Here is a 71369-nt window from a genome sequence, read left to right on the forward strand (position 1 = left end):
GATCATCAGCAAACTGAGATCCTCGAAAACGAAGAAAATTAAGCCCATGTGTATCCTTAGCATAGTCTGGCAATTACATTGCTGCTGATTATAGGAATCTAATGTTTACAATTTGCATTCTTTCCCACACTTTCTTTTTTTCCTACATTGAAGTAAAAACTCTCTTGGTCTTACCATAGTATAATTTAGACTGTTAAGGGCCCGACTACTCCTCTGTGAGAGAAAGCATCCAAGCATGAGAGACCAATTCTGGTCTTTTGTTGAGAGACGATGGAAACACAAGAAGATAAAGTCCAAATTAAAGACACAGGATGGAGCTGGAAATAAAAATTGATATCCAAAATTTCAAAAGTCCTTTGAGATAACCATGACTTGGACTCATCTTTAGAGTATGAGGGAACTTGATGAATTTTACTGAGCAGTTGTCTAAAGTGAACAGAGAGGAGAAAAACATGACAGACTTGTGCAGGATCTGCTCTTTGTGATGTTCTGGAGACGTATACCAAACTGTATATTGCCAAAAGCAACAGCAGGTCTAGAATTGTCCAGAAACAAGAACAAAAAATAACATTAAAAGTACTTTCTCCAGACCCAAACTGGGTTTCTAGAGCCAGCCTTGTGGTTTATACATAGAACTCTCACTTACTCCAAAAAAACCTGGCAGCAGCAGAGCTTGACTATGGACTGGCTTCAGAAGGGGCTCATGCACATGAAACCAGCACAGGGGAAGGCACCTGAGGTGCACCTGCAGCCACAGACACAGCACTGACAGATGACTGAACAGGTATAAAGATAACAGACAACGCACCTTGTTGGGCATAAGCCAGGAGTCTGGTTGTTCTTGTGCTTTTCAGCCCAGCGTATGAAGAGCTTGTGGTTTTTTAGTCGTACTTTCTTTAAGTAATGAGGTTCATCCCCAATTCCTGACCGTTCAAAAGCAAATGCAAAGTGAGTAATGTGGGCAGGTGTTTGTTCAAAACACATTTCCACTTTAAGGTAACTACCTTAATTTGCTGAATTAGGACCTGGCCCTAACAGGTCTCCAGAGAACAGAACTGTGGTTTAGATAAGAAGGCAGACCAGACCTGCAGGGAGAGGGAGCCAGAGTACTGTAGCAGGTATTTTGAGCATACGAGGCTTAAAATCAGCTCCGAAACCTCTGGTTAAACCTAATTGTGTAGTCTTTATAGTGCTCCAAAACTGTGGGAACACAGTGGCACAGGAATGTTCTTAGGACCCTGCACATGTTAGTAGGATGTAGTTGAATGTGAGCGGACACCAAAGTAGGCATGGACACCAATATCTATTTCAATCGCTATGATGCCAGCTTTTGTCTCCAGCTTCCAGCCTGTGTCAAATCACATGATTTAAATAGCATGCAAGTTGTGTTACAGGGCAACTGAGTAGAAATGAAGCCATCTGGCCCATTTGGCCCTGCTGTGTCAGGATATTAGAGCTCCACCCACTACTGAGATACAAAAAAAAGATTGATCCTTCAAATGTAGTAGAGCCCAATGCTTACAAAGGAGTACATTTTTCAAGTGGAAGCAGAGGGGAAGGTATCAATCTCTTCACCCTCATGATCAGTGACAGAAGTCAAGGAAATGGCATGAAGCTGAGTCAGGGGAGGTTTAAGTTGGATATCAGGAACAGGGTGTGATTGGGTACAGGAACAGGCTCCCTGAGTAGTGGTTACAGCACCAAGCCTGACAGAGTTCAAGCAGTGTTTGGACAATACTCTCGGGCACACAGTGTGATTCTTGGGGTGCCCTGCACACGGCCAGGAGTTTGACTCAATGATCCTGATTGGTCCCTTCCAACTCAGCATATTTCTATGACTCAATGTAGTAAGAAGTGTTCTGTGAGAGGGGTGGCTCTTACAAATTGTTTAATCAGGTATTTTCTCACCCTTCAGAAGAGATTTACAAGCTGAACAATTACCTCTTAGCTCTTTTTCCCAGGGAATGAACAAGCTTAAGTTCTGGCTATTCCTGATTTTTACTACAACCTCAGAATTTATGGGCTCTCTATAAATCAGTATTCAAAAAGATAAGTCATGTTGAAGAAAAGCCCTTCCCAGAAAGGCAGAAAATCCCAGTATTCAATGTCGGTATAGAGAAGGAACTGAGGAAGAAAGGGAAAGCTGTGCTGCTTTACACAGTAGACAACAGGTCAGTGCCAACAGCAGAGAAGCAATCACCAGCTCACAATAGGTTTTAGGTATTAAACTTGGAAACTGCTGTTGTGGAAACTGTGCTAGCAGTAAAACCCAAGGCAAAGTGTTTCTGAGACTCAATAACACCTTTATACTGGCAAAAGTTTACTTTCCACTAGCCTGTCTTACAGGTCTTCTACAAGAGGTCTCACTTCCTCTTTGAAGGTCTGCCATGAGAACGTCTTGCAACTCAGCTCTCCCATGCAAGAGTAAAACAAATCCAGAAAGAATAATTAAGACAAGAACTTATCCTGTATACTAGAAAAACTTCAGAAGGGGTAATGTAACTGTTCATATTGTCAGATCTGCTGCTCTGAAATAATAAATGACAGCAAAACCTTAGAGTGCACTGTAAGCTGCTCAAGAACCACTGTATTTGTCAGAATGCAATTACTTAGAATAAAACATAACAGCTTCTAAAAGCAGTATGTAATCATTTCATATGCCTTACAGGTACAGACAAACACACATATTGGTGACATGGGTTGATTTACTCAATTATTGCAAAATACAATACTTTGCAATCAATACAGAGCAACTCTATTCAAAAACTATTAAATATGTGGCAACATCTGTGTCCTCTTGTGATAACAAAGTAAAAAATATTAAAGTTTTAACAGCTGGAACATGAAATTATGATCTTCACAGAAGAGTAACAAAAGAATTGGTTGAAATCACACTTCAAATATTTAATTAAATGTGGTGTATGATCCATGCAGCAACTTTAATACTAGAATTCAGTACTCAAGGCTAGCTCTAGTTCGTTGTACACCTGCATTTTAAAACTTTCCATTTTTATTTAATCCACTGCTTAAAAGTTCTTGCCACTACCCTCTGCTTACACCACCCTGCCTTGAATTAGCCTCCCTTCAATGACTGCCACCACTGATGGTCAGCCTCTGGAGAGCCAATTTCGATCTCTCCATAGCAGCAGGGGAGATCACCAGAGGACAGGGAAAGGAAGGAACATTAGAAGCAGGAAAGTAGGAATGAGTGGCTGTGACAGAACAAGTAGTTGAAAACAGGACAGCACATCCATGACTGTTGCCAAATACTGTTCAAGCAGCAGAACTCATACATGGATGTTTGTTGTTAAACAGCTCAGTGATTTGTCATTATAGGTGTTACACAAATACACAATTCAGCAATAGCACAGTAACTGATAAAACTGAGATCACTAGTTTTACAGCAGTGATCAAAAGCACCTTTCTAATGCCTTCCAGTGTAAAGCTCACGTCCAAAATGATGGGCTGAAAATACAGTTGTCAGTCAGTGGAGGACTTGTGAGAATTCCAGCCAGAACTATGATAGAGGAGACAAAGTGCCATTTTCCAAGCAGTACTTGAATAGTTTACTTAAGTTTCACCTCTCCCTAGCCATCCCTCTTTTAAAGTAAAAATAAAACAAAACAACAAACCCCAAACCAAACAAACTACAAAAAAAACCCAATCAAAAAACTCCAACAACCACCCAACCAAAAAAACCAATCAAACACAAAAAAATTAAAGTATAAAGACTTAATTGGAAATATCTTTAAAGGTGTTGTCAAACAACATTTCTTCAAGGCCAAGCAGTCATAACAGTATACAGAGGTCAGCTTCCAACAAGATGACACTTCATATTAGCCTTTCCAATATTTTTAGGGTGCAGTTCAGCAGTGTGAGCACCAGGTCTGCGTTTACAAAATATATGTTTGTCCGCACAGGCAAGTAAATATGGTACTTCAGCACGTGCTTACACATGTAAGCTCTGCATACATACTTGGTGTGTATACACCTTACAAGTACAAAACAGACTCTCACCTTTGAAAACCACAGTACTTGAAATATCTAAACCATTAGACTTTAAATCTCTTGCTTTGGTATTGAATCAATAGAAAATTTACAATGCCATTTTTCAGTCTTACACAGACTGAGTTATTAGCCAAGGAAATAAAAAAGTAGTAAGTCTCAGTATCCAAAGAAATCTACAGATACATTCATCAATATGTAGTACATTGTGAACAGGAAGGCAATATGTGGAACTGCTATAGCATGAATGAAAACCAAGTAGTTGTAGGAGAGCCTGAAAATCTTCCTTACATTTTTCTCATGTAGCAGTTAATGTCACTGTAGCAATGATGATATTGCAGCTTCTACTGTGTTACTTTCCAAGTTGTACAGTTATGTTTGATTGAAGAGAAGGGTGGGAAATGAAAGGCCTCTGAGGAGTTCAGCAGCAACATTTAAGTGCATTGAAAACATTGATAATCTATGGCACATAGGAACTGATGGATTACACAGGATACTTTTTTCTATTTACAGTATCATACACTTGTATAAACTCTCTGCTGCATCTTTTTTTTAGTACTTAGCCTGTGGCAAATCACAGTAATATTATTCAAAGAAAAAGGAAATCCCATTTTCACATAAAGACTAAGTAATTAATGGGTATTACTTATCCTTGCTTAAGCTATCTACCCCTCTAAACACCTTGAATCCCAAAATTTAATTGGCACAAAAACATTTGCATAACTTAATACAGGAACTGATTGCTCATGATTGTTTACCTCTTGACTTAATAACTACATTCACTGTTGGAGATTTATACACTGCCAAGTGTCAGAATTAATACATTAAAAAAAAAAAAAAGGCAACAAAACAACACCCAGATAAAACGTAAACCTCACACAACCCTCAGAAAAGAAACCTCCAAAATTGCAAGAAAGAACAACTTTCTGCTGGGTGTCTGATGCATGATAGGAAACACCAAAGCAATGGGGTATTATATCACAGTTACCTCATGCTGCCTCTAAGGCACCAAAGACTATAGCAAGTCTTCACAAATAATTATGGAGATAATAAGCAATTCAGCTTCAGAAAAAAACTGCCTTATCACCAAGCTCAGTGGGGCATCTGAGCCTTCAAAGCAGTTTCTGATACCAGTCTGAAAACAATGGGATTTCTGGTTCCAGCTGAGATGGAGGCAAAAGAAGGGAGTGGGAAGGACCATTGTACACAATGTGGCACAGCTGAGAAAATGACATATTTACACTTGAAAAGGCAAAACACACTGCACGTAAAGGAGGAAAACCAATGAAATAACAGGACATCTGTCTCTGAGGAGTCAGTACAGGAGGCATGTCCCTCTACTATGGAGCAGGTTTTTATATATGTATTTTAAAAACTCAGAAGAAATTGAAAATGTATCAATCAAGCAGAAGGACAGTACAGAACAAAAAAACCCTGAATATCAATTTCATATGCTTTACAAGAAACCTGGACATGAAATTTTTACTAACTGTTGTATGGAACAAGTAACTGCTTCTACTAACTGTTGTATGGAGAAGTTTTGTTGTGACACTCAAAAAGAAGGGCAGGGTTGCTTTTAGTCAAAGGATTCCATACTCTTGTAGAAAACAACAAAAACAGTAAACCAAAACAAACAAACAAAAATCTAACCAACCATGCCAACTATCAGTTTACTAACCTTTGTGTTTAAGTCCTCAACTAAGATATTAAAATGCACTTGCAACTTCTGAACACAAAATAGGGTGTACCTCCTATGACAAAAGTACACTTTTTTTCCAGCACACCCTTCATGAGCTTTTGGTGCCACATGCTGAAGAAACAAGATTTACATCAGTGAATGGCAAGTATCAGCAGGCAATTATCTGCACTACACTGGTGGCTCCATCTTCATCATCCTTTTCTTCAACTTCCCCCTTTTTAAACTTTTTAATTTAAAAATCCACCTTCCATTTGGCAATTCAGAGCCGTGTCTGATCTTCATGACCTCTGGTCACACTGTAGGAAGTCTTCAGAGACCATTCTTATTTCTTGCCAATTCCATTTGATACTTTTGATTTGGAGTGCCGATTCCTCCTTCTAGATGAGTGGCTTTCACTATTGACTGAATGTTTTGGTGGACTACTGTCAGCACCTGCTGAGAAAGAAATACTTTTTTATTATACATATAGTTGACACTGTCAAGCTCTTCTCTGAAAGACAGTAATGCCTTTGAGAGCTACAGTGTTTACAGTATGGATTATTTCAGGCTAATACAAACTGTTGATACTTGTACTCCATCTAGTGGCCTATATTTTTTTTAAAAAGTAATTCTTAAGACTCCTGTAAAATTCTTCCTCCACCAAAAAAAACATAAAATCAGAAGTTTGCTATAGCAGAACACAGTGGTGAAACATTTTCCGTTTAAAAATCACATCAATAATTAAACTTCCACATTTTTCTTAGTGGCAGGTACTACTATTAGAAATTAAGAACTTTGTAAACACTGTCACAGGTCCTTGCAAAAGTACATTTCAGGTTTTCATATGACAGGCTATGTTTGACACTGAGAAAACAGAGGGAGACAGAGGGGACCAAAAGAAGAAATCAAAGCCAAAATGTGAAAGAGGCTGAAGTTTGTAATTCATGAAGTAACAGGAGGTCAGAGAAAGACTAGCTTGGCCAGATTTCTGCAGCAAACATATACAGGAAGAACATTTTGAGTGCAAGTAATTTTTCTCAAAAATATAGAAGTCCACAAATCTACTAAACTGAGAATAAACATCCAGAAAAACCATGTATGAAATATAAAGAAGCTCTGCTGTAGGTGCTTTGCAAGCATGTGATGAACAAGAAATATTTTTAATGATACAAACACGTGGAGCATAAACTCTGACAGAGATAACTTCCAGGTTTGAATAAGCAAGACCACACTAAAGAGCCAAACGAGGAGGCAGATAACTGACTTCTCTAGTGCAGGGAAAAGAAGTCAAAAGGAGGCTGCCTTTGCTTAGTATAGAGAAAGCTGTTTATGACCATCAGCACTGCACTGACTAGGCAAGTGTCAGTAAGAACACAAGCTCCTGGGCACATTCTTGACTGTTTCTTAACAGGCAGAAATAAAAGCACAATTCGCATTAATATGTTTCAAATCAAACATGAAACGTTCAGAGAGAAAACCTGTCCAAAACAGTTACAAAATGCATAATGCCCAAAACCTACAAGAATTACCTGGAGTAACAGCAGAAAAATTCAGTTGATTCATTAAAAAATACTTTTCCAAGAGTTAGAATAAAAAAGGCAGTAAAGCAAAATAGCTTTGCAGATGATTTATCCACATAGCTCCTGCAGGGATATTAAAATAAGTCCAGCTGTTTTCTAGGTAAGTTTCTCAAGCCTCATTTTCTAGTGTTGAGCCTTAATGTTACCATTTCAAGAGTATAGCTCCAAAAGTGCCAATACCTGTGGTGAATTTAGAATGAAGCCAGGAAGCATCTGGACTGTAAGGACTGTCTTCACTTTCTGACAAGGTCTGCAAAAACAAGGACACGTGTCATTAGGATGCTGATGGTTCTTGTGATCAGTATTGGACTTGTAAACTTAAACTGTGGCAGAAGTCCTCATAAAACATTCATACAGTACTTCAGACTTTTCCCTTCCTATTTAGAAGGTACAAAATAGATGATACAATAAGAACTCACCACTTGCCATGTGATCTGTTGTGTAACCACGTATTCTTAATATTCCCCTAGCATTCCACCTGTACAATGGGAACATTAACTAACCATTCATCCTTGAACGCTTTCCTAAAATTACAGCCTCATTTTGAGCAACTAAGAGGACAGCATTCTTTAGAAACCACAGTGTAATTTGGGATCTGTCCAAGGCCTGCTGAATTCAGAGCTCTTTCTATTGACTTCAGTTAGACTCTGGACCATCCCCCCCTCATCCCCATTTATAGTAGCTCTGGTAAAGAATTCTAATATTTAGGAGCTTTGCAGTTTTAACTGTTATAAAACAACACCAGGCTTCTTTAATTTAAGTACCTTTTCTCGGTGGCCGTAGTACTCTGCATACCAAACCATACCATACAGACAAAGGAAAGTTGTAAAGGCCTAAACAAGGGAGGAGAAGAAAAAGAAAAAAATAATCTGTAAAACTTTTTCAAAATTCCTTGCTGGTTCAAGGTCTCAGAGTCCCTGGAGATTTCACATTCAGATTTTCATGCTCTGTTTCTCCCTGTATCTTTTGTCAGATGAGTAAGACTCGTGCTTCAACTTCAAGGTACCCATGGATTCTGCCACCATGGGGTATGCAGACCAATTCTCAACAGGAGCATGAAAATACATACAGATCACTCACAGTGCCAGCATGATTTCTGCCCACACCCTGACCAAAGCAGTCAGTAGGCACTTGTACTTATATTATCAAGAACAACCAGTCTAGGAGAAAAATGAGCTCTCCTTCTCCCTACCCCATACTTCATGCTAGGCTACATGTTTGCTTTTGTGGTGCTCTGATCCGGGAAACAATGCAATACTTTTCTCTTCTGAAGCTTCAGGAATAAAATTAACATGCTAAATAAGAGAACAATAAATTCTGACTCCCCATCACCTGTTTAAATTGTGTTCCCAACTAGAAGGGAGAAGTATTTATCTGTCAGCCCATTATAAATGCCTTATTCTTCACTGACCATAAAAAATGCGTTTGGCATCAGAGTTACAAGTCTGGCAAGACAAACATCCATTTACTGTTATAAAATGGGCATTTCATGCTGCATTTGCAGTAATCACACTGAAGTACAGAAAGTTACGGGCTGAGTGCGAATGATTTGCCTAATAGAGCAGGGTTGTTTATGTACTTGTAAGACTTCAGTGTGACACAACACACATTACTTATTAGCACTATCCATTAACTCCTGTTCGCTTCCAGCAGGCACTACAGCAAGCACCACCAAAGTTAGGCTCAGTTGAACTGACACCTTCCCTCATTAGGATAAAGCATCCTAAAACTAGAGTTTGTTTCACTGTCAAGCACTAGTCAAGTCACTATACTCTGCTGTTTCAAGAAATAAGAAAATAAGTTATTCTAGTCCCTTCAAAGTGAGCTCTAAGCAATACAGTATTTGCTTTTTCCAGGACATGTACAGAGCTCTTTACCAGCATTTCCCCACAATTATCCCCTGCTGCCAATGTTCCAGAGGAAGCTATTTAGATGCTTTCAATGCTTTTCTCATGCTTTATGTTTCACATGAGGAATCTCACTTACCACACAGAGAAGCCAAAACACAACATACAGTATTTGTGTTTTGGAAAAAAGATCTTGTCCAAACTTTATGCACACAATAGCTTCAAGGAAAGCAATAGCCCTGTGGATAAATGAAACACAGGGGAGAGTGGTTACAAACACTAAAGATTTAACTCATGTGATCACAACCAAGACCCCAGACTGTCAGCGCTAAACAAGCACTACCCTCTAGTGAGCACACACCTCCCTGACACCACCATTAACCGAAATTTTTTGAGAAATTTCTTTTTCCTTCTATACTTTTTTCAGCATAAACAGCACACACGAACTGGAAGTTTACTGTTCTGTGGGGCTCCAGGGAACAAGCAGGAGCGTGTGCCAATAGCAGAGAATTTGTACCTATCACCATTGTGCTTCAGCTCTCACCAGATATAAATTTCTTTTCCATGCTGAACATCCAACAGACTTCCTTGATGGATCAACTAGACTATGCTTTGTGTTATTTCTCTACTGGATGTAAATTTACTAGAAATCTAAATTTGCTTGCCTCACATGGATTTTGATGAGAAAACTCATAAGAAACAACATTTCAAATTCTTTGATAATTCATGCATTTGCTATGGTTTATCTGTAAACTCAGGTCCACTAAGCATCAGAGGATTTAGGGAGAAATGTGAGAGCAAAAAAATTCAGTTTTTACTTTCCTCTCTGACACTGAAAGAATAAAAAAAGTATCTCCATCTCTCTCCCTGTCAGCACTCCTTTTCAGGTTCAAAGCTACAGAGGCTTGTCCACCACTTGGTGTGGAACACGGAGTTATGAATCCAAAGCTTCCATCACCTGCCATGGAAATAAATTTAGCTTGTATAGCTCTTGAACACAAAATCAGATACATTTAACAAATACGAGAGTAGAAATGTGACTGGTGCAGCAAAAGTGTAGAAAAACTACTTGTCTCAATCTGAAGCAAATTATGAAAAACACTATTAAATTCATGGAAGTTTAACACTTAACTTGTTCAATAGAGACGTTAAGGTCGTACATACGATCAGTGCACGAACACTCCTCCTCACACATGTGCAGACACACTTAACATCATGTGAAGTGTTCCAGTCTCCCAGGCTTGATACTGCAGGACATATTTCCTACCAGCACTCTCCAAAACCAGGGAGTTCCCAAAAATGGCACTACTACCTGTCAGAGACGACCCAGTTTCCTCCCACGAAAGGAGGAGGAAAGACATGTGCTTGATTAAACCACTGGTATTGCAGAGATGGTCCTGGTGCACCATAAATGAGAGCTTTCTCTGCACTGTCTAATGTGATTTGCAGCATGATGAGTGGGGCCAAAACTTACAACTGTGGAAGTAACACCCAACTGATTAACACTAAAAACTAATGAAGTGCATATTAGTAAAAAAATTGAGAGCAGTGTTACTCTGTTGGGTCATCGACTATTTTGCTTTCTTGGTTTTATATTATTCTTACTGATTCAGCTCCAGAGTAAAAAACAAATCATTAAACCATACTACAGCAGTGGGAACAGAAAGACTACCACCAAAAAGTGGTGTGGAACAAAGGAAACAAACATAGGATTGCAATATACTCAAAGGTATAAACAAAACAATACAGTACTTTCAATAACAACTCAAAAATGATACAGTTGTTTGTCTGGCATTTATACATTCTTGCTGTTATTTCTGTCAAGAATACTTGAGTTAAGCACACAGTACAATGGGACAGCAATTACAGTTTATGAAGTGGTAAATCAAAAACAGAAGAATGCTGTGAAAGGTGAAAAGTGTTAATGTTCTACTGAAGGGTGATGAGAATACTTGTTAGAACTAAAGACAGTAAGTTTTTATTCAATCCAAATGGTCTAGTAACATCCTAATAGATATTCCTTTTTGGAAGGCTTCATCTTAATAAAAATGGTTTTTGAATGAATGAAAATTGCAGCAGGGCTGTTGCATTGGCCTTCTTCATGCCTTATATTATTTATCAAGAGTGATGCTTTAGTGTATGTCAAGTTGAAAAGAAACAGCTTTGTACTAATAAAAGGTACTAATTTTAATTATTTCCATGGTTAGGCTGTTAAGAATTCAATTTGTGCCTTTAGAAGTGTGCCTTGGTCACCACATATATGAATATTCTACATACTTGCTTTTAATTGCTTCAGAAATTATATTCTAGATAATTAAATTACTTGAAAATTTCTGCTTTTTCAGCAAACAACAGGAACTCAGCACAGCTCTGTTTTTTTAATCAGATTACAGAAGCAAGCAGTATTAAGGAGAATACTTATTCCATACACATTTCCCACTAGCAGATCAGACTGTGGGTGAATATTCTATTGTGGTTCTTATGCGATCGTAGAGACATGTTTGGGCATCTGCGTATCGACACATATGACATTAATGTGTTCAGTGAGAACTCTGAACCGAGGATGATGGTTTCTGTAATCCTTAACAACTTTTCAGAGCCACAAGGCAAACATTCACCCTTCAGTTTACAAAATAATATATTTACATTCTTTCCTTTGGATGAAGTGGAAGTCCATCTTCCTTTCTTTTTAAAGCATAACTTGAAAATTCTTCCCTCAAAATGATAAAATTGTTTAAAATGTGTCTTCTGTAAGACTCTAAAATTACCATATATAGTCGAAAAAATGTCCTTTCCCACATAAACATCTCAATTTCTAAATAATTTAAACACATATTTCAGTGCCATCTATATTCAAATGCATATCTGCAAAATATTAATACAGTTGATCAGTAACTGCTAGGATACTCATACACCAACAGAGAATTTCTATCGGCATATTAGGTAGTCATATTAATTGTGTGATTAATTAGTTATCTTTAGTACTAAAACTAAACAAGAACAGAATTTCCTTTTCAATGTCCCCTGGACGTTACAGTCATGAGTTGAAGACAGTAACAGATCCATTCAGGAATCAGAGAATCATAGAATCATCCAGATTGGAAGAGACTTTTAATATCATCCAGTCTGACCATCAACGAAGAAGGAAGGTGATAACTCAGTGAAAGAGATGAATATTTAAGGCCAGACAAGCCCAAGGAGACATGTTATGGTCTCCAGGGTACATTTATAGAAAGACTAGAAATTCCTTCCATTACATTGCAGCAAGTTGTGCTCTGAACTTAACTAAATGTTGAGAAAGGGGCACTCTTTAGACTGCTGTAGAGCATGTGGAAACATGCCTTCCAGCCCAACACAGTCTTAAGGATGTTAGTTTTAGGAACAAACAGTAAAAGTGAGATAAGTTTGCCAAAGCACTGTTTCTAAACTAGATATGAGTATTTTATGACTCACTGTAATGTCATTCCAATTTAAAACAGTAATAGACTCTTCTATAAAACATGAAGATCATTCAGACAACTCTGGAAATAAGATATACACTAATCTTGACAAAGAGAATGAAATGGCTATTTTAAATTAAAATCATTACCATCAGAAATTAGCTTCTTGAATAGTTTCTTAATTTTTCTTTTTTCTTTAAGATATAATTTAGGATCTTTCCAAGTCCTAAATCAAAAGGGACACTACTGCATTGCTTGGTCACTAGAAGCTTTTACAATGCTACAGTAGCATTGTAAAAAATAAGCTTCAGGTTTCCAGAACACTACGGTTTAGTCAAGCCATCTAGAGAAGGAAGTTCTCACCAGAAGCAATCATGCAAACTCTTCATTTAAAGGTCTGCTCCAAGAGACAAAGAGATTGTAGCCAAGGTAACCATTGCTCACAGCACCATTCCACAGAAACAGTTGATCACTGCGGTTTGTTTCACTGTCTTCTGCTGTGATTCTGCTAACTGCAGCAATGCCCACTGTGACAGCCAGGGAAACATTACTTGTACAACCAGCTGTAGAGGCAAAAGCTCTATCCTTCTCACCTGACTGAGAATACGGGTAGCAAGGCCAATGCTACTCTGAAGGAGCCCCTACCTTTATCCAGTCTTCCTTCTGTTCTTCTCCTTACTCATTCCATCACTTCTCCCATGTTCTACCTCCAAATTCATAGTTTTCCTCTCCTCTGAACTTGCAAAATCAAAACCAACACAAGACAAGGACTGGTTTCATGGAAAGCCTGTTCCTGTGCTGGACCCATACTTAGCACTTATCCAAGTGCTCCAAGAATGCAGCAAGAACACTTACCCGAACACCCAGCACTGAGTTCCCACCCTCTTGCACTGTGTGTCTGTGAGGTACGCATAGTATTGCCTGAGAAGGGAAGCAAGAGAATTCTTCAGTGAAGTTGAAAGACCGCAGAGTCATTACATTTAGAAAACAACTTTATGTTACAGATGTATCTATACTGAAAATGAAGTGCTGATGGTTAAATTCACATGCAGTCATTTTGGATGTCTACCAGATGGCTTCAGTTCCAGTGGGACAGATTATCACACAGATCAAATAGCTTGAAACAACACAGAAAATAACCCTGAGACTGAGGACTGGGAAAGTCCCCAAACTAGTAGGCTAACAAAGCAACAAATCTGTTTCCTGCTTCTCCACTGAATCTCCAATTCTTATGGGCAAAGTGCAACAGCTTTGAAAGAATTAGAGAATCCCCCAGTTTTTCCACAGTTTGTCTTTATTAACAATTGCATTTTCTTGAAAGATGTGGGTTTGAGTCTTCAAAGAAACTGAATATGGCTATTCCATATCCTGTTTGAGTGGTCTAACCACCAGCATATTTTCCTCTCAAAAACAGTAGAATTTCTCACTATTTTGAAAACAATCTGGGGACCATTCTGCCCTAGTCTTTATGATCTGGAATTTTAAGAATTTCTAGAGCAGAAATACAAAGAAGTGGAACCAAAGTTTCTTTTCCCAGTCTCTGATTTCCACTGATATATGAGGAAGACAAGTGTTATTATTCCAACAATACAAGGATTGCTAAAGAATAAAGACTTCCACAGGCGTGCAAGTGCCATAAAAAACCCCTTAAAAGTGCACCTACACAAGAGCTTACAGGTTTAATGTGATTCTCTGCCTCTAACTTCAGATTTGTGTGCATTCTGTCTACTGCCAACTACGGCACGAGAAAAGAAGAGAAAATTAAGGTACTCTGATAATAACATGAAATCACATGCATGACTAAAAGCAGATTAATGTTTCTATACAGCTGTTAATGCAGCATATATACTGTTCTGTTCTCGCAATATGCTACTGCTTTCTTTTAACACACTAATATTTCCTGTAGACTGACATAGTAAGGAGCTAGAAAAACAAAATAGCTCTATTTTTCCATCTCAACACTTTTGTGAGCACCTGACTCATTAACTTGGATACTTTCACATGCAGTCCTCAAGGATAACGTACACAGTTAACTCACAAAACAGGGAGGTGTTATGGAATAGAAGATGGAACAGATTAGTTCTGTACCCCTATGGCAACACAGTTGTTTATATACATTTTACCTCAGTTCACTTGTCAGAAAACACATTTTATTGAAAAATTACGATTGTTTTGTTTTTCATGGTGGCAAAAGCATAAATTTCTTGAAATGTGCCATACTTATTCACAAACTATATGCAATTCTTGGATGCCTAGAAGTTAAACTGCTTTAAACTGAAGAAAAAAGCACTTCATCAAAAAAATTACCTTACAGTGGGTGCTGTAATGATTCCTATGAAGAGAATTCTCCCCCAGCTTAAAGGGTGGCTTGCTTGGAACACAAAGATATGTTTCAAAAAGAATGTGTTCAATTCAGTCAGCTAGGGAAAAAAAAAAGGTGGTTAATAGTATTCAACTTACAGAACTCCTAATGAATTAGTACAGAAAATGTGCAAAGATAATAATACGGAAACTAAAACATGGAAGGAAAACTATTTATGCTCTACTATAACCCTGCTAGTTAGATTGAACATTTAAAGAGTCTAGGACTCCTGCTCTAGGACAAGCAAGGAATATACAAGTAAAAAAAACAGTATTCTCCCCTAGACACCATTATGAAAGTATTTGCTATCTTTCCAGAAACACATTAAGGGACCAGACACTCATTCACACTGCAGAGGTCTTCTGAAAACTTTCATATCCTAAATCAGGTATGAATGACCAAGGCAATTTTGGGAAAGAAGCAGAAGAGATCATATATTAAAAAGAAAAAATTGAAAACTCCTTTTAGAAACTAAATTAGTAAAGAAAAAAATTTTAAAAAGTTTTAGTTTTATTTTCATGATGAAGTACCAAAGCAACTGGGACATATAATAGAATGAAGGCCAGTATTGTGAGCATCACTGATCCATTCACCAGTCAATGGGAAAGTAAAAAAAACCACAAAACAAAACAAACAACCAAAAAATCCCCCAATCATCAACACAACAAAACCAAAATAAATTAAAAATCCACTATCTCAAGCCCCCACTGTTTAGCAGTTTTTAAAACTGTATCAATTGGGAAGAGCAATCTGATGGCTTGTACAGCGATCTGTAACATTTGGGTTCTTCCACAGGTTCTGTAATTACACTCATGAACTATCATGTAACTCCTGTGAGCAATATCCTGACCCATTGTGTACTATCAATTCATTTAATTGTGTATTTCAATGACAGACCTACATTGCATTAGAATATCTTCTAGGCTAACACAGCCAACAAGTAACTGAGCTGATGGCAGCTTTGATACCACAGAATTCATTTCTTACCTGCCAAATGATCATGAAAAGGTAGATTCCAGCCACTCTCTGAAATGATGACTTTGGGTCAAACCAGCGGACATAGGTCCAGCTGGCGGGGGTGAACTGTAATACAGCTCTTTTGATTTTCCCTGTGGTTGTGTGAATGTCCCTAGAAAAAAAGAATGGCTGGAGTAAATACGAGGAATATGTAAGGAAAAAAAAAAGCAAGAGCCGTGTTACTGATGTCGTGGAACAACCGCACTTTTTTGATGGACAGCAGAGACCTTCACAGACACAACTATGTACAAGGGTGAATTAAGAAACTAAGCATTTCAGTCAGGGTGCTATTCTGCTATAAAAGCCCACCCTTCTCTATCCTCAGTCACTAACTACAAAACATATTAATCATCCTCTCCACAAGGGAAAGAAACAAAGACTGCAATTCTGCAACCCCCTTGGAAAATCTGGAGGATATTTCTTCCTAGTCTATGCTGCCACTACTCTTATCCCAAAGACTCCTTGTGCTAGAGCTCAGTGACATCAATCCTTCAAGAATCTGTCAGATTCATTATTCATTCATTGTATAAAGGGGTGGCTCCACACGTTTAAAAATACTACACTTCCAGTACATATAACCCCTGCTGTTCTGATATGAGATGCACGTGGACCTCCTGGAGAGGTAAGATAGCACTGTTAAAACCTAGACAGCTATTAAATTCCAAATTGAAAGGGGATTTTAATGAAGGCTCATCTGACATATGTATTACTGGTTGGGTCTTGCTTTTGATAACATTGACTGAGATGAGCAACAACATCTAAAGGACAGGGAATCTAAGAAAAACTCAGTTTCTTTTTCTGAAGGAAGACTAGTAGGACTAGAATTCAGTTTTCACCTGGTAATTTCTCTGGCCCTTCTAAACAAAATACAAGACTCAGATTTTATATTTCTGATACTTGTGTTCTTTTAGGCTAGAGAGAACCTTCTAAACTTTAAGATCTATGTTTATTCAATGAAAAAAAGAGAAAAAGAAATTAAAAGGGCCCAAGCAAAAGCTTCTCATTTTATGCAGCACTTCAATATTAAAGATCAAAAAATCTACTCATGCATTTAAAAGAATGTGAGGAAAAACCATTCCACAAAGACAGTGAAGACTAGTTGTGCCATAGATATTCTGCTGTTTAAACTTTCAGTGAACTCCCTAAAAACAGAAGGACCATTAACTCTGATGGAAATGAAGGAAAACTGAAATGAGACTTAAGGCTTAGAGTAATTAACAAATTGATGAGTAAGAAATCAGTACAGAAATTCACACAGCGTACAAATCTGGAAGTCAAGATTTGAACTCCTTTTCCACCTCTCAAGGTAATTTATTGTCCTTGATCCTGTTTCATTTATACCATTGGTAACGTGCCGATATGTGCAGGTTTAGGTTGGATATTGGAAAGAAGTTCTTTACAGAGAGAATGATCAGGCATTGGAATGGCCTGCCCAGAGAGGTGGTGGATTCACCGTCCCTGGAGGTTTTTAAGATGAGGTTGGATGTGGCACTGAGTGCTATGATCCAGTAATCACAGTGGAGTTGGATCAAGGGTTGGACTTTATGATCTTGGAGGTCTCTTCCAACCCAGTTAATTCTATGATTCTATGATAATCATGCTTGCTACCAACTGGGAAGAAGGCTGGAGAGATGTTAAAAACTATGGAAGAAACCATGTGGACAGCTAGGAACTGACACTTACTAAGTCACAATCTGTTGCCCTTTTATGCAACAAATACCTCTTTATTTTGCAATTACTCCATTTATTTCAGAGGGTCAGCAATGGGGTAAGGCAATTCACAGAACAGGTACAATCAGTCTGATACCTCTTCTGCAATTACAACTAGTGCTGACAAACTGCCACACTAACACAGCATCAAGGTGAGCCCAAATCTAGTTTAAAAAACGTATAATGAGAAAACAAGTACCATTTTGTTTGCTCCCTGCCTTCCTCAAAGCACAAAATTAACTGAAAACACAAATAGCTTTATTACTTTATATTTTTCCACTGGTATCAATGCTTGTAACTTAAGATTGTAAAGGAAAATTATATATACAGTCATATTTACAAATATATGCTGTACAGTAGCATTACGATGAGATTGATATTTAACATTTAAAATAAAATTACAGCCTTGTTAGCACAGGTAGATTGCATACTATTTTTATACCACATGTACTTTACTTATGCAAAGAAGGTGGTCTATTTCCCAAGGAAATAAATTTAACATTATAACATCAAACATAATGTTTATCAAGCTTTAATTTAGACCTACTTGAAGCTTGCCCAGTGATAGGTCCTCATCTCCAAGAAACGACAAACTACCATACCCAACCAGATGCCACCTCCATTACAAAGCAGGATGTCCAAAATGACTTGATCCCACCAGCATTCAGCAAAATTAGGCAGAAGGTGCATGAAGAAGAGCTAAAGAATACAGCAAAGAGATTCTGGGTGAGGAACAGCACAAAATTCATATAAATTCACTTTTAAGTACACATTCAAAAATCAGCTTTTCAGGACACAGCATACTTCAGTGATGTAAGCCACAAGCACTGAAATTTGACAGCTATCTTTCTATTAACTTCAGAAGGCCTTGGACAGAACCACACAAGACATCAGAGGTTTCCTTCTCACTGTTTCCTGTTGGAGCTATGCTGTATATAAGGATATCATGCAGCTCTTGGCCTCTCAAAGATGATACACAGAACATTCATAGAAATGCATTAAACAAGCAGAACTACTGCATTTCTTGGAGGAAATAAGGTGGTTTGTGCTTTAAAAGTAAGTTGAAAAGAATCTTTGTTGTACTTTTGCTAAAGAGTTTCAAGAAGTATGTTTTCTAAACAAGCAACAGTAGTAAGCGGAATGGATGCACTTGTAACAACAGCCAGTACTTAAGCATGTTGGTGTTCAGGACTAAATACTTGTTCTTTTTCAAAACTCTATCTTTCATTTATTATTTTCATCTAAATGTAGCGACTCTAAAAGATTAAGAGTTCACCAACATTTCAGACTCTACAAGCTTTGCTGCTACAATTGATCCAGAATGTGTCAAGAATTTAAAAGGACATTCTGCTCTGCCTTCCTGTTTGGTCTCTCCCAAGCACTAAAATGATGAAGGTACTTTTATGATGAAGATACTGGAAGACAGGCCAGAAAAACCCCAACATTAGATTGAAGAGCTGACAGAACTTGGATATATCAAAACCTATCCCATGCCTTCAGGAATTCCTCTGGAAAGCACACAAATCATTTACCTCTGAAGCAATTTGTTCCTTTCAGAATACTCAACTGAAGATCACTACGAGGCACTAGTAAGGCAATTAAATGTACTTAGAGATACATTTGGTGACTTTACTGATGGAGTGAGGGGAACAACAGTCCAGAGTTAAAACAAGATATAAACATAATTTACCAGGAGATAGAAATGGATTCAGTGCCTCTCCTTTAAGAGAAAATAATTGTACACTTTATTTTAAGAAAAGAATCACTGCAACCCAAAAACCAGATTAGAAAAGTTTTGCTACAGACTGGAAATCAAGACAGCCATGTGTTAAGTAGTCCCTTTGGAACACTCAAGGAGATACTTACAAAACACATAGCAAATTAAAGAATATTCTTACCTCCACGGAAACAGTAAACCTTTTGTCAGTTAGTGCACACAGACTGTTTCTGTGGAAGATTACTGATATGATTTTGTAATAAGTATCTTTTATTAACAGATGTATAAATAAAATATTGAAAAAATCAGATGTGAGAAAGGAACAAGAATGTTTTCTGTATACAGCAAGAATGAATACTAGTCCATTTATAGCACATTACAGTGACTGATATTGGCAATGACAGTTCCTTAGAAAAGTCTTGCAAACGTGTATCAAAACCACTTGTTTTACGTTGACAAGGCTATATGAATTTCAACCTGTAAAAAAGAAAAGTTGAATTTCTCTTCAGGACCCAAGCAATACAATGTTGTTCATTATCCTGCTAAAGTTTCCCTTTCACGTTTTTAACTAATTTAACCTCAAAGGGACAGTAGGCTGCAAGTCTCAGATCCAGCCAAAGACAGCAGAAATTACAGAATGTAAGGCAGTAAAGCCCAGAGCAGGGGTGTTAGCCAGACCATCTCTAAGGTGCTAGCTGCCTTCTCAGAATGAGAGGCCAAGGTCTGCCTGCATCCCAACTTTATTCCAACAGCATGGAGCATGAGCCAAGTTTCCCATTTCGTAATGGGGAGTCAGCTGTAATCCATAAATGCTAACAGGAGATGCACAGCTAAATCCCTACGTAATTGCCCTGACAACTTCTGTAGGTTTCAAATTACTCTCCTGAATTGTCTAATTCATCAAAAATCCATTTGAGTAGTGGTAACATATCCATATGTTGAACCTTATCCAATACACTGTCTGTTCCAATAATCTGCCTTTCAACAACTGGAAGACACCCCATATGGTGTCATACTGAAGACAATGGTTGTGTGATGATCAAATGAAAAATAACAGTATCAGTGAAACAAATCCAAATACATTCTTTTCCAGAGGAAAAATATGAGTACAATAACTAGAAAAATTATTTTTTTGTAGATGGGTACTTGTGAAATCCAAATCTTAAGCAATTTCAAAATAACTTAGAAAACAGCATATCCTTCAGTGCCACAGAAGAAAAACAGGTTTTGAAGAGGAACTCATGGCAGCAGTATTTTGAAACCCAAGTTTAATTTTAGACTTACCTATATTTCTGAATTATAAATACTTTGTCAGATGAGCCAAGCATTCTCAAGACAGCAAGCTTTACAGAAAACTGATTTTAAAGAATAAATTCAGGTGTTAACCCTCAGCTGCATTTCACTTGTACATTATGCATGACTATACACAATGTATAATCCTGTTGTATGTGGGGTAAGGGGATCATGACAGTAGATCACAGGTGAAAAAGGAGAACAGTTGCTCTGAATCAGGAAATATCTGAAGTAGTATGATCAGGAGAAAAATAAATTACAAATGGCACCAACAGCCCGGCCTAGATCTCCCTCCCATTCAAGCAATAATAAATCACTTACGTGAAACCCAGCTTGATGTTGTTTACTAATTCAACTGCATCAATTACTCAGCATCTGATTTATAAGGCTTATAATGTAAACCGGTGCTGAGGATTAGGGTCATCCTTCTAGTAACATTCACACTTCCTGCAAGAACACTTCGTATCTCATACATTTGCTTACAATTAAGATGCAAGGGTGGCCTACCTCAGTGAGCTCCCAGGTGATGCTGATAGTCCAGCAGAGCCCATAGCTGCGGATCAGCAAAGCCTTCATAGCCCAGCCCCAGAAATGTCCAAAAGCAAATATATCAAAGTGGCTGAGGATTCTTTCCCAGGTGATAACATGACAGTTCACTGCATACTCCTGTCATGAAAAAATAAAAAAACAAACTCAACAAAAATACTCAATCAACAGACAACTTCAGAAAAACTAGGATGAAGAAACATCTGTGTAGTGCAACAAGCCTGAAATTATAAGAGTATTAAAATAAGCATTATTTGTTTTCTTGTGCTTCTAAACTCTGCCAGAAAACTTCCAGTATTAAGACTCAGTACCATCACAGTACAGCTCTAATTTAAAGGGAGATACAATAGACCCCGGTGCCTGAAGAAGCATATATTTCTTATGTGATAGAGAAACAGCAAGAACGGTAAAATCAATAACAATAAAACAGCAAACAGTACTCTACGAAACAGTTACTTGCTCTTCTTTGAAGTTTTGATTTGAAATAACGCCCTTTCCCCATTTTCATGCTGTCTGGTATTCAGACGTGGCTCGTCAGTGGCTAATCCTCACCAGTTTGTGATGTAATGTTACTTGTACCAATTTTACTTGAGTATTTTTTGTGTCTTATTTTCCTCATGAAAGCAATTTTCCAGAACCCATTCATATTAAAGAAGTTCAGTCACAGGCCTGAACTGAAAAAATTTAAAAAAATCAAAGGGAGCTTGCAACTGTGTTGTCACAGATGAGTGACAGATTCCTTTAGAATATTAATTAATATTCTTGTCACCAATAACAGACAAAATGGGTTCTCTCAACATGTTGTACAGCAAGTGCAAGAAAACACTGCCAACAAGAAATAAAATCTGCATGCCATCAGGAGGCTACAGCTGTGGCATTCTGTTGTGTCACTAGGTATAAACTAACTATTCCTAATAAGAAACACCCATTTAAAAACCTCTGCTCTCCAATCCTCCTAAAATATACATTGCCACCTGCAGGTGACAACACAGCACTGCTCAATACCGTTAAACCAAGAATTCTTTTTCAAGCCAGAACTATTGCTAATCCCACACAAATGAACCCTGATCAAGTCAAAACAGAGATATGTAGAGAAAGATTTGAATCCAGGCAACCACAAAGAGAAGAATGCACACTGTCACACGAATCCTTCTATCAGTAGGCAGTTAAATCTCACCATAAAACTCTAAGTAACCCTTACTGCTGGTGCTCCCTGAAATGAAAGCATGGTATTGCTTCTTGTGCATGCCTATGCTGCTGCTCCTTCAGAGAAAGGTGCACCACCTGTTCTAAGGATGGTAAACCTGCAGCTTTAGTGCATGTACAGGAGAGAACCTAAATGGGCTCAATGCCAGCATGAGAAGCATGGAGGGCACTACAGAAGGTGCAGGCTCATAGCTACGACATGATATCTGTGATGAGTGAGCACTATGAGGTTACTCCAAAAGTAAGTTTTCTTCCAGGGCTCTTGCTTTTTTGCTTTTATTTGTACTGGGGCTTTTTTCCTCTCTATCTCATCTTTTCAGCTGCAGCTCTGCCAGCCACACAGTGAAATGTGTTGAACTTTCTTTTATACCAAGTAACTTTGCTGGTTCTGTGCAGGCAACCAAGTTGCAGCCTTCCTTACAGTTGCACTTTAATTTACTCAAATTTTCAGTGACAATATCAAGATTGCAAATTAGTACAGAGTAAGTTTCCACTGACTGTTAGTCAGGGAATCTGCTGTACTGTAGTTCTGTGCCAGTAGTAATACTAGTCCTCCCGTGACTTGAATCTATTTCTAACTTAAATGACAGCAGAGCCAGGCGAATCTGACTTACCAGCAGACTCCTCGTCTCAGCTCCATCTTGTTGCTCAGCAACATCACTAACGCCCATGCTCAGGCTCCACTTAGCCATGTGTCCTCCCACCACCCTAGGAGCAGGCTGCCCACGTCTCATTATCACCACAGGTCTCCTGCAGAACCTAAAGTCATGGCTCTACTCCATGTGCTGGAGTTGCACAATCTGTAGTGCTGATCAGCTGAGGTGCAATGCCTGAAACATCTCATTTTCCAGGTAAGGAGCCTGCCTGCAGCCCTCACTATTTATTCATTAATGTAACCTTACTGCACTGTAAAGATTTCCATTCCCTATTACATGTTACAGTTTGCAGCCACTGCTGATGAGGTGCTGTGCCATAGTCGGCACATGCGGTAAACTGCCCTGTGCTAAAGACAACCAATGTATTTCCTCACTCATGAGGCATGAGCCCTATAATTCTGTACAACAGGGGATCATGGTGGGCAGATGCACAAACCCAAGGGCAAGGGAACATGATGGTCAGGTGGTCAGCAGTAATTTGATGGAACAGTGAGGAAGGCAAGACTGGCAACTCCCCATGCAGTAACCCTCTTCTTGGTGCCCAACTGCTCACACTGCCTTCTGCCTGCCTCCCAACTTAACTCACATCCTTCTCCCAAGACTCCTTTTACAACCTCAGCTTCTTGTGCTACTGTCCCCACTTGAAAAGGAATGTTCTCTGTAAGGAAAATGTTTCACAAGCTGCTCAACAGGCAGAAGAACAAGCCTGACTTTCCATGGCACTCCATACTATGGTCTATGGAAGTAATTTCCCAATGGTAACAGCATCAGTGCTCAGCTGAGTCACTGGAAGGCAGAAGAGTCCTGCAGTTCTTGTACCTGCATTTCCACATACTCTGTAGCATGCCAGTCATGTACTAAGCTCGGAGCAACAAGGCAAGACCCAAGTTCTCCAATGCAGCACTGCAGCAGCAAGAAAACTGATCTGGGACACACACACCATAGAGGCTTCATTAGGTACAACTTTGTTAAGTCTGTTTTCAGTATCCAGGCTCATATCTATTACTTAAAGGAACTCAAAGCCACCCTGCTGCAGACATATATCCCATTTCCAATTGCACACTCATCTGAACACCTGCATTAGAAAAAAAAGATTTTTTTCACACCAGTTAATTTCAATGTAAAAAAATAGTTGATGACACAAAAGGCTTGATAACTGTCAAGTATAGGCACAAACCTGCACTGCTCATGCCCACAAATCCAGATTTATCCCTTTCCACTTAGGTAAAACACACCTGAAGTAGTCAAAATGTACAATAAGGTGCCATGGATACATACCATAATATCTGCTTCCCTTGTGGCATATCGAAGATTAGGATCCAGCCAGTACATCACTGCTTTTACCTGCTCAAAGTTAAGGAAGAGCACGAACACCAGGAACAGAAAATAGAGCACACTGAGACCTGTAAAAAGATTCAGCTTTAAAATCAAGTTCACTCATAAAACCCCATGGAACGCAGAGAGTCCAAAAAGCTGCTTTCAAACTTGCTCTACATGTGCCTAGTTTGCACAGATGAGTTTCTACATAAAGCAGCTACATGCAAAAAAAAGCTGAAGAGACAAGTCAGATCTCTGAGCACTTAGCCCTTCATATCACCTCCTGAGAGAAGTGATACCATATATGCTCCACTGCATGAACCTAATCAAAACAAAATCAGTCTAATCAGTTTAGACACGTAGTACAAGTCTGTAATCAGGAAGCTCTTTAGTAAGAGATACATTAGGATCCATGATTGGATTAGCTCTGCTTCTTTGCTTTAAGTATTCTTGGTCTCAACTAACACATGTCTAATGCCTATATGCAGATTTCAACACAAGGATCAATTTAATCAGGCCACCTGGCAATTCTGAGCTGTGCTGGCAATAAAGAGTAATTATAAATATAAACTAATGCATGTTTGAGTTACTTTTGTGAGCTGGAAAATTCGCTGCTTGAAGCTTTTAAAGATAAATATTATTTATTTTCTCACCATTATAAATTATTAAACACTTGCATTTGGGAGTACAAGTTCTCTCCTCCCAAAGCCTTTTTTTTTAAAAAGAAAAACTTGTTGCAAGTTGAGTCCTGGTTACAGACCCGTGGGTAGATGAAGGTGTTGTTGGGAGCATATCTTTACAATATTCACAGGTTCACCGATATCCAAGAGCACATCTGGAAGAGGCATATAAACACTATTTCCATAGTCTCAAACTTACTTGTATCCTGCAGCTTTGTCATGGAAGGCAGAAAGATTAATGTGAATAAACTTAGTATCTGCCATCCAAAATAAACTACAGCAATTCTAAAAAGGTATTTTAAACTATAACCAGAACTCATGTGTTAATAATCCCTGGGTTATGCCAGAAAGTGACTTTCGTTCAAGTACACACAAAGAGTCCTCTGCAGCCCCTCCTAAAAACACATCAGGTAAACAGGTGTCACACTACTACAAGAAGCACAGCCTGCAGGTGAGGGAGCATCCTGAAATGTGGAGGACACGCTACTCCTTGCTTTCATCTACTGAACAGGTCTGAGAACTGAAGCGCGGCTAAATGAACCATGCCAGAAGAAGCAGAATTACACAAGGAAAACGTTGCTCTTGATTTTGTGTGCAGCCTTTTCCCAACAGTACAAGGAGTCAAGCTCTGACAGCATCAACATTGAGAATGACCTTTTACTTTACATTTGCTGAAACCAGAAATGAGCAGCAGGACCTGAGTTTCCCAAACTTCCAAGAAGCAGGATTCTTTAACAAGTACTATCTAGTCAGCAATATCCTCTCAATGTCAACAGATGAGTAATCAGCTACTTTGAGAGGCTACTTATTTTTAGCTATATAAGGAGAGAGAAACATTCAGTCCCCTTAAAAATAAACAGATCAGATTTAAATCAAATGTGCCTAATTCCCTGCAAATATGCAGTCTAGGATATGCTCTGTGAACCGTGAATTATTTAAAAATGAAATTCCTTACATTTTTGCTGCGTAATTCAGATATTTAAGGAGCAGGATTTCACTTTGTTAGTTCTGTAGTTAATTGACCTGTTTTCCGAACTACAAATGCAATGGATATTTACAGGTACTTTTAATGAAATTATAAGTTAAGAATATGAATATATATGTTACAAATATTAATAAAGGTATGTTAAGCTATACAATGATACAACTTAATAAGCATATAAACTAATACCATATTTTGCCAATAATGAAAAGAAGCACCCTACTCAATTGGATTTAAAGTCAGATAGTATATGCAGTAGCTATAAAAATGCCAAACCTTTTTGGGGTTGGAAGAGATGGCAGTAGGAAAGGTGTCGGGGAAGGAGATTAGGAAGCACAAACACAACAGGATTAAAACAATATCAGAATTAATGATCTCTTTTTGATGATTCAATTTACATCATCCTGACACAGTAACTACAATGAAATTCCCAAACACAACTATGAATAGATTTTAAGCAACTGCTCAAAAGTAGGAGAAGCTTCATAGAGGCTTGATGCACAATTATGTTTCATGATAATTCCATTTATCAGAAAGTTAAAATAGCAGATCCTGAAGAAGCAGTGAAAAAGTCAAAAACACATCTTAAACTTACCAAAAACCATCCTCCATATTGCAGGATGGGGACGTGTAAAGGGTCCTGTGGATAGTAAAACCAAAAGCTTATTAGCAGTCAGTCAATAAGAATCACAAAATTTGTTTTTGGGTATATCTCATCTGAGAATTTGGTAAAGATCAATTCTCCATCAAACTATGAAATATACCTGAAAATTGAGGCTCTGTGTTAAAAAAAAAAGTAACAGCAGATTTCAGAGTGCAAAAAGGAGACTGCCAATTAGTAGTGTGCAGACAAGATTTTCCACTAATTTTATGGAGTTGTTTTCAGAACAGAAGGATGCCATTTGTTCAGCAGATACCACATCTCAAGTGTCACCTGGGGATCTCCTGACCTGGTTTCTAGACTACAGGTCACACATAGCTTGCTCCCACTTAAGTCAACAAATATAAATTTCTGTGTGTTACCATAGACAAGTGGTGCTGAGCCTTCAGACCAACATGAAATGTTACCAAACAGGCCTCCTGAAGCTTCCAAGCTGAGCATCATAGGTATCTCACAAGAAGTAAAATACCTATGCTCTTTACCAGTGTCCATATAATTTACTTGATCAAACTGATTTATTAGATTAAACAGAGAAGGTAAGTCTGATGAAACTGGAAAACCTCTAAACATGAATCACACATTTAGGTAGTAAGAAGTGGCTGAAAAATATTTTCAGCACACATTGAGGACTGCTCTTTCACCACTGTGTGCACAAAGCTCATTTTTCTCTGGCATTCAGTTTTTCAGGGAGCACTTTGTGAAAAGTGTGGATCAAGGATTTTTAACATATGGGAAAAACACAGGCCACCTCTGAAGTACAAAGCTGCCCTGACCACAATCTTTCTTTTCCTGAACACTGCCAATTGTGAGGCAGTTTGGACTTGAGACAAGAATCATGATTCTCCTGAAAACAATCATAATAATAATAATAATAAAAATATAAAAAAACAAAACATGCAAACCAGGTAGAAGCATTTTTTCCACAGTATTGACACACAAATTTGTTTACCTTTTTGCACTTACTGCTCCTCACACAACTACCAAAACTTTTGTCCAACTTAACCTTCTCCTGAGCAACTGTGGGTTTGCATTTTAATGTGACTTAGACCATTTCTATCACTACCTTCTGGTAAGGTGCTGTATGTAAGGTGTTGTCTCTGAGAATTTTTAGAATGACACTTCTGTTAAAACACACTGAGGCAGAGTCCTTTTAAACATTATTTAAGGGTTTGTTGGCATCATTACTCAGCAATCTGAGTTGCAACTGCACAGCTGCAAATAGGACACCGATTCTGAGAACCTGACTTCCCTGTTAAATACAGATAAGCTATAAATAACATATTTTATTGTTATCTCTGCTCAGGATGACTGCAAACCATTTTTAGACTGTTCCTTAACATAAAGGAATTCAAAAGAGTAAAGAAAAAGTACACTGAAAATTGGTATTTAAGTAAAAATCAAAATACAGTGGCAATAAAGAGAAATTCACATGTAAAAATAAGTGAAGTGTAAACTGTGTAAACCTTACTCACCATTAGGAAAAGCCAGAACACTGATGATTAGAAAGAAGAAAATCACAGAGAGGATACCCCTCCAAATATTATCCTCTGGTACGGAATCATCCCTAAAGAGACAGAAAACAGTGTTCAAGTACATTATGAGGATGAAGTCAGAGGGCTCTGAAGAGATATTATTTAAATAAAGACTACAAGGAAATTAAATATAAAAAATAGATGCATGCTGATTATATAACAAGTTAAGATAGTAACTGCACTGAATGATTTTCACACTACACTTCTGGGCGTCCCTTTCTCTCAAGAGAGTTAAATATTTAATCAGCATATGCAAGCCATAAGCATTGTTAGAAGTCAGTGTAGAAGTAATGACTAAATTTAACATAAGGTGAGAAAATCTTCCTGCTTTAATGTTCACAGAAACATCACCAAAAGTACTTTTACACAGCAAACAGACCTAAACCGAAATCTTTGGAAGCCTGGATGCAATTTCTAGGTTTCTCTCTGCTGTTTTGGTGGTACTTCACTTGCCTTTGCTATTCCCAGGGCCCAAATGCCTGAGGTGAGTGCAGAGAGGGCAGAAGTAATGACTATAATCAGCCTTTGGAAATAATGAATATACAGCTTAGAATCTGTAACAGAAACAAAGTACAACCCAAAAGAGACAAGGAAAAATATTAATTTGCTTCTAGATCTATTAAGCCAAAGCTCTGAATAAAATAGCTGGTATTATTTGTGCTACTGCCATATTACGGCCAGAGGAGAGACCCAAGAATTCAGTTTGGAATGCCAAGGCAAACTTGACTAAGTTATTCTTTTTTAGGCAGGTAGAATACAGTGCACAGCAGCAAGATTAACCCTCACCCAAGTCTTCTAATCAGCAGACAGCTTCTGGGATACTTCCGTAATACAAACAGAAATAAACTTCAGACTACCATAGCATGAACAACTAATACTTCATAATCTATTAACCATTACAACTGAAGTTAAAGTTTTACTATCTGGGTAATTTTCATGTATTTAGGATTAGTTTACCTGTTTAAGTATATTCCTTTACTTATTCCCAACATGATAATAAAAATTTCCCAGCAAACTTTAGAGGGAGAAAGCTCTTCCTGGCAGATTATCTGTCAAATTTCTGGATGGATCAGTAAAGAACTCATGATGGCATAAATGCTCTCCACATTAGATATTTGCTGTAGTAGAAAATATTTCTCACTTAGCCAAATTATTTTTCTTTTGCTCAAAATTGAACCTTAAGAGCGCCAGAGCAGGCTTTCATCACTGTGAGGCATTTAAGCACTGTATCAGTTTAACTGTGTGGCAGGTAAAATACATTAAACTTGAATGGTTTCTCTGCAGGCCTTTGGGACTCCCCACAGCATTTTTTTTAAAACCAGCTGAGTCCAGATTTACCAGTCATTTTCCAGCAGCCACGCTGCACAGGATGACACTTTACACCAGCTATAAACCCCAAGTTCCAGAGCTTAACTATGGCTCCCTTGGCAATCCCAAGAGCCCCACGCCACCCAGTGCACTTCCTAGCCAAAGCCTCAGGCTCCGATGGCTCAGACAGCAAAACCATATTCTTCTTTTAACGCAGGCAAATAACACACACCACTGTGCTGTCACGGCTGCCACCACGAGGATGAGCATTTTTGTAAGAGAGAACAAATAATGAGACTCACATAACATCAATTCATCATGGCCAAGAAAGAAGACACTGTGATCGCATCACTTCATTGTTGCACAACCCAGATGACTCACCTTTGTGCATCAAGATTCTGAATCCTACTCAGTTTCAGGAAAGCAGTCCAAGTCATATTGGCACTACCCCGAAAATCAGCAAAGATGCTGTATGCAGTGTTAAACTGTGTTTCATTCCAAGTGGGTAGCAAAGGCATTTCATTTTGGCTTGCAGATACCTTTCAAAAGATATATCCAATCTCCTTGCCAGAAGCAGATAAGAACAGGTGAGAGCAAGAAACTCACTGCTGTGCACTAGTTAGTATAGTGTGTGCCTGAAAAAAATATTTTGGGGAGTGCCAAAAGGAAAGACACAATTACGACAAGCTGCAATTGGGAAAATGTGCTAAATCATCTCCTCATTTAGCCCCATAAACGTTGATGCTGATTTTGAAATATAAGCATTCATGCAGCAAAAACAAGGTTTCTAATGCTTGTGTGGGAGGACAGATGAGAATTCTCTCAATTTTAACCCACTTTACCATGGCATATTTCAATTCTGTGACTTTTTAGAGAAGAAATAATAAAAACCAAAGCACATAATATTTATTTCTCTCCTGCTCTTCTTGAGAGCACTACGTATATGTCAACTAGTAATTTATTTAGATCACAAAGAAAAAAGGATACTCAGTTGAGTTAAAAATAGCTAAGACATTAAATTTGGAAAAGGGGTGGAGGTGGGGGAGAAATCTTCCACAAAATCAAGGAAACCTAAATGTATAATAATCCAGTTTAACCAATCCCATTAATTAAGGAACATGAAAGACAACAGCCCTACATCCTCATAGGTCTTACTCCCGCTTCCACAAACCCTTGCAACTTCATGGGAGAAGCTACTAGTCTGTCATCTTTCTCAGTCCCGTTGTTGTGTCGCACAAAATATCCCCTCCAGCACCCACCTGCCCTCCTGCTGGTTGCCTCTGGGCTCAGAGAAAGCCACATCCCTCTCTCTAGGGTAGAGGAGGACAGGGAAAGCTGCAGCCACTCCATGCCTCTGCTCCAAGGTGCAGGGTAGAAGCAGGGGAGCCTGTGTCTGGCTCATTCACCAGGAAATAACCAAGGCAGCTGCAGCCCTTGTCAGAAGCACTAGAAGGATGTGCTTTAAAGAACAGAACATCCTCTATTCCGCACTTTGTAAAAGTGAAATTAAACACACATTTTTTTCCTAGATTATTATTATCACTATTGCTACCTGAAGATTACTGCTACCTGAAGTTCAGCCTCACCCTTATCTGTCAGCTCAAAGACAGTATCAGCTGCTCCTCAGTGATCCTAATGGAAACTCCACATTTTGGCTTGGTACATACAAGGGAAAAGCATTTTCCAAGTTTCTCTGACACAAAACAAGTATAGAAGTGATAAGAAAGACTTTAAGGGAGGCAGAATTTCCTTTGATGAAGTTCCTGAAAAAATAAATTTTACTTAACAACATCAGTATGAATGTATCACAGAAAATCCCCCGCTTAATAAACTGACCAGGAGAGCTACGGAACAACTGACAGCACAGGGGAAGCAAAGAATCACTTGGGACACCTTCGTGGGAAGGCTACAGTGCCTTTCATCCAGAAGATGGAAAAATGAAGTCACTGGAGACTCAAGGCAATAAGCTGATGGAAACAGAAAGACCAGACCTGGGAGCATACACTGTAGCACATGAGGAAGTATCTCCCCTCTCCCACTTTCTCAGAGACTGCATACGGTTTGAGTAGTGTCCCAAATAAGGCACAGAGGCAGCACTCTGATATCAGCCATTCTGATTTAGGAAACTCCTACAATAGTTAAAATCAGCAAAAGGGGGAGAGGGGAGAAAATAAAATCCGAGTAGCTTCCACAACCTGAGAAGAGGAGAAACAGAGAAGATATAAAGAGAAATCAACTGGCATTTAAACACAGGGAAGTAAGGCAGAGATAGACAGAGGGAAGTAAATGAAACTGAAGAAGCTGGAGTTAGAAAGCTAACAAAACAAATGGAATGAGAAGCTAGCAATACTCTTGGAAAAATGCAATCAAACATCCCAGAAGCAAAGGAGTATTATTTGGGACTAGAAGACACCATAGTTCTGAAATCGTTCTTGGCTCATCCTCTGCTTGAAAGAATGGGCAAAATTTCTTCCCCAAAGGTGAGTCATCGGTTCCATTAATCCTTCGGAATGATGTCTTGATGAGAATGTCTTAGTAACTCACAAGTTTGACCTAAATTGTCCCTTTGGAAGGAAAAGTGATCTGGTGAGGGGAGACAGGGTAAGAGGAGCACTTGTATCAAAGGTCTGTAATTAAACATGGCAGCAAAGCACAGAAACATGTCTCTGATTTAGGAGTTAAGAAGGGAACCAAGTAGAACAAGGGATCTGTTCAAAAATATCTTCCTTGGGGCTATGCACAAGATGAAACAAGAAAAGGTACTCCTCAGACCATGTGCAGTTACACTATTCTACATTTCCTTATGCTCCTGTCTCAGCTCAAGCCAAGCTTGACCATTATTTCTACAGCTAGTAAAAACATACATTTGGATTCTTAGAATGAAATGTAAGATTACACACTATACTGTATATGTGGCCTAGGGATAAATCCCAATTTTCTTACATCTGATGGTGAGTTTAAGCAACAAGGCCATTGAAATCTGCACTTGTGCGCACACAATGCCACAAAAGTTTAAGTGAGCCCCAAGCATAATGCACTACTGAGTCAAAACCTCCCAGGAATCACTGTTTGCTTACAGACTGCACGATTTACTCTAAAGGAAGATTGTGCAATCCCCTTCACAACCCCATTCAGTAGGAGACAGTAACAAGCACGTACAACTTAGAACAATATGCACGATACTCATCAGGCTGCACTGCTATACCCTTTGCTTTCAATCAAGGCTCTTGAAAAAAACTGTGCCCATTCCTAGCAGCATTGCCATGACTGCACGGGCGATGACCACAGAGCTTTTCCTGTGGTGTGCAAAGGATGCGGCTAACCCTCTCAGTGCCAGGGCCTGAGCCGACCTGTGACTGGCCACAGAAGTGTGCTGTGCAGAAAGGATGCCACACAACACTCCCGTCCACTGCACGCTCCTAGATCATCTGCTTGAGTGATGTCACTGCTGGGACGCCTGATAGCCCAGTAAAAGCCATTTTTGGCAACTACTTGAAATGTATTTTATAAAGACTTCAACAGAGAGCCTCGAAACGATCACCAAGTTCCCAGGAACCGCAGTGGGGAGGACAGCAGCTCTGGGAAGGAGAAGAAGATGCCCGCTCTCCAAACATGGGCCTCCCGCGCACGGGGCTCCGGCACACTCGGTCCGGGAGCGCCCGGTGGGCACGGCCCGGCCCCGGCAGGAACCGCGGTGCCCGTGCCCGTGCCCGCCCCGGGGCCGGGCACTGACCGGGCACTCCCCATCCCTGCCCCGGGAATCCCCTTCGCCCGGGGGCCGCCGACATCGGGGGCGGGGCGGGGGATCCCCGCGGCGCCACGCACCTGGTGAAGGCGAAGGCCATGAGGCTGAGGATGGTGAAGCTGAGGAGGGTGATGGTGTGCGGCCGGTAGAAGAACTCCAGAGTGATGTCCTCCACCTGCTGCTCATTGATCATGCGGAAGTGCAGGCGATAGTTCACGTCGTTCTTGCTCAGGGTCCGGCTCCCCACGCACGACGCCATCTCGCCCCCTCTTTTCCCCTCGTCTCAGCGCAGCTCTAGCTCTCCCGGGGCCGGGCGGCGCGGCCCGAGCCGGCCTGGCCGCCCGACCGCGCCGCGTCCCGCTGCGGGGGCCGAGCGGGGCCGAGCGGGCAGCGCCGCGCCCGCCGCGCTGAGGGGAGCGCAGGGCAGGGCAGGGCAGAGGCGGAGCTCGGCCCGCCGCGCCCACGCGGCGAGGGAAGGACGAAGGCAGCGCCGGAGAGGGGGAGGTGGAGCCACACTGCCCCCTTTGAGCAAGCGGCGGGAAGCGCTCTGGTGTCTGTGAGTTCCCCTGGCCCCCCTCCTTTCTTCCCGGATGGTCTCGCCCGGGTCGGGCTGGGGGCGGGGCACACACGTGGTCGGGCCGCGCCGAGCGGGGCAGGTGAGGCGGTGGTGGGTTTTGGGGGTGTCCCGAGGGTCTCCCGAAGGTTTCCACGTTCTCCTGCACACCCAGAGGCTGCTGGCATGGGGAGGCCTGCGAGGGGCGGTGAGCGTGGCGCGCCCGGCCCAGCCTCCCGTGCCCTGTGGCGGGTGTGCGGTGACTGCCCTGCGCAGAGGGCCCCGTCCCGCGGGGAGGGTTCAGGCCCTGGCCTAAACGCCTTCCCCCGGCCTCCCGAAGGGACAGCTGTCGCACAGGACGGCGGGCAGTGGCCTTCAGACCCGGCTCCTCTCCCCACTTTGGCTTTCTCCGTTTGCCACGCGTTTTAAGCCTTAAAGCATCTCCTTGGTGCTTTGTAGTGAGCCACTGCTGTAGCGTCAAGGGGATTCGCGCTCCAGGCTCTGCGGCCACGCCGGCAGCGCCTGTGCCGCTCCTCAGCCCTTCTTCTCCCGGCAGGATGCTGTGTTGAGGTGGGACATGGCTCTGTGGGCCCGGCAGGCCTCCCGCTGGTGCTGCCTGCTGAATGCGTCCCGCGCTCCCGGGTTTGCTCGGAGGCTGAGGAGCTGCGGGAGCCCCGCACGGACCTGCCGTGAGTTCGCCCCTCTGGCTGTGCTGCCCGCCGGGAAGGACGGTGTGCTGTGGAGACTGCAGGCGTTCAGGCATGCGTCTGTAGGAAGCTGTTCCGCGCCCGACAGTGCCAAGGATGGATCTTTCTCTTCTGTGGAAAGCAATTTGCCTTCACCAGTAAGAGAGGAACAAGCAAAGGTGGAAACATTACCTGATCTGAATGCAGAAACACTGGATGAAGGTAAGAGGCGTTAAGGGATATAATTTCTCACGATTCTTCAAATCATGCTTTCAGTATGTTGTGGTTTAACCCCAGCAGGGTTATTTTTTGGGGGGCCGTTTATCTAAAACACTTATCTAGAGTTCCTGACTTTCACTTATTTTAGCCCCGTAGTTAATACAGATATTCTTGTGGTCACTGTGGTATCTAAAGAATACCTTTGAGATGAAGACGAAATGTTTTGGGTAAAAATGTAGGTCTGGAGCTGCCATTTGAAGTGTTTTTCTTTTGATAAAATGCTCAACTGCAGCAGTTGAGCATTTGCCTTTCCCTCACAGATGTGCTGATACAAACTAAGATGATCGGTTTGGGTATTTTGGGGGGTTTTTTTGGGCAAGGCTGGGGGAGTCCACGCCTGAAGCAGCTCATGCAATACAGCCGTTTGAATGATCAGGAATGAACAACAGGAGGCAGCAGTGTGAAGCCTGCTTTAAGCACTGCTCTGATGAGAAATGCTCGTCCAGCTGTCTCCTGAGGAAAGGAGATGAAAGAATATAAATACAATGTGCAACTCTTCCTGGAACATTAAGATCGTGCTACCTACTGTGGAATCTGTCTTGGTAGTTCTGGTGGGTCTTTGTTTTCTTGACATGGAAGAGTGTTACCCCAGTCTCTAGGATGACATTGTGCAAAGGTACAGGGGAGAGAAAATCACTTTTCCTGAAATGTATAATCAGGGCTGTTGATCAATAATCAATCTGATAATTGAGGAGGATGCTAGCAGCCAGCCTGGAAACAATAAATCTAGCTGCTGTGAGCTCCTGACAGTGGAAGAATAGATCCATTTAGAGAAGTATTTATTAAAGGACACTGAGCTCTGTGACTTGGAACACTTAGAGGGAAACAAGCATAATGATGTTCTCTTTGAAACCTTAGTAAGAAATGGAGCTTGATTTCTTTTGCTTTTAATGGTGGTGGCAGTCAGCAGCCATTCTGCAATGGATAAAACTCGATAGCTTGGTTGGAGTTGGCTGTGAAATGCAGTTATTTTAACTTAGAGTATATTTCAGGCATTAGATTCAAAAGAGGCATAAAGTAGTGGGCTTGTTAGGTTATGAAGAATAATCTTTGCAGTAGCCTTTTTTCTGGATATGATCAGGCAAGAATGCACTTGTGAAGACATGAAAGAAAATTCTTTTTCAAGAAGGTGATGCGATCTGCAGTGATCAAGGCAGCAGACTGAAGGCAGGCAGGCTGGCTGGGTACTACACTGATTTGGACACATGAGCAAGAGCTGATGAGCAGTGACAAGGAGATGGAACAGAGGCAAAAACTGGGAGTAGAGTATGGTTTCAAATAATAGGTTGAATGTTCATCTTATGCACAGTGTTCTTGCATTTGGAACTGGATTTTAGAAGATCTGTAAAGCATTTGATAGGAGCAGCTTTGTCTTTCACAAAATGCATTTGGGTCATCTAAATTTGTTTCTTAGATTGGGATGACATCCCACCTTCATCTGCCTTGGAAGAGATTTCTGAGGAAGAAGCTGTACAGATCATTGCAGAACCAATTCTTCCCCCTCGGTCTACCACTCTCCGAGATTATGTTGATCATTCAGAAACCCTTGCAAAGCTTGTCCACCTAGGTATGTATGATTTTGTTTGTGTGGTTTGCCTGTGTCTGGAGCTTTGGAGATTCTTGTGTTTTACTGGTTCCCTTGTAAACTTGAAGGCAGGAATGGTGACCAGTGGCAAAAAGCAGCAGAATATTATCCAGGGTAAGTGGAAAAAGAAAGGGACTATGTCACTCACTAGTAATCCCATATTTCTTGAAAACAAAGCTGGCTAGTTTTAGTCCCTTAGTGCTTTGGGTTCCAAAAGGAGGTGTTTCCCACAGCTTCTGGAGGTGGGGAACACTCTGTGTAACTTAATTGGTTGTTTTTCTTTTGGGCTGTCTAAGGTTGATTTAATTTGCTACAAAAGAAAATGCAGTTCTCCATCCGTGGAAGGAAGGAGAGTGGTTGCTGTGCAGAACCTTAGAAGTGGGGCACAGTAAACTAGAAGCAAGAGTGAAGGATGGAAAAGAACCTTACTTTTCATCAAAAAGCACTTGGGACTGCAGGTATATCTGAGTTCAAGGTTGATGGCCACCTCCTTGTTGCCCAAACATGGAACACTAGAAGAAGGTTGGAGAAATAAGTATTTGAGAGGGGGGAATCCAGCCCCATATAGTAGCAAATTACTATGTGTGAGTCAGTATACAAAGGCACTTCACTGCACAATTGTTCCTTTCCCTTGTAATAGAGTTGGAATTTCTTGCACACATACTTCTTTGCAACAAGAGCATATTGCACATGCAGGATTCACTGCAAATGTCTTCCTTCAAAAAATAAACTCAGCAAAAGTGTCTAAAATGACTGCTTGTTTTATCTGGAATCTTTCCACAACACACAAGGTGTTACGACCTTGCTGTGTTGAACAGTTAAAGTATGCCAAATCAGTGCAAAAAAAGTCCTATAAATTCCAACATGCCTTTGTGAAACATTTACAGGAAGTAGGGTCTGAGTTTATTTAAAACAATTTTTAATTTTGTTTGTTGTAGGAGTTGACCTATCCCAAGTGGAAAAACGTCAAAAGGCAGGTCAGCTCTTACTGACCTTGGACTTTGAAAAAGATATAAGAAAAATACTTCTGTTTCTTAAGGATGTGGGTGTAGAAGACAACCAGCTGGGACCATTCCTGACCAAAAATCCATACATCCTTGGTGAAGATCTGGAAGCTTTAGAAACCAGGTAAGACTTTCAAATAGCAGCAGGGTGTTAAGCCTCTTGGCTTGAAGATCTGCTTTCCCATTTGGCTTAACCGTGTCTGAATGATTGTGTGTTGCCTCCTGCTTCCTTTCTGACTCAATCCCTGGCTCTGTGTTCTTGTGCCTTCCCATCTGTTGGCACTAACGTGTGGTGATATCATACGCTGAGTCAACACCTTGATCTGCCTGAAAACTGACCATTTACAAATTTTAACTGCCCATCCCTATCTCTCTGCTACAGAGGAGGAACCTTTCCCTCCTAGGCCACTTGCTTTACTTGTGTCAGCTTGGATTCCAAAATGTCAGTCCCTGAGGCTTTTGTAGAAAAATATTAACCTCTTCAGTCTTGATTTGAAACTGCTCTTCTAGATGCTACATCTGCCTTGTGAATTCTGCAGTAAAAGAAACAGACCAGATCTCTTCTGTGATGACATCTAATAGTAGCAGAAGGTTTTGGTGACACTTTTTTTTCCTGTTGTCCATCTCAGACTGAACACAAGACTACAATGAACTGATTTGCGTGTGTGTTTTCATTCACACCTGTATGGCTCTACACTGTTCCTCAGTCCCTAAAATGGACTTTTATTCTAAACATTACTTCAAATTCAGCAGTTTATTTCAGAAGAATTCATGTATGTAAATGTAGATGCATTTTTTAATGAACTCAAAACTTGTAAGTATTTAAAATTTCCAGAAAAGAAAGTCTGTCTGCTTGGCTCTTGCATGTAGTAGCTGTCCAAGGCAGAAATCTGAAAGTACAGATATTTGGAAACAGGCACATGAATAGACTCTTGGGTAACATAGACCTGACTTCTTTCTTCTCTGTTCTTCAAACCTCCTGTTCAGTAAGTGGCCTTTCAGAAACAATACCCAAAAAGAACATGTGCAATTTTTCAGCAGTAGTTTTGAGTCTAGATATCAGAGTTGTTTATGCTCTTCTGAAAACAGTATATTTTTTTTGCTATGATTAATTTTCTAGCACTTCTGTGAAGTCAAATTTGGTTTTCAGTGACAGTCCCGTGGCACTGAAAAGCAAATTTGTGAAGTAGGGACTGAACAGAGCAGTCCAATTTCTCCTTAATTTTCTGCATTACAGTTCTTCAGTAAGTTTGACAGTGGTGAATGCTTTCCTGCAAGCTTTAAAGCAAGTGTGCTGTGAAGGCTGTGAAGTAAATGTGTCTCAGATAGCTGTCTTTTGAAAGCTGAGTATCACCTTTGCATAAACAGTTCAGTGCAGATGGACGTGGTATTGATTACATCACTCTGGAATGTTTTATTGCTATGGATTCCACGTTGCTAGGAAACAAAACACAAATTTCAATAGATTTGGCATTTGACTTCAGATAAACACCGTAAAAGTCAAAACATTCCATAATTCATAACAATTTTGACAGTTGCAAATCAGTGTCTGTACTGCAGCTGCACCAGATGCTTTGTTTTACGTTATTGTTAATGATGACTTAAAACTGTTAACATGCTACATAGAACTGCTGACCCCTGTAGTAGAACGAGGGCTAACCCTGGTGCCAACACTCACAGATGTACCTCAAACTTTGGCCAAGTTGGATGATCGTGTTTCTTTAACATACCAGTTTCTGGAGTCAGGTTATTACAATCTTGTCATCCCTCTTTTAAGTTTCTTGCCTTTCCAAAATGTGAAGAAATGCTTCAGGTGTGAATATTCATGACTTGTTAACAGGAAACAAGTGGAGCTAGAACAGCCAAAAGATTTTTATTTTTCATCTGCTCATTTAGCCATGTTTCTGGGATGATTGGCAGCTGTGCCCTTGAAAAAAATTAATGGAAGAAGTATAGTGTAGCCAAGCTGCAGCATTCAAAACATAATGGGGTAATTTTGAAGGGCCAGGCGACTATTGTTGTGTTCTGATTTTCTCCCCCTCCTAACCTTTCCTCGTCTTTGAGGCTCCTGCAGCCAATTCCATCAGCTTTGTCTGGAGCCTAAGCTGCTCCCTTCTCTTTTGGGGTGCCTGGTCAAACAGGAATTGGTCCTCTAGGGCTTGTTCTTTTATCTTCTCTGTGGACATTTTTTTGCCTATGATGACTTCATTTTTGAGGGTTTGTGGAAAGAGGGAAGATTTAGTGACTGGAAGGTAATTTTTTTTTTTCTCTCCACAAGGTGTGGTTTGACACAGAGCCTGTTTTTTGCTGAATACCTGCTTCTACAGAGTATCTAAATTACTGCCAGATAAAAACAATTCTTGTGTGCTTTCATCTGACAGAAAATACTTCCATATACTCTCATATACAATCCAAGGAAACCTCTCCAAGCTGTAGTTCAATTGTTTTGTAGATGGACACACATGGATTAATTGAGTCTCTCTTTACTTTGTGTGCTATATTGCCCTCCTTTGTTCCTTTTTCTGGTAATCATCTATGATAATCACCTACTGCAAGTAGTACTTGAAATAGGATTTCACATTCACTGAATTCAACAAAGTTTGGAAAAAGTATTGAATTGGAAAGAAAGGGAGATGTGTTAAACATAAAAACTTTAGTCAGCTCGTTTTCCTTTCTGATGGTCAGATATTTGTTACTTAATCGTGGGACCATGGACTGAAAGTAGGGACCTATTGCAACAAGTGTAATTTCAGCTGATCTAGAGGTGTGTTTTTGGACAATAGCTCTACACATAGCATTGTAGGATATTCCTACTCCAGTGCTATTGCCAAAACAGGGATGTATGAGTGTTCTTTCAGCAGTAGAAATGGAATTCATTAAAATAGCAAAAAGCTGTATATATCTTCTTGGCCATACCCTATGATGATCTATTAATGTGTTTGCAATCTAGGAGACAGGCTGGTAGTTAAATGTAGGTTAACGTAGTTATCTGCTTAAGTACAGCTGGAAGGAATTAAAATCTGTCTTCAGTATTGACATTCTGCTCTGAGGTTTATTTTACTTCTAATTAATTGGAAGGGTGGGTATTTTGCTTTTACAATAACTGCAGATTTCACCCTAATTATTTTTGGCAGGGTTGCTTGTTAATGCTAGAACATCTGTCCATTTATAAGATATCACTGAGGAATTTAAGCAGTACTGAATAAATGGAGGCAATAAAATTTTCATCACTGGATTTTATTTTGTTTTTGTTCTCTTTCTAGAGTGGCTTACCTAAAATCAAAAAAATTTGGTAAGTCAGAAATTGCTCAGATGGTCTCAAGAGCTCCATATTTGCTGTTGTTTTCAGTGGAAAGACTGGATAACAGACTGGGTTTCTTCAAAAATGAACTTGGTCTCAGTGTAAAGAAGGTAAAGACTGAAGTCTTTAGTTATTTTCTTAGTAACAACTGTAAGGCCTTGCAGTATGAATATTTCAAGTGTTTGGAGGTTATCCACAAACATCAGTGATGTTACCATGAGAACACAGAGGGTTTCAGGAGGATAACATGGTTTTAACTGTGGGAGTGATGTGGACACCTAACATTCAGAAGTCCTGAAGTACAATTTTTGAAGATGACCTGCTACAGGTTATTTTCAAACAAGCACGTGTATGTCCAATTTTATTATTTGAGGTGAGTTAGAGAACTGAATTCATTACTGAAACAGCAAGCACCTTTTATAACTTATGGAAAACTTAATGCTTCTCTTCATCTCCTCAAGGTACTGCGACATACTTAACTCATCATTGAAAAATTGTCCAATTTGTGAATATCATATCAAACTAAATGCCAAATTATACACTCAGTTCACCACGAGTAACTTCTGGGCTTGCTTGTGACTGTCTACCATGCTTGGTGCTTAGCAGGTATTCAGCACCCTGCTTTGGGATCTTCAGGAGAGGTAGTTGCTGGATTTGTCTGGAATAAATGGGCAGTGTTAGGTGTTTCCTACAGTAGGTGAGGATTGCAATGAATGTCAAATTGCAAGTGGAATCAGGGTTGTTTTACTAGCTTCTATCAGCTGAACACTCATAGCTGTCACAGTGCCTGTTGCTGGCCTTTCTATGCTTGAGGTAAGAGACTTCCCCAGAAAAGGGTTTAGTCGCTGCCTCCATACTAAGGGTTGATTACAAGTGATTATGTGGCTTAGGGGACATGGAGTAATTTCTTGTATTGCCATTATACTGTGGTCTAACCAGATCCTGAATTAGACAAAGTCCACTGATCAGAAAAATCCATTTATGGCCTTATTGTTGTTAACTTGTGTGTTGTTAACTTGTTTAAAAAGGTAGGAAGAAACAGCTTGAGTACTGAGAGAGATTGGGCTCTGGAGCATGCTTTTAACTCATGCTTTTACTCCCTTTCCCCATGTACTTTACAACAGCTATGTTATTTTTTGTTTTCCATTTGAGTAACTTCTTGCATCTTAATATACTGCTGCTTCATGCAAACTCATCTTTGGTGTAGAAATAAAATTGAATTGCATCCCTCTTCCAGCTGTAAAAAACAAAAAAGAAAAAAAAAGTTTATATGAGATCTTTCTTTCACAAGTGAATTCACTAAACTCCTTTTGTGTTTTGCCTTAATTGTAGACAAAGGACCTGGTAATTCGTCTTCCACGACTACTGACTGGCAAATTAGAGCCTGTGAAACAAAATCTTCAGGTGAGTTTATAATATTAAAAGTGTATTGTGTATCCATATAGTTTAAGAGTTGTCAGAAGATAAAATTCCTGGAGGAGAATCATGCATAGGAAGAACTTAATGAAATAATTTTGGTGGAGATATAAAATAACTGAGGATTTTGTTCAAAAATTTATTTTCCTCTATAGCGTGCAAGCTTATAGAATATATGGAGCAGTATCTTGTTGTCTTCTACTCTGTTGCAGTGTCTTCCTGCTAAAAGTTGCTATCTGTTGACACAAATTGTTACCCGTTTTTTATGAGTAGAAAAATACTCCCTCTTTTTTTTCCCCCTTAATTACTGTGGGTTTTTGCTAACTTGGGCTGTCCATGAGTATTTAGGAGCAAGAAATGTGCAGTTGATTATTTTCCTCTTGGCAGGTAGCTAGTCTGCCAAAATGTGCATTTGACACCTATTGTCTGATAGCAGATGGTCGTTATTAACAACTGTTGGGTAAATAACTTCAAACCCACAGGGACTCCTTTCCCTTTTGAAAATGTAACTATGTATTGGTTTAATTATTGTGCTGTAAAGCCACTGAGGCCAAACAGCATGATGTATTGTAACAATTTGTGAAATTCCATTATCCTATAATGCATAACTATGAATTGAAATGTATAATTTTCAGACAGACTCACTGCTCTGAAACTATTAAACACTTGCAATCTGAAACGTGTGTGTGGTAAGGGAGGAGACTGGAAAGTAGCAGATTGTTCTAATTAATAGTGCTTTCTTTTTAATGAACACGGTTTCCACAGGCTAGGGATTCAGTATATTATAATGAATGTGTTTTTAAGATTCTCAGTTCTGTGTGACTATCTTTTATCTACCAAATATATATATATAAATACCATTTATTTTTAAGAGGTGTGTAAGAGAGGTGGAGAGAGATAGGATTTTTAGGTTCTCACTATTGAAATCTGCTAGTAATTAGAAGCTCTGGCCTTTCAGGAGGTCGGATGTTTCAGATTCAGAATCTGAGTTCAGACCTGTATGTCCTGAACTGGTGGTGGGAAGGCAGTACTTGGAAAGTGAAACCATGTACCAGCAGTTCAGAAGTGATCAGGTAACTTCCCCCATTTTGAATGGACTGTTATTTAGAAACAACTACCAGTTGTCAAAAGATACCGGCCATGGACTAAAGGATCTGAAGGATTATTATTTATTCCATCCTCTAAAGGTTTCATCCAGCACAATTAGAGATTAACTAATACAGTAAAACCTGAAAGCTTGCATTGCCACTGCCTATTGTGGGAATAATATACAATAAGTAGAATATTGCTGAGACTTACAGTAAGAATATTAGCATATGTGGCCCAGGGAGTTACTGAATATTAAATATGTTTGCTGTCAAACTGAGGGCAGTCAAAGCAACTTACACTTGAGCTCCCCGGTCATGGCACAAGGGAGCTGTTCCATTTCAAAGAGTAGAAAATAAAAGCTCAGGATTCTTGTCACAATTACCCCTGCAGTGGGCCCAGCTTTACATCTGCAGTGATTTAACATTGGGTCTCACTCCAGTTGTGTATCTTAATGCAGTCAGTTAACACTGCCAACTCAGATCCATGGAAGATACCACTAAATGCAAACACTTCTTTTCGTGCCTGAATGCTGTCTTAGTTGATTGGTATTTTGTGTGATGCACAAATATTTATAAAGCAGATAAGGAAAAAACAGGATTTGAAAGACCTGATTATAGTCACCTCTAGAAACAATTCCCTGTAAGGATCTGTAAGTCCTAAGGTAGCTTCAAAACCCAGATTCTAAGCCCTTCCCTTTTTATTTGCCAAGCAATTCTGGAAAAGAGCTGCAGTCTTGGCACATCAAACTGGACAAACAAAAAGTACATTTTTGCCAATTAAAGTAGTACCTGGGTTGGCTTTAAAAGTCTGGTTATGTTGACTGACAAGCATACCCGCTTCACGACTAGAAACAAGCTGCTTGTAAATGTCACTGGAGGACAGAAGAAATAGCTGAGTTTCCAGACACTCCTGTATGCTGAATTCCTTTCTCAACAACTCAATGAACTGCTTGCCATTCTGCAATGTGGGAGGAGTGCTCATGATTTTATTGAAAAAATGTGTTTTGTTTTCCTTTTGGGAAATCATAATTGAAGTCAAGGCAGTCTCTGAAAAAGACATCTTACTTTAGACATTATTGAACTGTAAAATAAGTTGATAACACTGCATATTCTACACATCTCTTTCAGGTTCAGCAGTCTTAGGTTGAAGACTACAGGACTGAAATTATACTCCCTATTATAAAAATGTAACTTGGATACATTAGCAAAAGAAGTAATGTTTGATTGCTGTGTTTTACAGAGCTCAGCAGCTCCACAACAAGAAAGTCAGTCTTTTGACAGCTTGGTATTGAAACTGGTGGTCTAGTGGTAAAGGCGCGGCGCTATCACAGCCGAGACCCGGGTTCGATTCCCGGTCAGGGCCACTCCCGGGCAGGTGGGGCTCGTTAGCCCTTAAAGGCAACCCACCTACGTCCTAAGGACCTCGCTGCCACCGTCCAAGCTCGCTTGGCCCCGGCAGATGAACCTTAGGATTAAAGGGTGGGCTCAGTTCCGCGCACACTGTGTCTCACCTAAAAAAAATCCAATGCGCAGGCTGGAAGGTGTAAAGACCTTCCCCGGATCTTCGCTCGCGAAGACTGGCCATTAAATTAAATTGAAACTGGTAAAGGACTCTTAGGAGAGAATTTCTATGCTTGTGACTGACACACGTATACAGACACTGGTTTTTGTTCGTATCTCAGACAAGCTGAAAAACACATAGCATTCACAGAAGTCGTCTTTACTTTGAGGATACTCTATAAACAAATTACACTTTAATCCAGAATGATAACTTGCATTGTCTGACTTGAGAGCTACTGGAGTGGTGGATATTATTGTGGGATGCATTCTTGTTGCTGTGTGACAAAGTGTAGAAGAATTTCACATAAGTTTCTTTCAGTGGCACATTAAAATAAGCCAAGTTTGCTCTAGCTAACTTGTAAGTGTAAAACTGTGCTCTTTTTCAGGTTTGTCAGATTGAACTTGGTTTTCAACGTAATGAAATTCAACAGATAGTGTATAAAACCCCCAAGATTTTAACTGCAAGTAAAAAGAGGCTTAAACAGACATTTGACTACTTACACAACATAATGGGCATTCCCCACCACATGCTTACTCGCTTTCCTCAGGTGAGTTGTTCATCTGGGAATAAATTGTAAGTGCTTTTGTCACAGCTACTTCACTAATATGCTGCTGAAAGTGGAGCCTCACCGTATGCAGTGAATTCACGTGTGAATTCTTCAGCTTGCCTGTGGCTTTTACTCTTAACTGCAACAACTTATATTGGCAATTCAGAAACCATGGAGGATTCCAGTGGGGAAGTGTTGCCTTTTTTTTTTTTTCTGCTGGCATGTGTTACATCATTAACCCCAGTCTTGTGAATTTTTATGTTTTCAGCAGAGGTAGTCATGCTCATCTCTTCTGATGAAGAGAGATTACTGCCTGCTTAGGGATTTGCTTGTCCTGAAATCTTACCTAAGAGACACAAGGGAAGACTGAATATGCAGAAGATCTGTTCATTAGATAACATGTATATATATAACGATTTCTTTCAGATTTGTCTACTTAAGAAATTAATTTTTAGGGTCTGAAAAGAGGGTGTAAAGAGAAGAGAAATTCTGTCCATTAAGCAATCAGATTCTCATTGGACTTCCTATTGCTGTGGCAATTGCTAAAATATTACAGGATTGAAAATAGTCTGGTTTCCTGATTATTAATCTTTTTCTATCTCCTCATTACTCTTATTTCCTTGTTCTTGGCACGGTCACTTCCTCTCTTCCCTGTTCTTCCCTTTCATCCTCAAAAACTGCGAGTTTCAGGATATGGTTAGTGCAAGTTAGTGTCTGTATGGTCTGGCCTTTAATTTGTGCATTCACAAATGCATATTTGTCTCCATCTGTACTCGCTTCTATCCCAAATGACAGTAATGCTGAAAACAAGAGGTGTACAGGATTTTTTTTCATCCAATGCTCTCTGATATTACAGCTGCTCTTGTAACCATTTTTTCTGTCAGCTAACTCCACAAATGGTGGTAACATTTTTTTTCTTCTGTCTTCTGACTCCCTCTCAAAATTCAAGGGAGGCAGAGGAGGGAGGAACAATAGTTTTGTTTCTCTCCTAGTTCAATTAGTTTGCATCCTCATGAAATCCTTTTTTCATCACTGTAGTCTCTCTTTTTTTAGTAAAATCTCTGCTTGCTGTAGCACTTATATTTTCACCATCTTCTCTCTAGCTGCTCTCTCTCCAGTTGTACTGCTCAGAAATGCAGAGTTAAATCTCTGCCTTTAAGACTTAAATGTGCATCTCATCTTCTCCACTTCCCTCTGTTTTTAGATGTTCAGCCGATTTTTTTATGTTTCCCTTACCATTGTTCTCACCTTTCACTGTCTAGATTTTTATTGTGGCAGGTATTTTCAAAGGCAGGCACTGCAGTGCAGCAGAAGACAAGTGGTTGTTTTGAACTGTGCCTTTTAGCTGTGTTATGACAGGAGTCCCAGCCACGCACCTTTTCCCTTGCCATTGTGCCATTTGTTCATTCCCCATTTGTTTGTGGTCACCTGCTCATTGCTTCCTTGTAACAATGCTCATCTGAATCTGTCTGTAACAATAAATGCTTCTGTTAGTATTGGGAAAATGCTCCCTGTTTCTCAATATCTCTTCTCCACTTTCTTGGCTGTGATTACACAAAAATAATATAGTTGTTGTATATAAACAAAAAACCTAACATGCTTGAAAGTTGTATCTCTGCCTGATTGTCTTTGTGTATGTTGGTCAGCATATTGTGTTGAAGCGTTTAGAGTTTAGATAATTTATATATAAATGTAACCTACCTGGTGTTTGACATAAATTAGAAGAAAATAGGAAAGTTATTTGTTTTCTTCCTAGATCTTCAGTTGGTCTAAAAAAACCTCTTGTTTTAGATGCCTTGTAGTCTGAAATTTAGACAGCCTAAAAATTTCTTCCCTTTGTTTCTTGCTTAGGTTTTCAACTCAAAGCTATTAAGAATCAGAGAGAGGCACATGTTTCTTGCATTCTTGGGAAGAGCCCAGTATGACCCAGCACAACCCAGCTACATCTCTCTGGACCAGCTGGTATCCCTGCCTGATGAGGTGTTTTGTACAGAGATTGCCAAAACTTCTATACAGGACTTCGAAAATTTCTTAAAAACACTTTAGTAACTCATGTAAAAAATAATAGAATAAAGTTATGAAATAAACATCGTTAATGGAACCACTCCCCCTTAAGGTCTTTAAACTTTTTTATTACTCATTTAAGACTTCATTGCTTATGAAACACTTGTAGGATTTAAAGGCTCACAGTAATATTTATAGTAACTTAAAATTTTTTTCAGAAAGATTAATTGAATACTCATTCCATGAATTGCTATTTATGCAATCTTTGTCACTAATCAGTGATAAGTGACAAAGTGGATGATGCAACACTCCAACAGAAAAGTAAATTAAAATGGATTCTTCTTTTTTTTTTTTCTTTCAATAATGGCAGAGTTTTGAGAGATGGAAAAACTAGCTAGTGACCTATTCCTTGTCTTGCCCTCTATCTTCTCTTTTCACTCTCTTTCCCAAAAGTTAGAATAGCAAGCTAATGCAGTAGTGAAGTTTTGTGTTTACCTACTTGAGCTAATGTTACTATTTTACTTGTACAGTAAAAAAAAGTACACTCTTACGCATGTGAAGCTTCTCCTACAAAGAGGCATTTTTTCAGCAGTTTACAAAGGTTTTCCTTTGTGAAGCTGGCTGCTGAAAATAATATCCTAAAAGCTGTGCAGTGAAACCTGGTTTGAAATGTCAAAAAAAAAAAAATCAGCAAACTGAATCAAGGCAAATTTGAGAAAGAAAATAAAACTGTGTCCCTGAAATCTACAAGGAACTTTATTTAATACTTCTCTCTTTCCCTTGTTGAGTTTTCCCTGCACACCAAAGAGAGTTGGGAGGTTTTAATATGTTTTGAATGCCTCAAACTTTGAGCTTTTACTTCCCTTGTTATTTTTAAATGTAAAAATGATCGCTGCCAAAGCTAAACCAGTTTCTTTGAAACGTTAAATGCATGTGCTTCTGCCAAAATAGCTTCCCAGAAACACTGTGAAGAAAGGAAGCAAAAAGATTTTATGGGAGTGCTGAAAGGGAAAAGGGCAGAGGATAGAAGAACTTTCTGAGGATCGTGCAAAAAAACTCTGTGGCTCTAAGATGAAAAAAGAATCTTTAGAAGAAACGTTTGGGCTAGAATTACCCAACTTATTGTAGTCGGCTGTTCTTGACAAGGGCTGGTGGCCTTGGATTGAACATGTTCATTTGCTGGGTACAGCACAGCAACTTGGATACAACACTGGGTACAACACGATACAGCTTCGCGGTGTGGTGCAGTCTAGATTGTGCTATTTGCGTTTCTTATTAAAAGTTGCCTGTTGCAGCCGTATTTCTGGCCTAATCCCACATGTTCATTTTATTTCTTTTGAAACGCAGTGATCCCTTCCTGAAGGAACTGCTGGGAAGAGGCAGCGGTCTGTGCCTCAGAACGCAGGGCTGCTCCCCGGGCAGCTGCGATAGCTGAGCAGAGAGAGGTTTCTGCTTCTCCTTGATATCGATCGGTACTTTGCTTACAGTGCTTCCCAAAGCTAAATTTTATTTTCGTTGTTTTTCGCTAATATTCACCCTCGCAACCCGCACTCCCCCACCCTCACGGGGCGCATGCGCCGCTCGCGGGGCCCGCCCCTGCGGGTTACCCAGGAGGCCGCGCGGCGCGGAGGTCAACATGGCGGCGAGGGCGCCTGGTGAGGGAGCGGGTGGCGGGGCCGGGGCCGGGGCCGCTCGGCGGGCAGGGGTTGGGGCTGTTCCGCCCGCGACGCTGCGCTCAACCTGCACAGCACCGGGGAGCGAGGCGGGCCGTGACGGGGACAGGGACAGCCGGGGAGCCGGTGTGCACTGTGTGCCCTTGACGGGGGTAGCGAGTGCTGCTGGCACAGCCTTGGCGGGCAATTCTCCTTGCTGTTCCTCATGTGGTAGTGGAGGGAGCCTGGCTCTGATACCGGGATTTTCTGGGTGCTGGGGAGCATTGGAGGAGTCCTTGGGCAGCTCTGGATGGGCCCCGGGTGTCGCTGTCCTGTGCGGGTACCGACTGCGGGCGCGGCTGGTCGAAGGTTATTCCCTCTCAGGCCCTAAAGCACTCCTAAAGAAGGAGTCAGTAAATAACCGGATGGGAGAGTACGCTAATGACACACTGGTATCACAGTTAGCACTGTTTTTTTGGGGTAACTTGGTAAGACAAACGCCTTAAAAGTCACGTAAGACAGCTTGCCCGGGCTGCATTGCCCGTATTGTGCTGTACCCCTTATTGCGTTACTTCAATGGTACAGCGTCGTATTTAAGTTTTAATGCGCCTTTGCCATCCACAATCGCATTTAATGAAAGATGAACGTGCTATATGTGGTGGTTTTGTGTTTTTATGTTTTCTGTTTAAAAATTTTTTTTATCTTTTTTTTTTGGGGGGGGGGGGACTTTTCAGTGTTGACTTTCTGGTTCACTTAGGCAGTTTCTTGATAAAGGAAGCTCTGAAGTAGCATTCAGGTGACTGGAGAGGAGAAGTAAAAAGGGTTAACAACATACTCATATGCTGGCCTTGAAATCACATTAACCCACTGCTGGAACTGTGATAAATTATTTGGAAGACATGATGATTTTGCTTTCTGTAGAACACTACCATTCTGGCTGATGTAAGAGTTATGGAGCCTAGAAGTGCTGGTGCTGTTTTGGAACAATGAACCAATTCCTTGTTAAAGTCTTAAAGCAGTCTAATATTGACATTTTGGGAAACAGGTTGAACTGCAGTAAATAATGAGAGTCCTTCTGCCTGGTCATTTTCAGTTAAGGGATGTTGAGAAGTAGAGAGGCCAAGTCGTCTATGTTCAAATTCAAACTTGATGCAGTGTTATATTACTGCATGTGAAGGAGGACAGCAAATATTTGTGTACTGTCATAGGAACGTGTAATGTTCAATTTTGTCTTGCTCTGCAACTGATGATGGTCACGTTCAGTCGCAGGAGGTAGTCGCCTGATAGACAGCATTCGCAAGTGGTACTACAATGCAGCTGGGTTCAACAAACTTGGTAAGTGTTGGATTGAGTTCAGTTATGGTTCATAACTGGCATATGCAGTTTGGCTTAAGTCTTTTGGATCAAAATTAGCTACTGGTTTTCTGGGGGAAAAAGTTGGCAGTAGCTTCACTCATTGTGATTTCTATTTAGTAATGAATTGGTGACTTTTCTGTTGTTTCTGTGTTTGCTCATGTTTTTAGTGACTAACTTGTAACAGCTAAGGTCAAGCTGGAGCAGTTGAAAAAATTTTCATAGAGCAGTCCTGAAAGTTTGATTATTTACCTTTCCTCACCAAGCCACTTTCACCAGCCAGTATCTTCTAACCTAAAGACTACCCTTGAAGCTGGAGAGGTTCCCACTGATAGCAAGCAGTCAGTCTGTCCACAATGCTTATGCAAAGTATCCAGAGTGCACAAGAGGTTTTAGTTAGTTCTGCCCTTTGTGTCACCATAACTTCAAATGGTGTCACTCTGGCCTGGACTGTGCTGTAAAAGGTGTCAAAACAGTGTTTCCTTAAGTAGAGGAGATTGACTTGATGATATTTTCTTCAGCTTGTTCAGAGTTGTTACCAAGTGTTTTTGCCATTTAGATAGCAGAACTGTTCTTGAATGAGAACCTGAATATTCTGGGCCTGTAATTTACTGCTGACCACAATAAGTTCAAATCTTTTAAAGGAATTTTGCTAATACTGAACCTTAAAGCAGGCTTGGTTGAGTTTCAGGAACTCTTTGTTCCACAAATGGTGTAGAGTGTTCTTGGCTTTGAGAAGACAGGGTGCTTCTCCCTAATTTAACTTCTGATTTGGAACTCATACAGAAACACAGAGCTTCAGGTTTCCATGGCTTCATATAATCAATGGATATCTGGTCATTGTGGATAGAGGAGTTTAGAGCATAATTCTTCAGTACTGAAGGAGTCACATCTGTGGTTGACCAACTCTAATGGATTCAGAGCTCTTAAACCCTTTGCCTAGACAGTCATCTTAAATATAAAAATAGATGAGCGTAAGTCCAACCCTCAGATCCAGAAAAGTTAATGTTCTGTATGTACATACTCTCATGAAACACATTGAATTAAATACCTATTTTCCCTATTTCTCTTTAAAGAAAAGAAGTAAAAAAAAAAAAAGTAGATAGAGTATGTGAAAGCCAGTGTTTGGAATTGCATGTTCTCTGTGAGCTGTTAATGGTTCTCCTGGATTGGTTTGGTTTTTCTTCATAATTTTGCATTGGAAGTGTTTTGCCCATGGTACTTAGAAACACTTAAGTCAGTCCTAAATCTTACTTAGGAAAATTTATTCAGTGATACTTCTCGGTACAGGATTAATGCGAGATGATACATTGTATGAAGACGATGATGTAAAAGAAGCACTGAAGAGACTCCCGGAACATCTTTACAATGAAAGAATATTTCGCATAAAGCGAGCATTGGACTTGAGCTTGAAACATCAGATCCTTCCGAAAGACCAGTGGGTGAAGTATGAGGAGGTGCGTGTACAGAGTGATTCCAGGGTGGAGGTCTTAAATGGCACTGCTGCGACTGGTCTTTGGGATTGTCATTCTCTGAAGAGACACACGCTTACATGTTCTTTATAATGAGTACACGAGTCAGTATCTCATAGAACACCTCTGGAAAACACAGCTTTTGATGGCTGTTTAGAAATTTCTGGGTTTTGGTAGAAATTACCAAGTTTTTCTCACGATGACAGAAGCTCAAGCTGCAGCTCAGAGTCATAGCACATTGTGTTCAGACAAAATATTTCTTCTAGGCTGTTAAAAATACTCTGTAAATAGCTTGAAAATTCTTACAAAAGGTCTCTTGAGTTTCTGATTAATATCTTAATCTTATAGAAAATCTCGAGCCAAAGGTTTTATTCATGAAGGTGCCAAGAAAGAATAAGTTAAAGGGAAATTTTACACTAAAATAAGCATCGTCTAGTAATTTGAAAAACAAACTACACTTTCCTTTTCATAGCTAAGTAAATTTTATTTTTAGAAGTGAGTTGATTCACATACTTTGCGTTACTGTCTACCTCAGCTTTCTCTAGATTACCAAGCGGAGAAGACTCTTATCACTAAACTTTTGACTTTAGGGTAGTATAAGGGTATTAATGTGTCTCTGTGTAAACAGAGGATTTTTCTTGTGGTCTTGCTGATTTTATCTGGGTAACTGCTGCATCAGATAACTGGTTACGTATTTCCTAAACCAGCAATTTGGTTTGTAAGTGTTAAACGTGGTCAGGTTGTTCCACCAAAGTCAAGTTTACAGGTTTGCACCAAATCCCAAGTTTTAGAAGTTAAGGTCAAAAAAAGATTCTCCAGAGTATTATAGTTGGACTTTAATTAAAGTGGATCTTGTACATTTGGGTATCTGCCAAAAGAACATTGCTTCTAGAGCTGTAGCTGGAACCATCCCTTTGCTTGTTAATGTTGGGGAGGAATTAGGCATTAGTGGTTACTGTAGCAGAGAACTTCTCAGTGCGGACTTGGCAGATACAAAGTTTACCTTTTCACAGTAAGTAATGCTTGGGTTTTTTCTTGTTGTGTTGGTGTTTAGTCAAATCTGAGGAGGAACGAGAGACAAGTAGTCTGTAGGAATGACTTGACATGTTTCTGGTCCTCACTATAAATTTAAATACATTCTGTTCTTTTTTAGGATCACCATTATCTTGAACCATACCTAAAAGAAGTAATCCGTGAAAGACTTGAAAAGGAAGCATGGAACAAGAAGTAACTATTGAACTTCTTCATGAAAATATCCACGTATTTCTGATATTTTTAAACATTTAGTTATAAAAGTCCACAGGGAGGCAATTGTGTGGCTGAGGAATACTGTTTCAGCTTGTTCATTGAGTGTGTTCATCCAACTAAAATAAACATGTCAAAGTAAAAAATCTTGGATGAGTTCTTTCTGAATGTTAACAAGCTAATGTTCAGATCTTTCCTATGAACATATACATTACATATTAGTTTAATGGTATGCAGTCTTCATTCCAGCTTTTTGATTCTTACTCTTTTTATGGTACAGCTGTTTTCTACAGTTGTAGGGTTAGGTAAGTAGTAGTAGTTACTTTGTTAAATTAAAAAGGAGTTTGTATTTCATTTGTCACTTCTCCCTGTAGATAAAAATACCAGTGCTTGGTGTTACAATGGTATTGTAAGACAGCAGAATGTAATATCCTGTACATCTGAGCACATATGTATTTAAAAAAATGGAAAATACAAATGATTCCTTAGTCATAAAATAGGAAATGTTTCACTAGCTTTTTGTACAATATACATTGTTAATCCTTAAAAGACTATTTTCATGTAAACCGTAATGACTGTCTCACTTCAGCTTCTTTCGATGTTTTTTTCTTTTAAAGGGTAAAAGTGGTATTCTGATGTGCTTTCAACAACATATTTAACTTCCCATGTATTTTCTTCATCACCTAAAGCATGCTGTAGTTTACAGTGTTTGGTATCCAGAATGTACTGGCTCCTACTGGCTGAAGACCTTTGGTCTTCTGTAGTTTAATGGTACTGTTAATTTGAGACAGATATTGGTGTTAGATGTGAAAATCAAAACCTGTCATATATAACCCACTGTGTGAAGTACACAATTTCTGTGATAGTCTCAAGGTTTTTGTCTTTTCCATTTTGTTACACATGCTTGTCTGCCAAATGCAGCACTCCATTTACAAAAAGCTAGAGCAGTTTAGGAAAAAAAAAAAGGGAGCAAAACACATCTGCTGTTTTCAATTGATATGATCAGTGAAATACGATACTGAATTAGAAGTTAGAATGGAAGCTGTCTTTTAGCTTTGCTCATTGCTCTGTTATTAATCTTCATCTGCTTGCTGAAGTCCCTTACACCTGCAGGATGGGTACAGTGATCCCTGGGTGAAATACTTACCTCAAAAATTCACAGCCTGATGTGGCAAAACAAAACTCTCTGAAAATATGTGCACCACTAGTATTCCTTAAAAGTCTGTGGGAAGATTACATTAAGAATGGGAGGTTTCTTTCATTTCCTGTAGTAAAATCTAACGATTAAATCATATATAATTTTTGAGAACTTTCTGTTTTTCTTCCAGGAGACAAATAGGGCCTGAAGTTTCACTTCTCTTTATGGAATTATTAGAATATACTTTTCTAATGGAATTAGAATTATTTAATTATCTGTTAGAATAATATTAGAAGTCTCAAGTGCTGCTTCCATTAGATAATTGAAAGGCATAGCTGGTCAGATTTCTACAAAAGCTAGAATTTTGTAGGAAGACAGTCACTGCTTATTTGACTGTAAGTTTGGATTGAGAAAAAAAAATCTCAAAAATTACTTGGTTTAGAGAAAAGGGCTTTGTTGGCATCTGGCACTTAAAAAAAGGCTTTGAGTGAAGTGCAAAGCAGCCATGCTGCAGTTGGCCTAAAGCATCTGAAATCACTGATGCCCTTACACTCAAATGTAACATCTTAAGAGTCAGAGGTGAGTAGTAGAAGTTAATAAAAGAGTCTTTCCACGTTTTTATGGCAGCACAAGGGGAAGAGGGAAAAGGAAGCTAGTTTAAGAGCTTGCCTGTTCACTGAGGCTGTTTAACAGCTTTCATTTAGACATGTTTCCAGATGCTTCTGACTTGGAGTGATAATTTTTAACTTTAAAATTCCACAACTCCTGTTGAAGTATTTTGAAAAATGTCACTCAATACTGTTGTATTTTTTTTTAGCAGAGATGGAGGTGTATTCTTTGAAACATTTAGGAGTATCTAAAAATGGTGAGGAAGGAGGTGGGTGCAAGAGTGATATTTGTTGCCTGGGAACCAGGAGCTGTAGCAGTTTTGTGTTAGAGACTGTAAATTCTTTTCTAAAATACATGATGTGAGATTTGTATGCTTGTACTACTGGCTAATGCGTGAGTAAGTTGGAAGACATTTCATATTTCACCCTCTGGTGTTCCCCTCGGCGTACACTGAGGTAACAAGCATTAAACTGTAGCTAGAAGAAATTGGAGTTTTGTTTGTAAGATCTGAATCCTGGTGGTGACAGGTTGGAGGGTCAGCATGATTCCCATTTTTGAACACTTGTATTTATTGTTAAAAATATCTGGGATAGGAAGGAATGGACTTGTAAAAATGAGTTTTCAGGTCTGCCATTAATTGTAATGATTCCTTCCCACCTGTGCAGCTCTCTGTGGGACGCTGCCATATTCCTTGTGCAGGCTGTGTGCTCCTCCATCAGTGACTGTGGACTGTGCAGCCATTAGCTCACTGTCTGCAGAGCTGCCTCATTTTAAGGAAAAGCTTGATAACAGTAAAGGGGGTCGAATTGCCAGAGGTGAAAAGAGAAGAAAAGTCTGATGCGGAAAGAAAGACCATTCTTTGGTTTGGAGAACTGGGTCTTCTTTCTGCTGCTGTCACAAGGTTCTTCTGTAACACTTGAGAAAGACACTTGGCTTACAGAAGCCCACTAAGAATTTTGCTAAATGCTTAATATATGGGTGCTTGGGGCTACATCTGCAGAACTGCAGAGTAATCACATCTATATCTAGGTTCAGTAGATCTCTTCTGAAAATATTAGGTGAAAGTGTTGATGTTCGGCCATACACTCAATGGTTACTACAGGTGGTGGTACAAGGAGCAAATTTCACAGGGATTCTCACAATCCTTATTCCTCTGATGGTAATGCAGAAATACTTATAAAGAAGCTGATACATTTGTGACCTCTGTACCAAGTGCTTTCAGGAAGCAAGGCTAAGCTGTGCACTGAAAAGGATTGAAAAGAATTCCTGAATGAGAGGAGTGCCTACTGGGAAAAATGTGAACCTGCAATCTAAGGTCATATCATAATGCACAAGGCAATGGTGAATCTTGCATTTCCTGATTCCTGATTTTGAAACCTTCCTCTTGGTTAATTGTAGGGGGTTTTTTATGAATTTTATAGAGATTCCATAAGTTACTGAGGTCTTTTTGTAGTTTGAGTTCACTGCATCGAAATCATGTGTGTAAAATTAAGAGTGAGCTAATATTGCTAATCCTGCAGTTTGATGACAGTTTTAGCTTGAATTATTTTTCATCACTTTTAAGCAAACCTGTGCTTCACTTGAAAGTTTTTTTTATTAAATACATAGTGAAATATAAAAATACATTTTGATTGCTGAAGATCATGTTTGTTATGTCAGACTGATTTCTTTAAATTTTGAATCAGTCAACCCAGAAACAATGGATTTTTTTCAGCACTGTAACAAGAAACATATGCTTGTTTTACATCCAACTTCCATCTGAAGGAGAGCTACAGCACATATAAATCTCATAAGAATTTTGATGAAACATCATGCTTGTCATTATAATGGAACTGTTTTAGCATTAATATGGTAAACACATTCCGACTTGAAGCGTTTTCTCTCTAGATAGTAAAGGTCAAGATGATCTTCTGGGTTTCCCCACGGTGCTGCTGTGCCTTTGCCATCAGTTTCTGTGGACTGAAACTGTGGCCGGGGTAAGGGCTCACCCTGCAGAGCAGAACAGGCAGAGGCAGCTGGAGCCACTGTTGCTCCAGCATGGTACCAGGGTGACTTCTTCGCTTCTCAAAGCCTCGGCTAGCTGGTCTAGGGCCCAAAGGGCTAACGTCGTGAAAAATCTGTAGGCAACCAACTCCATTGTAAACAATAAGTGCCCTTGAACTGGGCCTGATCCTAAAACTCTGTTTCCTCCCCTGCTGACCATGCAGAGCTGTAAGTTTCCTTCAGTGTCAAGTAGTTCCTGGCTCACTCAGAACCTCAGTGCAGGTGGTGCTGGGACTAGGTGACACGCTGGTCTGATGCCCCAGAGTGCCAGAAAGCATGTGCACCTCTGCTTTCCTGGCAAGGTGGGTATTCTCACGGTGCATCTGGAGAAGGAGCCCTCAATGCCTTCTGCTTACTGATGATTTAAAGCTATCTTGTGCTGGCAGCCTGTGGGCTCAGTTCCTTTTTCTTCACAGAAGGTGTGGATACACAGTCCCCTTCTCTGCAAATGCTTTAGTTCTCTGATTTATTTTGTGGAGTGCAGGCGGGGCTATTAGTCCCTTTGGCCAACTGTTCTGCATGAAAGGTCTAATGAACTATATCAGGAAAGACTATGACTCAGATTGGTGGGTTGGCTAGAGCTGCTTTCTAGGCTGTTTTACCAGCTGCTTCAAAATAAGGGCAATGCCTGACTCCACCTGCCTAGAGGGTGCCTGCTTGGGCAGTTACTGCCCACGAGCTCCTGCCCTGCTCTCTCCTGTAGTACCTGAGTCCTGGCCCCTGGATCAAGGAGATACGCCAAGGGCTCGAGCGAGGAATGCAGAGTGGGTGAGGAGTTGAGACAGACCCAGGATTAGGAAACCATGTGCAGGGATCTGAAAGAAGTATAAGGAAAATAGGTTGACCTCAATCACCTTTGCCTGCTTTGGGGGTGCATGGTGAGGATGAGGGGAAGTTGATGCATTTATGCACAAACACAGTTGAATGCATTTTGGGAAATGGAGTCACTGATACTGAGGAATGAGGTATGTGGCGGTTTGGCAAAGGCCAGGATGCTTTGCAGGCCACTGCAGAGGGAGATGCCTATGTGTCCTAACTTTGGGAATGCCAAGTTCATGGCACTCATTGAGGCTTAAGTTTTCCTTAAAAAATACTTAAGGATCATCCACTGAACCTTAACATGAGTGGAATGCAAGCTGTCCTTGTCCTGCCTCCATGATGTCTGGACATGGCCTGCATGCCCATCTCCTGTGGCCCAACCTCATCTGTTTCCTTTTGTGAAAACTAGAACAGCTTCAAGAAGATGCCCCAACAGCTATAGGGTAGGTCTGAGTTTTGGATGCTTGCAACTCTGCAGCAAAAAAGGAGCTCTGGATCTTCCTCTTCCAAACCCTAAACAAGTGCTGGAATTGCTGTTGCTTTTTTTATGAGAGTGTGCTGCTTTGGTTCCTGTGCTGGGAAAGGATCTGGACTTTGAAACCCGATCAGAAAGAGGTACCTCAGCACAGCTGGGCCGTGCTCTCCTCAGCCGTTCCTAAAGCGGTTCCCCACTGGCCTGCACAGATCTGGTTCTTTGTGTCTAAATCTTCTGGATTGCATGGGGAGGCTGGATAGCGAGACATGGAGTTAAACACTGCTGCACTTAGTATTACAACACCTAAGCCCTTTTATGAAGCCTCATACTCCCACTGCGGCCTAGCAGATTGAAGTGATTGTTTATAAGCAGCAAAGTTCAGAGTCCAAAGCTCAGATCTCTTCAAGGCACTTCAGAGGGTTTTCTGTCTGCAAGTTGTGTTCCCCAGTGGAGTATTAGTTTAAAAAGATTCTGTTATGAAATAGTCATAAAAGCAGCTTGATATGTTTGGTTTACTTCAATTAACTAAAAATTCTCCAAATCCTCCGTGTTTCTCAGCTGCAGTCTCTCATCCTGAAGAAGATGGAAGAAAGCTCCACCAGTGTGCAAGCAGGCCCCCAGCAATGCTCTGTGCCCAGGCTGCCTGCTGGAGCTCACCAGACTGTCACAGCAGTGCGGAGGTGGCTCTGATACAAAGCAAAATGCATTCTACTGCCAGGTGAGGAATGGCTCAGCTCTGCTCTGTGCATTGCAAAAGCCGAGGTACCAGAGGAGCGGTGAGATCAGCATTTCAGAGCTTTATGGAGGTAGTCATTCCTGCCTAGGAGCACTTAGGCTATAGCGGGGCAAAGTCAGGACCTAGGTTGTCACTAGCAGCAATTATATATGCTTAATTTTTCTATTCAAAAACCCCTAAACTGAAATAAAAACAAACAAAACATAACCCCCTCACCCCCCCAAACCACCAAACCCAACAAAACAGAATAAAAGAAATTCCTTTCAAAGTACATGTTTTTCATCTGTCTTACAGAGAGGCTGCAATTCCTATTATAAGACTGGTGATGTAATTATGACAGATTAGACATTTAGATCTGTAGTTAATGTTGCACGAGGTAGCTCATGTTCACCTGGCTTACCTAAAAGAGCATCAGTATCACTGCTTCTGTTTCCCAGATCTTCAGGAGAGCTTCTGCTGGAAGCAGCATCTTCTGCTGGGCCAACTGCCAACCTACAGGTTGGCAGAGCTGGTTCTTGCTATAGAGCTTGGGTAGCAGAGTGCCTGACTTTGCACAGCTTCATTCTTACCTGGTCACAGGCTCTTATATTTTCTCATGGAAAGACAGGGTGTAGCCCTTCTGCCTCTGAAGCTCTGGGGGATCTCTTGCTCTTCAGTTTTTCATAAGTATATTGAACATAGTGGTGTGTCTGGACACCTCCAAAACAGCCATTAAAGCCTTATTCGACAAGCTACTTCAAAAAGATCATGAGGAGGTATGCTTTGAAAGGGGACTTCTCCTCCAGCTGCTTTAAAAACACATAAGACACAATAAAGCACGTGTTGACATAAGTGAGCCTCAAAAAAACCATTGGATTATTTTGAAGGAGTATAAACACACGCGGGGAGAGTTATCGTCCTTCACCCAGCAAAACAATTACATCAGTGCAGCTTGGACTGGGATATGCCTTAAGATCTCCCAGATGTTGCAAATGCCGCAGTTGCCGATCGGTTGCTCTGGGTAATTATAAACTTTCAAATGGAGGAGGGGACATTGATTCTCAGAGGAAACAACATAAGAGCTTTTTGGGGAATAGAAGAGTAGAAGATTTCACTGTTCATAGCTGACACCCAGAGCCACAACAGCCTCTGCTTGTGCTGGGCTTTGCCAGACTGGTGTCGTGAATACATCTCAGAGCCTATCTTATGCCTGAGCTATGGCACACTGCATAAAGGAGATGAGGCTTTCAGCAAGAAGTTTGCGGTGGTATGATCCTAAAAATTTGCTCAGAAATAATTTTGGCAGCATCTCCCAGTCTGGGATGAGGGACCTGCCACTCACCTCACTAGCAGAAGCCCATCTGATCCTGAGGCAACAGATGACATTCAATGGGGAAGAGGAAACTTAGGAAAAAACTGCCACCTTGCTGGCCCCAGGGGAAAACAACTTTCCCAGCCCAATGGCTGGTCCCCCACTCGGACTGGACCTGTGCAGCTGGAGGAGGGAACACCAGATGAGGTGTTGTGCTGTGCTGCGGCACAACAGGAGTTCAAGACTTTGGGAGCTGCAAGAAGATAGGGAGCAGGTTGCTGATGCTGTAGCTGTGGGGCTCAAACACTTACCAGAACCTGTTCCTAGTGCAAAGGTTCATTTTTGTGTAGTTTTTGTGAAGCATTTGCTGCCTGTAGCACAGAGGAGCTCTCAGCATGCTGAGCTTATGCCAGGAATGAGCCCCGACTCCTTTCTTCCCCTAGGGTGTCTGCTACCATCCTTGCACCCATAAGCAGGGCATTGCCCTCAAGGGGCATGCTCAGGTCATCAGTGAACCTCTGCACAGCCCTCTGAAGGATGTAGAAGACATTAGCATCCTGAATAGCCTTTGGGACTCAGCAACCCAAGTGCTGGGAGATGCTTCACCTCAGAGAGGGGATTTTGGAAATCTCCCATGCTGGTGTTTCCATGGGGTAACATGAGTTGGTGAACTGCCTCTCCAAGGTCCCTTCTGACAGCCCCACCTCATAGTCCTACTGGGCTCCAGCCATTCCATCCCTCTGGGCTGTTTGCCCCCTCCCTACGTGGTGAATAACTGGGCAGCCCAGGGCATGTGACAGAGCTGCCAGCTTGCACTTGCCAGCTCAGAGCAGTAGGTCAGGCTGTGAACAAGGGCAAGTGAAAACGTGGCCTCTGGCTGAAGATGAGGATGGGTGGGCAGCAACTCCCCACGTGCCCTACCTGAGGCAGTGAGCGACAAACAACCCCAGCAGCTCACACTGCCCGGTGCCACAGCAGAGGGAACCCATGGCCCATGGCTCTGACATCTGATATTGGCACGTTGCTGCCTTACCAGCACTTGCCCAGGGGGTCTGACCCCCCAGCAGAATGGGGTGTGCACAGGAAGGATGTGCTCACCCGTCATCTTGCAAGAGCTGATCAGTGACGGAGATGGATGTGGTTTCAGCAGCATACAAGGGTGACAAGCTCAGCAACACATTGGCTGCACAAAAACGAACCCCTGGCAATGCCAATGCCCTATGTGGAGAGGTGGTTTTGACCTGGACACGGTGGCACAGAGGGGAGAAACACATCACCCATCTCCAGCATCACCCATCAAGGCCAGCTCACCCTGACTCAAGGTGGGGCTGTGCTGTAACAGTACGAGCACCACCAGAGCGTCCTGGCATTGTCTTCTTCCCTTTTTTAATTTCATTTTTCAGGATGACAACACTTTAGAGGTTTATGACCAACAGGAGAATTTACTACTAAGTCATATGCTGATGTAATGAAATCTAATATATGTTGTGTAATGAGTTATGAGATGTTATTTAGTTCCAGGGTTTTATTACTTCAATCAGTTATGACCATATTTCCTTTTATATGATTGCTCACTCTTTAAACATACCAGATGACTGTATAAAGAACACCTAATAAAGTCTGGAGATGTTAAAATATAAATGTTTTAATTTTTGCCATAAATTTGTTTTAATTCTACCAATGGTGGCGGTCGCACTGGAAGTGGTACAGTCCTTGTTAGCAGTGCAGACCTTGGTAGTGTTGACTTGGCTCCTTTGTAGGAAGGAGCTGGGCAACCCTGCTTCATTACAAAGCAGTTAGTCACCAGTGCTTGCCCTTGGTGATTTTACACAGAAATTGAAAGGTTTTTAGAATAAAACAAAGGACAGACAATTGATCTGTGATATAAATAACTGTCTTGATTAAACTCTTGTATTTATCCTCCTAAATGCGATATATGTGCACTCTGGTTTCTACCAGTCTCCAAGAGGGGAGAATTAGGTCTTCAGCATCAAAATTAAATACATGGATGTTCTGCCCATGCACCATTTGGCAACCTTTCTAATTTTTCCACATTTATGCATTGTATTTTAGAGTCACTTGGGATAACATCATAGCAGTGGAGTTATATACCTGTGAATTAAAATCAGAATCAAGTCCTTAATAAATCAACGTTTTAGCGAGCGAAGGACTTAAACTGCTGGACCATTGCAGGAACCAAGTGGTGTAGAGTCCTGGTCATGATATGGTCATAGTGAGTGTGGAGTTCTCAAAAATTATTGTAGAATATATTTTATGATGGTTAACAACTCCGCAGTAAGAGCTTGTGTCTGGATTAGTACCAGTTGTGGCTGTTGTAATGCTCTAGCATGCTGCTGCTATCTTGCAAGCCACCCACTTGTGGGAATGCAGAGGTCTCCAGTGCTGCTGAATAGAGTCCTGCATGAGTGTCACCTGCCTGGAACTTTCTAATTTCCTCCCCACCTCTGCAACAGGCAGTTCTTGCATGATTTGCTTAGCCCGATGGAAGTCCCTGCTGTGGGGGTCCAGTGCAGGGCAAGCCAGGCTGTGCTGTGCTGCCTGGGAGACTGTGCTGCTGCTTTCCTGGGAGAGAGCTGAGCTGGGAGGAAAGAAGCCTGATATAGCTGGGCATACCGCAGAGGTTTGTTTGGCCAGCTTCAAGGGAGGAGAAACTGTCTTTTAGTTACAACTTAATTTAGAATTTGCAACAACTGGAAATGTTTTCAGCATGTTTAATCTGCTGTGACTGTGGCTGCCACGCGTACCACGGCCCAAGGATGACTTTGTTTGAAGGGATGATCCCTGCTGCTCTATTGCCTGCAGCAGAGAGGTACCAGAGGTCCAGTTTGACAGAAGACTCATGCCTCCAAGCGTCCAAGCCCTGCCCTTGACCAGCCTGTGCTTTGTTTAAGCTGTGGTTAGTATTGCTGCCGTGTGTATTCCCCTTCTTCTGATTCTGCAAGGTGGGGCGTCATCTCAGGATAGTCACTCCTGACAGCTGTTTACCACTTCAATGTTTCTTTTAATTTTACATACATCACAATGCTGTACTTCTCCTAGTATTTATTCAATTAATGATAGAGATACTAACAGGAAGGAAAAACTGCAAAATGACCCATCTTACTTCTCCATTCTATTAATATCTCTATCACTAGATAAATTTTAGGACAATTACAGAAAGTAATGAAATAAAGACTTTACTATTCACAGTTCCAGGCTAATAATTCAGCCAAAGAGAATCATACATCAAATAAATGGCCAAGTGTACTTAAAATGTGTCTTTGTACAGTAACAAGGCACAATTTAATCCCATTAAGAAAATGTTGGCAGTGGCTCAATGTTTGGGAACATGCCACTGAACTGTCCTGCTGTAACCTTGGATGTAGGAAAAGTTGAGACAAAGCAGCATACTCAATTTGACACATCTTTGCCCTTTAGGTCCTTAATGATGCAATGATTTACTGAAACATTTAATATTGTTTAGCTGGAGAAACTGTCTCTTATGCAGAAGCTAAATAATAACATGCTTGCTGAATGTGCCCTATCTGCTGCTTCATAAGCAAATTTATTTGCAATTCCATAAAACACAGATTTCTGAGCTATCTTGAAAGAGCAAGTCCACATATTACTTTAATTTTCAAGGAAACAATTTTTTCCATATATCTTATTTAAAGGATAAAAAGACAGGTAGGTTAGGTTCTCACTAACCCAAAATTTAAGAAAAACATTGTGATTTTTTTTTCTCAGGTTTTCATTTTCATCTGAATTACTCTGCTTTTACTTTGCCCCCAGTATTTTCAGTAGGATCTGGAGTACTTTTCTATTCTCCAGGTATTTTGTATGTGGCACTCAGCTGCCAAAACAATTGACTCCTCTTATTTCTAATTAAGAAGGATTTAATATGTACCATAGAAGAGATAATATGGCTAGATGCATTTCTCATGGCTACATGTTGTGTCCTTGGAGTCTTAGCTATAGATCGTGGAAAAAATGCTGTGTCAATAGTTTAAAGCATTAGATTTTCAGATGAAATCACAGCTCACTCAATATAACCTACAGCCGGTGCATGCTGGGGACTCAGCATGATGGGGAGCTGCCAATGCTCAGTGCTCCCCAGTTCTCTGCAGCTCAGCAGGGCATTGGTGCTGGTCCTCCCCATGCTCACAGCTTCCTTCCTATCGGCTCGTGTGGCACTTCCCCAATTTCTGTAAGCACGGAAGGAGAACAAGTGCTTTGAGTGTTATTAAAATACACAATTGTTGCAAGTCAGAGGTATGGATATTCAGTGCTGTCCGCTGGTTCTCTACAAAGGTCTTGCTCTTAAAATGTGGTTTTCCTCCACTGTTACTTGCAATATCACATTGTGTGGAGTGAATTACTTGACAGAGCTTTGTGTCTCTTTGTACTGTAACAGCTTCTAGAAAAATTCAAATTGGCAGTTTCTGTAGTAAGGCATGAGGAAATATATTTGAATAGTCCATGTGTTTTATAGTGTGAGGTCAGGGGGTACACATACATCACAGGCTACAATGGGGAATAAGAGGGTAACTATAGATATACACATAACACACAAACATGAGTGATTATTTTTTAGCTCTTGATCTGTTCTCTGGCATTTGCTGTCAAACCAAAGGGAAAAAAAATGCTGTCCCCTTTCAGTGTGATTGCAGGAGTCTTTACTCCACAGAATGCAGTTCAGAAACCATGGCAAGCAAACAGTGTGGCCCATAGTGACGGGGTGGCCCCATTTTTCTTGCAGAGTCACAGTGCTAAGGAGCTGGCACAGTTGCTGAAAGAGGCTGTGCTCTGTTGCTAGCAGCCCCATTGTCATGGCCAGGATGGGGTGACCCTGCTGCTTGCAGCAGCTTTACTTCAGGGAGTGGAGGAGCAGGACAGCTTGGTGAGGTGATGTACCCTCGTTGGGCTCAGCACCAGCATTGGCTCCTAAGTGGCTCTGCTGCTGACAACCTGGTGTTGATGTTTTAAGGGCAGCTTGCTGTCAGTGGAAGCAATACGACAAAAATTAGGTAGGCAAGAGGGATTAAAACATGTACAATATTGCAGAATTTGTTAGGCTCAATTACACAAGTCAGGAACTAGTGAAGTGTTTGAAGACCTGGAAATAATTCCAATTTGTCATACCAGGAGACTCCTTCCCAGAAACCGGCTGTGTAAGCAGAGGCAAGTCTACCATATGGAGAGCAGATGTCTCAAGGGAGCTGAAAAGAAGATACTTTGCTATACTAAAAATATTCAGTATGAGGAGGTGATAACAAGTGCTTCTAAAGAAGAAGCAATTATTTATCATTGAGTAGACAATTTTTACTGTTTCCTAGAACACAAACCTATATGTCTGAATAATCTTGGACTGTCATAGTGAAGAGGCACTAATTCACAGCTTGGGGTAGAAGCTATAATAGTAAGCAGATTGCACATCTTGTTTAACCATCTGCTTTTTAAATCATGTTTTATCACAGACTGTATCACACCGAAGAAAAAGGTAGGGAAGTCAGAAGACAACGAGTTATCAGCATTCACTTGTTTTAATGTACAAAGCAGTATGGTTGCCTTTGCCATTTGCAGCTTTGATGCTTTACTTTTTAACCCTTTAATTAAGAATTGTGTCATGGAGATTGACTCAGTTAAAACCCCGGTACCGTGGTGTTAGAATGGTGCCTGTGAGAGCTGCCTCCTAGGACCAAATCTGCATAAACAGCAGGAATGACTTGAGACAAGCACTTCATTGCTGCCTTTGGGTGCCTTAGGAGATGTGTTAAGGGAGGACCCAACTGAGCAAGGAAGCCCAAGGACAGCTTGAACTGAAGTGGAGCTCTGCAGTGACTTGCTCTATAAGCAAAGGCATGCAGCTGTGGCTAATGCCTGTGTAACTACCAGACAACACATGCTCATGTTACTCATGTCCCAGGTAGATGGTTGGGTTTTCCTCTTGCCACAGCTGTTCTGCTTCCTGAGCAGCAGACCAAGAGCCATTGGCACAGCTTCCTCAGCTCCTGCAGAACTCCTGTCAACTACTGCAGGGAAAGATAAAGTAATCCCAGCAAGTAAGGACCATGTGGCTTGTGCTGTGGTGCTGAGGTGAGAAGAGCTGTAATAAACTGTCTTGGACAGCCATTCATCTCATCTGTTCTTAAAGCCCTCTAATGACTGCACTCCCCCAGTCCACAAAGGCAGCCTTCTCCTGAGCTTTTATTTGACTGTAGTTGGGAAGTTTGTCCTAATATCAAATCCAAATCTCCCTTGCATCCATCTAGTACTCCTCATGTCCACTCTCAGTAAACATCAAGGCAACATATTTTCATCCTTTTTACAGTAAGATTTGAAGGTTGTTACCCTGTTCCCTTCAGAACTATGTATCTTCTAGACTAAAAAACCCCAAGCTCCTTCAATCTCTTCTCACAGGTCAGGTTTTATAAAAGTCTAAACATCTTTGTTGGTGTCACAGGGCTTTCTACTCCATTTATGTCTTTCCTAAAAGGTGATGTCCAGTTTCTGGATGCAACTCTTGAGCTGAGAAGTTCCCAGTGCCATAAAGGTACCACCCAGCCCTCCCCTTTCACACCCCCATGGGTACCTTTGTGGGTGTCATTGTGGTCACCAGGGCTGTGCTCACATGCAGGTCTCTTCTGCTTCCTGGTTGGTCACCCCTGTTTCAGTACAAGTCCTTTTGACCTCCTAGCACTTTGCATGTATCTCTCTTTTGTTCCATTTGTTGATTCTGGAAAACCTCTCCGATTTTTCATAGCGATTTTGAATTTTAATCCTGGGCCCCAATATGCTCGCAATCCTCCTGGCTTAGTGTGATGGGCCGATTTTATAAGCATACTTTATTCCATTATCCAAGTTACTAATGAAAATATCAAACTGAAACAGGCCCTGAACAGACCCTGGGTGACCCTATTAAAAATGAATTTTCAGTTGGATGACAAACCGTGATAAGTTCAGCGTGTTTTTCAACCACTTGTGCACCCACTGACTAATGATTTCATCAAGCCTGTATTTCCTTAGCTGTCTCGGAGAATGTCATGAGGACGCGTTCAAATGCCCCACTCAATAGCAGCAATTGCTGTTTTAAAACTGTAAAAAAATGAATTGTTAAATACATTGTTTCTTTTTGCTGATCAGTGCTGGGGTCTGCAATGATCATGTGTCTGTAATGTTACCAGCAAGCACCCAAGGAAACAGCTAAGAAGGAAAGAAAAGAGCAAGGCAGCATCGCCCAAGGGAAACAGCAGCCTGTACCGAGGCTCCTTCCCTCATTCTGATCCACACCTGGGTCTGTACATAGGCCACTCCAAAAAAAAACCCAACACCTCTGACAGCCAGCAGTGAGAACAGAAGTACTCACAGACTCAGAAAGGCAAAGGAATGCCATACTGTTGTCACTTCAAGGTAAAAATCGTTATCCTTGATTCAAGAAAGGAGTAGCATTTCCATGCAGCCCTCACATGCGTTTTGGGGAAACCTCCTACAGTGGAAGATCCCTCAGAGGGAGGAGAAGTGTCCTCTTGGGAGAGCACAGAGGAAGGCTCTTCGTGCTCTTCAGGTTCAGGCTTGAACAGGATGCTCCAGGAGTGACAGAACTTTGTTATAAGGGAAGAGAAAAATAGTTTTTAATATACATTTTGGTCGCCCAGGGTTGGATGTATATCGGGTGCCACAGCGGCTTCTGCAGCCGCAGGATTTGGAGCAGAGCCTTTTCTGCTGGTAGCTCTGGGCTATGTATATTACACCTTTACATTCAATTTGATACTGCCTTTAGCCTGCTGGCCCCCTGCCAGCACAGCTGCAGAGAAGTTGGGGAAGTTTGCCATAATTTGCTTGGGAATTCTTGTGGAAAGCAAGTTTCACCTACTGCAGTGGAGGTGGATAGGTTTAAGGGGTTTGAGTTTCTCTTTGTCCTGAAATGTTCATCCTCACTTAAAATCAGAAGTAAGGTGGAGTTGAAATTAAAATATTCCAGCTTCAACATACAGGATAACTGGAATTCAGTGTTTAATACTGCAGAAAATGCACTGAACTCATGCCCCACACTAAAACAAAGTACATGTTACTTTAGCAATGATCCCATCGATGTTGCTAACACCAGTGAAGAAGATGCTCTCAATCCAGATTTTGGTGGGTACCTTCAAAAAGCAACCGGGTAGGTGTCCTTGCCACTGCTCTGCCAGCAGCACCAGCTCAGCATGTGTGGGGCTTAAGGCAGCCTTGCCTGTGCACTGCCTGGCCAGCAGCCAGCCTTCCCCTGGCTTCAAGTGAAATCCCTGTACTAAACCTCTGCTGGCACCAAGAGACCAAACTGCTTCATCCTTCAAATGCAAGAGGGGTCTACCAAGCCTAGAGGAAGAGGGCTGCAAGGGTATAGACAATTAAAGATAGAGACACAGTGGACTTTTATCTGTGTCCTATCAGGAAAAGCAATGTTTTAGGTTTTCAAGAATACCCTAATTCAGCATTTTGCTGCAGCAGGGTGGTCACTGGGCTTTGGACTGCAGCCCAGCCAAACAGAATGGAGCTTTTCATCAGTTAAAATCCAAGAAGGGAATAATGATCTCAGAATTTTGTATTTATCATTGGACTTGGCCTGTGACCTTCCTAAGAAAAGGCAATGACTTGAAGCCGTTCTCACAAAGCCAAGGCCTAAATGGTTGCAGTAAAAATTAATTTTATCCTGATCCTTTTTTTTTTTTCCCAAGATACACGATTTCTATTATGCTTGGATAAATCCTGCCCCTGCTAGTTCCCTCAGAATGGTCAACTGCAGCTCTCCACATTGCAGAGCTATGCTGGCCCAAAGAGGTCACTCTCTTGGCAATGGCTCACACAGCTCCAAACGTGGCTATGTGGAATTATGTGGAGTTATGTATGATTCAGCATCAACAAGTGTGAAAAGGCTGAGACCGCTGGTGCTCACCCTTCATCAACTTTTTGTATTCCTGGCACTCCCAGTGAGCATTGCTGGCTGCAGATATTTAAAGAGCAGAAAAAGCAAGTACTGAAGTTAACTTTGGTTGTGTTTTTTAGTTTCTTCTTTTTTGTTTTGTTTTGATTTTTGGGTTTTTGGTTTTTTGGTGTTTTTTTTTTCATTTAGCATTTTTCCTTCTTTTTTTTTTTTTTTTCCATTTAGGCAGATATTTATGTTTTTATGGACATGAAGAGCTTCCCTTGACCTCATTAGTACCAGCATGGAACATCTTGTTATCCCAGCAAGCGCTGTGCAGTGATGAGCAATAAACTTTTCCCTCTTACCCAAGAAAACATGTGGGGTTTGAGTGGTGAAAGAACAGGGTTTTTTCTGTCATGCAGTGGGTGATGATGATGATGATGATGCAGATGAGTGATACATTCAGTGTGATGAAGCACAAGCACTGGCTAAAGTGATAAGGTATCTTATATGTTCCTCTTTACAAGCTGTACTATGCCAAGAGATCTCTGCATTTTTGTCAAAAAGGTGTGACATTACTGGTCTCTGAAAACCTAAAGACTTTCACATAAAAAAACCCCAAACCATAACATTAAAAAAACTTTCTCTGAGAAAAGACTAAGGGATTTCTACGCTTCCTGGTACACCTATGGAAAATGGAGAAAAATCCCTTCCATGCTATGCCTACAAAAGCATTCTGCAAGATCCCTCTATGCCTGCTGCAGCTAGAAGATCCTTTCTTCCTTCTAGTATAATTCTTCTGATATGAAATAGGGGCAAGATCTAGGTCACCTTAAACACAACTAAATTGGGACTTCAGACTCAGAAACCCACCTAAATCCCAGGTCCCTTCTGACATCCATGTGTCCCTCAGGCATAATGGTAATTGTTAATTAATGTTAAATTAATTTGGCAGTGGCTGGAGGTTTTGAGAGGGGGAGTTCAGAGAAAGGGACCCACCACAACAGGCAGCATTGCTGTACATCTGCACTGGCTGCCCCGGCAGAGGTACCAACAATTAAATGGATGGAGCCTGATCCGTCAGCCAAAGAGGGGCTCTCCAGGCTCCTAGTGAGCAACACCGCTTGCTGCTAAATATAAATTCACCTTCAGTCCTAACAGCGAAAGAAATTGCATGCTTAGAGACAAATGAGATGTATATTTGATTTTATTCTTCTTTCCCACAACACACATGATTGCTGGAAATTCTTTCTTTCCTACGCACCATCTTTTTTTGTTTTCTGTTTATTTGTCCTGATTCAAAGCTAACAGCTGGTTTTACCTATGAGAACCAGCTCACAGATGCACTTCAGGATATAAAGCACATTTATGATAAGACACCTGATAAATCCCTTTATGTTCCATATCTTTCCTGTAAAGCTGGGGAGGGGGAGAGTGGAGAAGGAGAAAAGACCTGCTTTAGGATGATATCATAGCTGTTGGGCACATCTGCCCCAAATTAAGTTACCATCTAAAGGGCTTATTTCTCAAACATATTTCTTTTCGGCTTGGAAGGAAACATAAAGCAGTGTATCCCTTCAGTTTGCATTTGGGGAGTCTCTGAAAACTTGGGATCACCCTTCACAGTATGGCAGCAAGATTTACTAGTGCTGAGCCTCTCAGGTGATGATGCTGTACAAGTTGCATGAAAAATGAATCTTTCTTGGTTCCTTGATTAAGTTGTGACTCATCATAAATCTCCTGGAAACATCAAGCCTGTCTTGCTAAAAGCATGAGGGACCTTTGCAAAGCCCTCTAAGAAGGTGTGAGAAAGAGATCTCACCTGTAAGAAGAAAGCTTTCAAAAGTGAACCTGTTTGTATTTAAAAATACCCCTTCTTCATCTTTCACAGTAAACTCTGTGTGCATGCCAGAATTGGAAGACAAAAATGTAAAATTTACAGAAATAAACAAAAATGTTTAAACACAGCAAGGATGGAACACTTGCAAATAGAGTGCTTTGTCTTCTGCAATACTCCCTGCCCCCCCCCCAGAAAGTAATAGGAAAAATAAGGAAGAGAAGAACGTGAAGGGAAACTAAATTTGTTAATACTTTCTATGTGATCTGTGCCTAGGAAGGCACTCAGACTATACGTCTTGTGGGTGATAAAGAAGAGGGAAATGCTGCTCCAGACAAAATATCTGGCCTCTTGCTCCCTTGTAATGCCAACTGCAGGTGTCCCCAATGTGCTCATGGTGGCAAAGCCCTGTGTGACAAGGAAGCCGTTTCTTTTGTCTTTGGCATCTGTTCCTGAGCAGACCCCACGGACCCAGTGGCCATGACAAAGTT

General features: G+C 40.7%; 3 protein-coding genes across 4 annotated transcripts; 2 read left to right on the forward strand and 1 right to left on the reverse strand.

Moving 5' to 3' along the window:
- Nucleotides 1–2565: 2565 nt before the first annotated feature.
- On the reverse strand, nucleotides 2566–33644 carry PTDSS1 (phosphatidylserine synthase 1). 2 transcript variants are annotated; one of them, XM_050325879.1, is made up of 13 exons: nucleotides 33363–33644; nucleotides 28170–28261; nucleotides 26632–26676; nucleotides 24336–24460; nucleotides 21157–21315; nucleotides 18187–18338; nucleotides 15900–16041; nucleotides 14858–14970; nucleotides 13406–13471; nucleotides 9250–9349; nucleotides 8028–8096; nucleotides 7444–7513; nucleotides 2566–6136 (listed from the first exon to the last, which is right to left on the reverse strand). In XM_050325879.1, the coding sequence occupies exons 1-13, from the start codon at nucleotides 33539–33541 to the stop codon at nucleotides 6027–6029; spliced, it is 1422 nt and encodes a 473-aa protein (XP_050181836.1). In that variant the 5' UTR covers nucleotides 33542–33644; the 3' UTR covers nucleotides 2566–6026. The 2 variants fall into 2 exon arrangements, with proteins under 2 accessions (XP_050181836.1, XP_050181825.1); XM_050325868.1 differs by having other exon boundaries at nucleotides 2566–6139; nucleotides 33363–33643.
- A 232-nt stretch (nucleotides 33645–33876) lies between these two features.
- On the forward strand, nucleotides 33877–47398 carry MTERF3 (mitochondrial transcription termination factor 3). Its single transcript, XM_050325895.1, has 8 exons — nucleotides 33877–33938; nucleotides 34392–34743; nucleotides 36215–36367; nucleotides 37324–37513; nucleotides 40653–40800; nucleotides 42023–42094; nucleotides 45141–45302; nucleotides 47154–47398. The coding sequence occupies exons 2-8, from the start codon at nucleotides 34413–34415 to the stop codon at nucleotides 47346–47348; spliced, it is 1251 nt and encodes a 416-aa protein (XP_050181852.1). The 5' UTR covers nucleotides 33877–33938; nucleotides 34392–34412; the 3' UTR covers nucleotides 47349–47398.
- A 1480-nt stretch (nucleotides 47399–48878) lies between these two features.
- LOC126645463 (cytochrome b-c1 complex subunit 7) lies at nucleotides 48879–53900 on the forward strand. The gene is made up of 4 exons (XM_050325937.1): nucleotides 48879–48961; nucleotides 50222–50293; nucleotides 51602–51768; nucleotides 52937–53900. The coding sequence occupies exons 1-4, from the start codon at nucleotides 48943–48945 to the stop codon at nucleotides 53012–53014; spliced, it is 336 nt and encodes a 111-aa protein (XP_050181894.1). The 5' UTR covers nucleotides 48879–48942; the 3' UTR covers nucleotides 53015–53900.
- The last annotated feature ends 17469 nt before the right edge of the window (nucleotides 53901–71369 follow it).

This window comes from Myiozetetes cayanensis, unplaced genomic scaffold (genome assembly GCF_022539395.1).
Source record: "Myiozetetes cayanensis isolate MyiCay16 unplaced genomic scaffold, myiCay2020 scf1, whole genome shotgun sequence".
NCBI lineage: Eukaryota > Metazoa > Chordata > Aves > Passeriformes > Tyrannidae > Myiozetetes > Myiozetetes cayanensis.

Excerpts from the sequence above, each read along its gene's own strand:
- PTDSS1 (XM_050325868.1), bottom strand. The coding sequence starts at position 33,541 with ATGGCGTCGTGCGTGGGGAGCCGGACCCTGAGCAAGAACGACGTGAAC. Across the intron at positions 24,461-26,631 it reads AATATGGAGGATGGTTTTTG|GTCTCAGTGTGCTCTATTTT; the intron begins GTAAGTTTAAGA and ends ATCTTTTTACAG. Across the intron at positions 16,042-18,186 it reads TATCACTGGGCAAGCTTCAA|GGACATTCACACAACCACAG; the intron begins GTAGGTCTAAAT and ends CTTTTTTTCTAG.
- MTERF3 (XM_050325895.1), top strand. The coding sequence starts at position 34,413 with ATGGCTCTGTGGGCCCGGCAGGCCTCCCGCTGGTGCTGCCTGCTGAAT. Across the intron at positions 36,368-37,323 it reads TGCAAAGCTTGTCCACCTAG|GAGTTGACCTATCCCAAGTG; the intron begins GTATGTATGATT and ends TGTTTGTTGTAG. Across the intron at positions 37,514-40,652 it reads CTGGAAGCTTTAGAAACCAG|AGTGGCTTACCTAAAATCAA; the intron begins GTAAGACTTTCA and ends TTCTCTTTCTAG.
- LOC126645463 (XM_050325937.1), top strand. Across the intron at positions 50,294-51,601 it reads AGCTGGGTTCAACAAACTTG|GATTAATGCGAGATGATACA; the intron begins GTAAGTGTTGGA and ends TTCTCGGTACAG. Across the intron at positions 51,769-52,936 it reads AGTGGGTGAAGTATGAGGAG|GATCACCATTATCTTGAACC; the intron begins GTGCGTGTACAG and ends GTTCTTTTTTAG.